Here is a 72,089-nt window from a genome sequence, read left to right as displayed (position 1 = left end):
GTAGCACTCCACTTTCTCCCTTGAACCAAGAGATAGAAATCAAATAAGAGCATTTTAAGCCCACAATTACAGTAAGTTATTGCTTGATTATGTCTTAAAGTGTTTCTGTTTTCTGAGGAAAACCGAAGAGATATGATACAAAACAGATAAAACACTGTTAGTAATAAAGCTACAAACATTTTACCAGGAAAAGGATAGCACATGTTGGGCAAAACAGTAGTAGCCAATCGTCATCTCCACACCGTGCCAGATTAGAAGCCATTCATGAAAATTATGAAAATACTCCATATTAATGTATGTACCCTTAGATATAAGGTTAATAAAACAGAGAGGTCTACATTCTTGGGGACCAGAATATTGACTGGTTTTCATCAAGCTGTCCGCTCAAGAGGAAGTTTCTCACTGTAACCAGTTCCTGTAATCTGGTTCAGAGTATTAATCAACCTTCCAGGGTGTTTACATACACTACAGGAAGAAGATCATCCACATGTACCGATCACATTTTTACTAATACTTCAGAACTTTGTTACAAAACTGTATTCGTACCCATTGGATGCAGTGATCACAATATAGTGGCTATATCCAGGAAAGCTAAAGTTCCAAAAACTGGGCCTAAAATAGTGTGTTAGAGATCATACAAAAGATTTAGCTGTGACTTTTATGTGGATGATGTTAAACATATTTGTTGGTCTGAGTGCATCCAGACGCTGCACTTGATGAATTTATGAAATTGCTTCCTCCAATTATTGATAAACATGCACCTGTTAAGAAACTGACTGTTCGAACTGTTAAGGCTCTATGAATTGATGAGGATTTTAAAAACGGTATGGTTGAAAGAGATGGGGCAAAAGGAGTGTAATAATCCTGGCTGTACATCTGACTGGCTGTCTTACTGCAAATTGAGAAATTATGTGACAAAACTCAACAAAAAGAAGAAGAAACGGTATTATGAAGCCAAGATCAATGATATAAAGAATGACGGAAAATGAAAATTATGGGCAGAAAGACAAATTCAACTCAATCTTTCATCGAATCAGATGGCTTATTCATTACAAAACCATTTGATGCCAATTATTTTATTTATTAATTCATTGACAAAGTGGGCCTATCAGCTTGCTGCCAGCTCTTAGCAAACTGTTGGAGAAAAATGTGTTTCACCAAATATCTCTGTAAACAAATTAAAGACAGACTTTAAGCATGCTTTTAAAGAAGGGCACTCAACATGTACTGCATTGACACAAATGACTCATGATTAATGAAAGAAATTGATAATAAGAAGTTTGTGGGAGCATACTGTTAAATTTCAGTGCAGCTTTTGATATTATTGACCATAACCTGTTGTTGAAAAAAACCTACAGTTGAAGTTGGAAGTTTACATACACTTAGATTGGAATCATTAAAACTTCATCATTAAAAATGTCTTGTTAACAACTATAGTTTTGACAAGTCTGTTAAAACATCTACTTCGTGCATGACACAAGTAATTTCTCCAACAATTGTTTACAGACAGATTATTTCACTTATAATTCACTGTAATTCCAGTGGGTCAGAAGTTTACATACACTAAATTGACTGTGCCTTTAAACAGCTTGGAAAATTCCAGAAAACATGTCATGGCCTTAGAAGCTTCTGATGGGCTAATTGACATCATTTGAGTCAATTGGAGGTGTTCCTGTGGATGTATTTCAAGGCCTACCTGCAAACTCAGTTCCTCATTGCTTGACATCATGGGCAAATAAAAAGAAATCAGCCAAGACCTCAGCAAAAAAACATTGTAGACCTCCACAACTCTGGTTCATTCCTGGGAGCAATTTCCAAACACCTGAAGGTACCAGGTTCATCTGTACAAACAATAGTACCCAAGTATAAACACCATGGGACCACACAGCCGTCATACCGCTTAGGAAGGAGACGCGTTCTGTCGCCTACAGATGAACGTACATTGGTGCGAAAAGTGCAAATCAATCCCAGAACAACATCAAAGGATCTTGTGACGATGCTGGAAGAAACAGGTACAAAAGTATCTATATCCACAGTAAAACATGTCCTAATATCGTCATAACCTTAAAGGCCGCTCAGCAAGGAAGAAGCCACTGCTCCAAAACCGCCATAAAAAAGAAGCCAGACTAAGGTTTGCAACTGCACATGGGGACAAAGATTGTACTCTTTGGAGAAACGTCCTCTGGTCTGATGAAACAAAAATAGAACTGTTTGGCCATAATGACCATCATTATGTTATGGGGTGCTTTGCCGCAGGATGGACTGGTGCACTTCACCACTTCACAATAGATGGCATCATGAGGATGGAATATTATGTGGATATATTGAAGCAACATCTCAAGATATCAGTCAGGAAGTTAAAGCTTGGTCACAAATGGGTTTTCCAAATGGACAATAACCCCAAGCATACTTCCAAAGTTGTGGCAAAATGGCTTAAGGACAACAAAGTCAAGATATTGGAGTGGCCATCACAAAGCCCTGACCTCAATCATATAGAAAATTTGTGGGCAGAACTGAAAAAGAATGTGCGACCATGGAGGGCGACAAACCTGATTCAGTTGCACCAGCTCTGTCAGGAGGAATGGGCCAGATTTTACCCAACTTATTGTGGGAAGCTTGTGGAAGGCTACCTGAAATGTATGACCCAAGCTAAAAGAAATTAAGGCAATGCTACCAAATACTAATTGTAAGTATGTAAACTTCTGAGTATGTAAATCATTCTCTCTACTATTATTCTGACATTTGACATTCTTAAAATAAAGTGGCGATCCTAACTGATCTAAAACAGGGAATTTTTACTGGGATTAAATGTCAGGAATTGTTAAAAACTGAGTTTAACTTCAACTGTATGTGTTATGGCTTTTCAACCTCTGCCATATCGTGGATTCAGAGCTATTTATCTAATAGAACTGATATGTTTTTCTTTAATGGAAGCTTCTCTAATGTCAAATATGTACAGTGTGGTGTACTGCAGGGCAGCTCTCTAGGCCCTCTACGCTTTTCTATTTTTACCAGTGACCTGCCACTGGCATTAAACAAACCATGTGTGTCCATTTATGCTGATGATTCAACCATATACGCATCAGCAAGCACAGCCATTCAAGTCACTGAACCTCTTAACATGGAGTTGCAGTCTGTTTTGGAATGGGTGGCCAGTAATAAACTGGTCCTGAACATCTCCAAAACTAAGATTATTGTATTTGGTACAGATCATTCCCTAAGTTCTAGACCTCAGCTGAATCTGGTAATGAATGGTGTGGCTGTTGAACAAGTTGTCGAGACTAAATTGCTTGGTGTTACCTTTGATTCTAAACTATCATGGTCAAAAACATATAGATCCAATGGTTGTAAAGATGGGGAGATGTCATGCCTACTCTCACTCTCCCTCTCTGGTGGTCGAGGGTGCAAGGTTGCCCTTCATTATGCACACCTGTCACCGTCATTACGAGCAGCAGCACTCATTGGACTCATCTGGACTCCTTCCCTTTGTTGATTGCCCCATCTGTAAGTGTCTGCTCCATCGTTTGTTCTCTGTGTCTGCATTCATGTCGTTATGTGTTCATGTCCAGACGTTGTTCTGTCCTGTTCCATGTTCGTTGCCATTAAATGTTCACTCCCTGTACCTGCTTCTCGTCTCTACCAACCATCGATCCTTACAGGGAGAGGTCTGTCTGTACTAAAGAGATGCTCAGAGTTTTTGACACCACACTCCAAAAAGCAAATCCTGCAAGCTCTTGTTTTTTCTTATCTTGATTATTGTCCAGTTGTGTGGTCAAGTGCTGCAAGAAAATGACCTAGTTAAGCTGCAGCTGGCCCAGAACAGAGTGGAACGTCTTGCTCTTCATTGTAATCAGAGGGCTGATATAAATACTATGCATGCCAGTGTCTCTTGGCTAAGAGTTGAGAGAAGAGACTGACTGCATCACTTCTTCTTTTTATAAGAAACATTAATGCGTTAAAAATCCCAAATAGCTTGCATTGTCAACTTACACACAGCTCTGACACACTTACCCCACCAGACATGCCACCAGGGGTCTTTCACATTCCCCAAATCCAGAACAAATTCAAGAAAGCACACAGTATTATATAGAGCCATTATTGCATGGAACTCAATTCCATCTCATATTGCTCAAAGTAACAGCAAACCTGCTTAAAAAAGCAGATAAATCAATACCTCACAGCACAATGCCTCTCCCCTAATTAACCTCGATAGTTTGTGTGGATATATTGATATGGGATCCCGAGTGGTGCAGCAGTCTAAGGCACTGCATCTCAGTGCTAGAGGTCACTACAGACCCTAGTTTGATTCCAGGCTGTATCACAACCGGCCATGATTGGGATTCCCATAGGGCGGTGCACAATTGGCCCAGCGTCGTCCATGTTAGGGTTTGGCTGGGGTAGGCCGTCATTGTAAATAGGAATTTGTTCTTAACTGACTTGCCTAATTAAATAAAAATATGTAGGTTGCATGTACCTTTTTTAAAATAGATGTAGTTCTGTCCTGGAACTTTTCTTGCCTATTAATATTCTGTATGATTTCATGTTTTGTGTGGATCCCAGGAAGAATAGCTGATGCTTTTGAAGTAGCTAATAGGGATCCTAATAAAATACCAAACACCAAACCCTTTACCTGGCCATGACCAGATTCTCTGAATACCACGCGTTGTCTGGATCTCTGGGAACCAATCCCTTGGGGTACTAATATCCGTCTTTAAGTTTAACCCGCACAAACCTACAGAGAACGGATGCCCTCTGTACCCTCTTAGGATCTCTGACACCAATGAATTATTATGGGACTTTATCCCATCGCGCTCCGTTGACTGGAGTATCATCGGGAGTCATGAATAAATCACACTTTTCCCTCTGTGAAGCGAATTCCAACTCCTCGCCAGCTTAATGAACACATACTCCACTCACTGTACTGGCCCTCACTAGCTCCCAATTAGGCCAAGAGTTGGCATGTCGAGAATGAAGAACCCTGTCCCTCCTAATTCTCAGGGAACACTCCAACCTCATCCCCTTCATTAATTCAAAAGCGCTCAGGTCAGTTCCTCTCCTTTTGTCTCCGCACTCCAAGTGCACACGTCTTCCAGTGTCGTCATGAAGACAAACTTTTAGAAAAAAGGTGCTATCTAAAACCTAAAAGGAGAACCCTTTGAAGAACCCTTTTTGGTTCCAGTTAGAACCCTTTCTGTTCCAGGTAGGAAGGTTCTACATGCAAGGTTCTACCTGGAACCAAAAACAGATCTCCTAAGGGGACAGCCAAATAACTATTTGAGAGTGTACAGCATGAAGTCTTCTGCCCACTTGAGAGAGGAAAAAAAGACATGATAGAAACGTTGTTGAGGAGATTCAAAGGTAATGAAATATTTTCAAAGAGACCGATTCATCTTTTTGGGTCAGAACAGTGCCAGTTAAATCAGCAACTTGCACATGCGCAGGCTAGCGAATCACCACCGCTGTCTGAGACTGTCCAAGTACCAAGACAGGGTAGTCACGATTTTCAATCACAGCACCAGTTCTTTCATCATAGAAAAAAACAATCACCTCTCAGTCACTGCTGTGACTGCTTTATTAGAGTTGTTTGTTTAATGGGGACCTCTGCTGTTTGTTTTATGGGGGACCTCAACCCTGATACGAAGCAATTATATTTTTTAGTTAGAATTCTGGCACCAGAACTGTCAGTAAAACTGTAAATACTGCTTTTTGATAGAAATGCCATCTCTTACTGTGTACAATTAAGTATTTTGAGAAACAGTGGGGAGTTGATTACTGTAGCGTGGGCTTACAAAGTGGATTGAAACCGTGAAATGGGAGCTTATGTGTGGCTTTGGGCTTTTTGGCCCACACATACAAGGCTGAAACACAACTCAATAGCCATAAATGCCTCGGCTGTGGGAAGAGACCGTAACCCATAAGAGTTTAAGCCAGGTGGAGGGTTTAATGTGGATTTTTTCATTATGCTAATTAGATTTCCGCTGGGGCGCCGACATCGACCTTAGGGGGATAAAGGCCAAGTCCTGCAAAGAAAGCGCTGGGCTAAGAAGGTGATCCTAATCTATAACAACGGTGTACATTTTCCAATGGTGTTAGACTTCATTTTTTAAAGAGTTAGTTGAAATGGTGAGACCAGTCATAACCCCAGGAAAATGAAAACAATGATGAGATAATGGTGGGAAAATGCTGAGCTCACATAGAGTTCTATACCCCAGGTCCTTCTTGTTCTGAGCAGCATATCAAATCAAATCAAATGTTACCTGTCATATGCACCGAATACAACAGTGAAATGCTTACTTTACAAGCTCTTAACCAACAATGCAGTTCTAAGGAAATACCTAAAAAAAAGTAAGAGATAAGAATAACAAATAATTAAAGAGCAGCAGTAGATAGCAATAGCTGGGCTATAAACAAGGGGTACCGGTGTCAAGGTAATTGAGGTAATATGTACATGTAGGTAGAATTATTAAAGTGACTATGCATATATAATAACAGAGAGTAGCAGCAACGTAGAAGGGGCGGGAGGGGGGTGGGGTGGCAAAGCAAATAGTCTGGGTATCCATTTGATTAGATGTTCAAGAGTCTTATGGCTTGGGGGTAGAAGCTGTTTAGAAGCCTCTTGGACCTAGACTTGGCGCTCCGGTACCGCTTGACGTGTGGTAGCAGAAAGAACAGTCTATGACTTGGGTGGCTGAAGTCTTTGACAGTATAAGTAGATGCTGAAGACACATGGAACATTTTATTTGCCAAAGAGAATATGAGAGGAAAAATGTGTAGATCTGCCCAATGACTCCAGCTTTGACGTTAGCATGGAAATGGTGTGTCACTTTGGTCCAGAGGGCCTGTTCAAATTGCTACCCTGTTAGGATTAAGTCGTTATTTTGAGAAAAAATGTCAATACCGTGTGGTTCTGTTGGTGGACCATGGGCACTTTCAACACCAGGTTTGTGTCTTCAATTCCTATGGGGAACCAGTATAAATAAGAATGTAATCACTACTGTAGTTTACCCTGGATAAGGGTGTCTACTAACATATTAAAGATAAATAGCTTTTAGATAAGCACAATTCGTGCATTCACATACTCATTAAAACCGAAAAGTAGTTGAGTGATGATGTTACGCAAGCCGCAATTTACATTAACACTAATTTTGAAACTTTGTTGTCATGAGTGAGATGCCCTTGTGAGTTACAGAGGCCTAGTTGGAACAGGCACATTAAAGCTTTACAAAATGATGTGTTGCAGCCTTTGTATGTCTCTCTGGAATACTAAACTAGCCTTCACTTGACATTTTTAGCTGAGTGCAGTTGCCATACTCTGGAACACAGTGCAATGGTGTTGAACAAAGAAAAGCTTGAACGTTGTGAGCTTTCTAGGTCAAAGAGCAGTGCGTGTCTGCATGACACCCAGGACCTGGGGAAACTAGTGCTGGCAGATGTACACATGAAGAATAGCAAAAGCTAGTCCTAGACATTCCATCCTGTTGATGTGTTTCATGTGAATGGAGCAGGTAAAGGATTTTCAAGGATTTCGTAAAGGGCTTGTGAGAAAATGGTAAGCCAGAACAGAAAACAGGAGACCTTTCACTATGATTTAATAAAATCTGCGCTTAGGATTCATGTAATTCTCCCAGACGCAGGGACTCAACTAAGAATGGCAGAATCAAAGGAGGCATAACGGAAGCCTTTTCTGAGATAACATGACCTGTGTCTCCCCAAAAAGTCTTCAACTCAAATGAAGCTGTTACACTTGTGCATCCCACAGTTGAACAAAAATGGCTCCAACATCCATTTCAGGCTCCACCTCTATTGCAGAACAACCGTTTGACAGACGAGGATTATGGCTTAATTTCATAACACAACCTCCGAAAGGAAATAATGTGTATTCAAAAAGACATTGTCTTCGTAAACTGTCACAAACGTCACAAACTAGTCAAACGTATGACTTATAGGACCTCGAAGGGTTAACCTGCTGTTCACATTTAGCCAATTCAATAGCAAAGGACCTTGTCTATTATGATTAGTAACTGTTAGTTTCCTGTGTGTTTACATCCATATATCGCAACGCCTTTCCAACCAATTGACTGTCTTTCTGCGTTCCTCTACCGCACATTGAGAGATATAGCTGAAAAACGTATGATTTTGAGATATTTACTACATTTCCCCTCCTTCTACAGTTTGCTGCATTATGTTTCATATTTCAAAACCACCCACAGTTCCATATGACTTTTAACATGGACCAACGGTGCAGAAAATGGTGTCATAAACCAAATCTGCAGAGGTGACAGACGGACTAAATAGAACAACCGGCGTTACTTAAAACATCCCCCAAAAATGAGAAACGTGTCTGTATGCCGGTATTCAACTCCGTGTTTAACAAATGAGGTTGAAAATCAATGACAACGTTTGACGTTTGACATACTTGTTTCTCTTTTGATATAGTACATGGCCGACAAATAATTGTTGTGTCTGAGTGAGGAAGTACTTTGAAATTGTGAAGGGCTCACAGGCTAACATGCTTGTAGTACGCCTCTTTCCTTTACTTGTTTCATTTCCCCTCTAACTGATTGGAGTATTTTTCTAATCTGAACTCCCTTAGCCACCACCAGTTTTAATGCCTTCCTTTGCCTTATTAAGACAGTCCTTATCTCTGCCTCTTTATTAATGTGGGCTAAAATTCACTATATGAAGACAGATAGAGGCAGTGTATCAGCCTGCAAGATACGCATCTAATGACTATGCAGAAGGGGACTTCATATGGCTGCAAGCCCTAGTGGTTTGTTGCACCACATTTACATAGTAGCTTGTGTTATTATTGATAATGCTCTAGTCCCAATAGGAAGCAGCCACTCAAATATTTCCATTGAAGTCTCCGGGGCCCAGATCTCTCTCTCTCTCTCTTCTCTCTCTCTCTCTCTCTCTCTCTCTCTCTCTCTCTCTCTCTCTCTCTCTCTCTTTCTCTCTTTCTGTGTAGTCTGTTTCTCTCTCTCTCTCTTTATCTCTCTCTTTCTGTATATTTCTATATTTCTCCCTCTCTCTCTCTTCCTCTACCTCATTCTCTCTCTCTCTCTCTCTCTCTCTCTCTCTCTCTCGTTCTCTACCGCTCTCTCTCTCTCTCTCTCTCTCTACTGCTCTCTACTGCTCTCTACCTCATTCTCTCTCTACCTCTCTACCTCATGCTCTCGCTCTACCTCTCTCTACCTCATTCTCTCTCTCTCCCTCTCTCTCTCTCTCGTGCAGCTTTTTATGGGTAGCACAACACAAATGGCTGCTTGCAAACTACACATGACCAAAAAATACATAAAACGTCATTATTGTGGTATCGAGCAGTTGTGACATTTTATTTAAAGCTGTTAAATATATTCTAAATGCGTTATGAGAGAGTTCATGCAAAGTGTGCGTCCATGAAATATGGGCAGGCCAATAACATTTCCTGACAGTGCAGCAGAAAGACAGATGGACTGCTGGACTGAAGATGTAGAAATGAGTCTCTTCGGAGGACTGCATTATTATATGTCACACCGTAGCAACTGCCTATATAAGACACACTACAGACCCTACAGTCCCTTGCGATGAGACAGGCAGGCTTTGAGCCAAACGATATGGCGAGTATCAGTGCATCAAAACTGCCTGGAGAGACTTTGCAGCTGTGTCCGTTATTAAATAAGGAGTTGAATGTCCGTCGGGCAGGCAGAATGAACTGTTCAATAGTAATATAGTGAGAAATAATGACGATCCTTACATTCAATTCCAGGCATGATTTTGCTGGTTTGTACAAAAGAAGAAATCAATTTTAATATGCAAAAGTAGAGGCTTGGGGAGGTCTAATGGTCTAAGCAGCTGCCTCTGGAGCACATGTACAAAGTACAGCTGCCAGCATGGCTTCAAATCCAACCCACTGCTCTTTCAGCAGTCTTTCACCTCCGTCTCTCTCTATCCAATAAACATACTAAATCCTTAAATATACAATACCGTTCAAAAGTTTGGGGTCACTTAAAAATGTCCTTGTTTTTGAAAGAAAAGCGATTTTTTTTGGTCCAAAAGTTGAGGACTTGTGAGGCATCAGTTTCTCAAAATCAGACACTCTAATGTACTTGTCCTCTTGCTCAGTTGTGCACCGGGACCTCCCACTCCTCTTTCTATTCTGGTTAGAGCCAATTTGCGCTGTTCTGTGAAGGGAGTAGTACACAGCGTTGAAAGAGATCTTCAGTTTCTTGGCAATTTCTCGTATGGAATAGCCTTCATTTCTCAGAACAAGCAGAGACTGGCGAGATTCAGAAGAAAGTTATTTGTTTCTAGACATTTTGAGCCTGTAATCGAACCCACAAATGCTGATGCTCCAGATACTCAACTAGTCTAAAGAAGGACAGTTTTATTGCTTCTTTAATCAGAACAAACGTTTTCAGCTGTGCTAACAAAAAGAGTTTTCTAATGATCGTTTAGCCTTTTAAAATGATTAACTTGGATTAGCTAACACAACGTGCCATTGGAACACAGGAGTGATGGTTGCTGATAATAGGCCTCTGTACGCCTATGTAGATATTCCATTACAAATCTGCAGTTTCCAGCTATAATAGTCATTTACAACATTAGCCATGTCTACACTGTTTTTCTGATCAATTTGATGTTATTTTAATGGACAGAAAATGTGTTTGTTTTTTAGTGTACAGTGGGGCAAAAAAGTATTTAGTCAGCCACCAATTGTGCAAGTTCTTCCACTTAAAAAGATGAGAGAGGCCTGTAATTTTCATCATAGGTACACTTCAACTATGACAGACAAAATGAGAAAAAAATCCAGAAAATCACATTGTAGGATTTTTAATGAATTTATTTGCAAATTATGGTGGAAAATAAGTATTTGGTCACTTACAAACAAGCAAGATTTCTGGCTCTCACAGACCTGTAACTACTTATTTAAGAGGCTCCCCTGTCCTCCACTTGTTACCTGTATTAATGGCACCTGTTTGAACTTGTTATCAGTATAAAAGACACCTGTCCACAACCTCAAACAGTCACACTGCAAACTTCACTATGGCCAAGACCAAAGAGCTGTCAAAGGACACCAGAAACAAAATTGTAGACCTGCACCAGGCTGGGAAGACTGAATCTGCAATAGGTAAGGAGCTTGGTTTGAAGAAATCAACTGTGGGAGCAATTATTAGGAAATGGAAGACATACAAGACCACTGATCATCTCCCTTGATCTGGGGCTCCACACAAGATCTCACCCCGTGGGGTCAAAATGATACCAAGAACGGTGAGCAAAAATCCCAGAACCACACGGAGGGACCTAGTGAATGACCTGCAGAGAGCTGGGACCAAAGTAACAAAGCCTACCATCAGTAACACACTACAGCACCAGAGACTCAAATCTTGCAGTGCCAGACGTGTCCCCCTGCTTAAGCCAGTACATGTCCAGGCCCGTCTGAAGTTTGCTAGAGAGCATTTGGAGGATCCAGAAGAAGATTGGGAGAATGTCATATGGTCAGATGAAACCAAAATATAACTTTTTGGTAAAAACTCAACTCGTCGTGTTTGGAGGACAAAGAATGCTGAGTTGCATCCAAAGAACACCATACCTACTGTGAAGCATGGGGGTGGAAACATCATGCTTTGGGCCTGTTTTTCTGCAAAGGGACCAGGACAACTGAGTTAAAGGTTGTTGAAGGTAGTGCCTAGCTTTAATGGCAGCCCTATGGCACTATGGCCGGATGCTGCCTGTGCCCATGGCCAGGGATGTAACTGGAAGACAGGCGGATTGATAGGAACACCGTTCTTCTCATGACAAGGACATTAAAAGCCATGAGGTGTTTCTGACCATGGTTGCGTCCCAAATGGCACCCTATTCCCTACATAGGGCATTACATAAGGAACATGGTGCCATTAGCGGTGCAACCCGTCGCTGTCCTCTCTGTCCTTTGCACCCCCTGGGAGATGGATGAATGTCATATATAAGAAATGGTTTCTTTCTCTCTTTTTTTCTTTATTTTCTATTGGCCGATTGTGATTGATTTGACAATCTGTTGGATCATGTGCTTGTTCTGACGTGAACATTTTAACATGTGATTGCTCTATAGTGCGCCTGCAGTGCTGCATACATAACAGTCCTGACAGCATTATGTCACCTATATAAAGAATGGCACGTATTATCTAAACTACCTCCTTGTTAATATGGCTGTAAGTATTTGGGCTTCTTGATGTACTGTCATCTGTATAGTATTTGATGTCATGACTGCCAAGCACAGTTACTGCAACTGTGGAGGAGCACATTTCTGTCACTGGAAGAAAAACATTGCATACGCATCATACTTACCAGTGGTGTATAGTGCTTAAGTAAAAACTCTACTTTTTACTCCGTACATTTTACCTGACACACAAAAGTACTTGTTACATTTTGAATGTTTAGCAGGACAGGAAAATGGTCCAATTCACGCACTTGTCAAGACAACACACGGTCATCCCTTCTGCCTCAGATCTGGCGGACTCACTAAACACAAATGCATCTTTTGTAAATAATGTCTTAGTGTTGGAGTGTGCTGCTTGGTTATCCATAACTTCTAAAAACAAGAAAATAGTGCTGTCTGGTACGCTTAATATAAGGAATTTTAAATGATTTATACTTTTACTTTACTTTTGATACTTAACTATACTTATAACCAAATACATTTAGACTTTTACTCAAGTAGAATTTTACTGCGTGACTTTTACTTTTACTTGAGTAACTTTCTATTAAGGCATCTATACTTTTACTCAAGTATGACAATTGGGTACTTTTCCACCACTGATACTTACTATACTATTTAAAGACTCCATTCTACATGTTCGAATATTATATGCCAGTCATTGTATTTGTAGGCAAATGCAGCACTCCAGAAAGTTTATTTTAAAAAAGGACTTAAAGACGTCTCCTCATTTCACCTATTTATTTTCCTCCGGAAATGCGTTTCGTCTGTTACTGTATGCCTTCATCAGAGCATTAAAAAAGTGCCAAAGCCATTGTTTTTTATATTCAGGTGCCTAGGTGATAATTACAATTGCCCACACCTGTGGGAGGGCGGTACATAATGGTCATTAAAAAAAAAACATTTCCATGTTTTTTACGTTACAGACTTATTCTAAAATTGATTAAATACAACATTTTCCTCTTCAATCTTCAATCTTCACACAATACCTCATAACGAAGAAGTGAAAACAGGTTTTAGAAATGTTTTGAAATGTATAAAAAAAATAAAACAGAAATACCTTACTTACATATTGATCATCCTTGAGACGTTTCTACAATTTGTTTGGAGTCGACCTGTGGTAAATTCAGTTTATTGGACATGTCAATATGCAATCCCACAGTTGACAGTGCATGTCAGAGCAAAAACTAAGCCATGAGGTCGAAGGAATTGTCTGTATAGCTCCGAGACAGGATTGTGTCGAGGAACGAATCTGGGGAAGGGTACCAAAACATTTCTGGAGAATTGAAGGTCCCCAAGAACACAGTGGCCTCCAATCATTCTAAAATGGAAGAAGTTTGGAAGCACCAAAACTCTTCCGAGAGCTGGCCGCCCGGCAAAACTGAGCAATCGTGGGAGAAGGGCCTTGGTCAGAGAGGTGACCAAGAACCCGATGGTCACTCTAATCAGAGCTCCAGAGTTCCTTTGTGGAGATGGGTGAACCTTCCGGAAGGACAACCATCTCTGCAGCACTCCATCAATCAGGCCTTTATGGTAGAGTGGCCAGACGGAAGTCACTCCTCAGTAAAAGGCACATGATAGCCTGCTTTTAAGGAGGCACCTAAATGCACCTAAATGACTCTCAGACGATGAGAAACAAGATTCTCTGGTCTGATGAAACCCAGATTGAACTCTTTGGCCTGAATGCCAAGCGTTACGTCTGGAAGAAACCAGGCACCGTCTGGAAGAAACCTGGCACCGTCTTGAAGAAACCTGGCAACATCCCTTTTGTGAAGCATGGTGGTAAAGGTATCATGCTGTGGGAACGTTTTTCAGTGGCAGGGACTGGGAGACTAGTCAGGATTAAGGGAAAGATGAGCGGAGCAAAGTACAGAGAGATCCTTGACAAAAACCTCCTCCAGAGTGCTCAGGACCTCAGACTGGGGCAAAGGTTCAACTACCAACAGGACAACGACCCTAAGCACACAGCCAAGACAATGCAGGAGTGGCTTCGGAACAAGTCTCTGAATGTCCTTGAGTGGCACAGCCAGAGCCCAGAATTGAACCCAATCGAACTTCTCTGGAGAGACCTGAAAATAGCTATGCAGCGGCGCACTCCATCTAACCTGGCAGACCTTGAGGTGCTTCAACAAAGTACTGAATAAAAAGTCTGAATAGTTATGTAAATGTGATATATAAATATTTTTTTTATAAATTTGCTAAAGTTTCCTGTTATTGCTTTGTCATTATGGGGTATTGTGTGTAGATTAATGAGGGGGGGAAAAACGTTTTAATCCATTTGAGATCTTTGGTGCATTTAGTTACTTCCTATTGCAAAGTAAAGCCTGCAAAAATAGATGCTTGGGGGAATAAAAAATAGACATCTGGATAGAAAGATTGTAATTGAATTTAGGAATATATATATATATATATATATGCATTCAAAATACAGCACAGCAATATAATCTACATGTAGGAACCTCTGTAATCCTATGGGACGGTAAAAAGCCTTTTACAGTAGGAGTGGCATATTAGAAAGAAATTGAAATCTTTAGAAAAAGGCTTTACTCAGTTCTTTAGAGAATACTTCCAGTTGCCTTACGTGTGTGTGTGTGTGTGTGTGTGTGTGTGTGTGTGTGTGTGTGTGTGTGTGTGTGTGTGTGTGTGTGTGTGTGTGTGTGTGTGTGTGTGTGTGTGTGTGTGTGTGTACATGTGTTTGTTAACATGCATAAGTATGTGTTTTTTTGTTTTAGACGTGTGGAAAAAGTACAGCCGACTGGAGCATGGTTCTCTAAAGGGGTTTTAGTCTACACTTTTCAACTTTGTTGAAACACTCATCTGGTCCCTTTTAATCATATACTTTGGTAATACCTGGCATCGTTTGGTAAATATGCACTCTTATTTTCACATTAAATATGAAAGCTGACCTTGTGATCCAAGACACCCATGACCTGTAATTGTTGGCATTGTCTCTCAATTGAGGTGTGAATAGATCATTGGTCATGTTAAACTTGTTTCACACCTTTACTTGACAACTTAACGAGCTGAGTGTTGATAAACAACTTGCAGGCATCTTTATCATTGTCTGACTTAATACTATTTGGGACTCCTTAATTAACATATATTTAAAGATGCAATAGGTCCGTTTTTTTCAAAATATTTGAATGTGTGTGATATCCATAGTTGGATAAATGAAAGGTCATGATTTATTTGCTTCATTTTGGATAGCCTATACATCTCCATTAAAAAATACATATAGATTTTTACCCACCAATAAGTCAGATTTGTCCAGCAGACTACATAAACTAAAGATAACAGTGTCATTTTAGGAGAAAAAGGCAGTTATGCTTTTTTTCAAAGGTTTAAGAACTAGCCCCGCCTTAATGATACACAGTCTGAATTTCTGCTCCCAATAGTTGGAGCGACTGTTCCACTGTCAGTCTTGAAGGTTACCTCGTGCGTAGTGGGTAAACGGTGCGGAGAGGAGACGGATATTTCGCTGCTCTCACACATAGGCTACACGCCATCAAAGAGGCTGAATTAAGATAGCCTGAATCTTAAGTAAAATATTTAAGTAAAAAAAAAAATCTTGAGTAGGATATGATAAAACCCATGTTTTTGTGATGAGCGTTCATCAGACCATATGGTAGTGCCTTTGGTGGCACAACTTCTCCTTTGCTTCTGAACAGCCAGAGTCGGTGAACAATTTGAGAACAGTGAGCAAAATGTTCAAGCCAAACAGAAGACATCAAAAGCGGTGAATTTGGATATCGTTGGATTTAAAAGACGGATCCCTATAAGAGCAGTGATTCAATCAAACGTATGGCGTGAAGGTAAGAGCATATCTTGCTCTGACACCTAAACACAGGTATAATTCTCATTAAATTGACACGGTGTCCACATTGAAGAGTAGACATAGGCTACCCGATGCCTGCACTATGAAGGAAAGTGTAGACTGGATCCAGTTGCTTAAAGTGATATTTCAAGATCATAATATAGTTATTCGTTTTTTTGCATGTAGTGAATGATTCTCCCACTTAAGTTTTCAATTAGTAACAATTTGCGCACGCCTGAATTTTATAAATTGATGAGGTATGGAGTCATTATGTTAGACCATATGCTGTATGGCAGTGATCATTTCATGATCAATTAAATTATGTGCTCCAGGCTATAACATTTCACGCGTGTGTTTGCATGCGTGCCTGCGTGCGTTATTATGTGTGTGCTTTTGCGAGTGTGCCGGCGTGCATAAATATGTATGAGTCTGCTTACTTAAGTTTGTGGCGTGTGTATGCATACGTGCGCGCGTGCGTGCCTGCGAGCGAGCGCGAGCGCGCGTGTGTGTTTGTTTGTTTGAATGCTCTCTGCATCAATTTTCTGTAGATTTAGGGATCATTTCTGTGTAGTATCAGTCACAGGTATAATACAACATGACAAGGTTGCCTGTTGGTCTTCTTCAAAGGCCTCGACGAAAGGGCAAAGCAAACAGATGATTGTACACGCACTCACCACTAGTAAGCCATTTAAAGACTTATCGAATGTTTATGGTCTGCCATGCTCCATATATGGTGTGTGTGTTTGTGATCCTATGAAGGAACTGCCTGTGCTTCTCATGCAGCTTCTTGTTCCTATCAACAGCCTCTGAGAATAGCAGCACCATCTTTAGTGTTTCTTAAATGTGTTGCCTTAGCATATAATCTATTAGTATATACATTATACAGTAGGATATATCTAAACCAATGAGAGTTATACATGTATGGTGTTGTGTTTTGACTATACTCTATACTATACCACTTTTGTATTTGTATTTATTATCTACTAGCCAAGGCAGCAGCTACTCTTTCTGGGGTCCATATAATGTACAATACATTTCACAACAGATTTCACAACACCGTATGTGTGTGCCCTCAGACCGCTACTCTACTACCACATATCTACAACACAAAATCCATGGGTACATGCGTGTAAGTGCGTATGTTATCGTGTGTGTATGTATGTGGCTGTGGCTGTGTGTATGTCTCTTCACTGTCCCCACTGTTCCATAAGGTGTGTTTTGTATCTGTTTAAAAAAAATTGGATTTAGCTAAAACAGTGTTTTGTCCCTCACAAGTAAATGATTAGATGAGCAATGAAAAATAAGGTCTGATCCACGGCCGGCAGTCATACCCATGACCAAAGATGACAATGATAATGATGATAATAATTGTTATTTTCATGGTTGCTCATTTAATAATCAACTTTTTTTTTTTGCACAAAATGCCAACAGGCTTTTGATACATATTTAAAACAATTACACAATTACTGAGAAATACCAATTAGCCTGAATGGTGCCAAAGATTAAAATGACTCAATACTCTCCAACTGCAGAGGAACATCCTTAGATGCAAAATGCGGAGAGACGGGGAATAAATGTACACACGGTGTGCTCTAATTACTTAAGCCACAGAAAATAACAACCGTTAATGCTACTGGATTGCAGTGATTTTTGGTCTTAACAAGCTACGTTATGGTTCTTTTATGATTATTTCTGTCTGTGCTGTCCATTGCCTCGCTTACTGGCAGGTCGGAAGCTTATAGCTCCATACCATCTCAATACGATCCTCTCAGCTCTCTGGTTACTCTGTACTGTATCTCACTCTTGTGCTGCTGATGGCAATCCAAGCTGCTGAAATTACCCGGGGGGGGCTGAGTTTGGGACACCCTGCGTATAGATGGCCTACCCTAGCTGTTTCTGAACGAGAATGATTCTAAGAAGTAGAACAATCTGGCTTTGTTTACATGTTTGAGTCATGGTTGGTTTGTTTGGAGGTAGACTGTAGGCTTCAGCAGATGTCCCCCTGACAGATAGCTAGCTGTCTCCCATTATTTATGAAGAGCTCCATTGAATAGTTGAGACATCAAAACACTTGTACTGTAGTCTGCCAATACACCATGGCTTATGTTATGCATACCTTCAGTTTCGATAACAACAACCTTAAAATAATAGTACATTAAAGGCATAGTTTTCTGGTGTGGTAGTCATTATGTGACATTTACATTTACATTTACATTTAAGTCATTTAGCAGACGCTCTTATCCAGAGCGACTTACAAATTGGTGAATTCACCTTCTGACATCCAGTGGAACAGCCACTTTACAATAGTGCATCTAAGTCATTAAGGGGGGGGGTGAGAAGGATTACTTATCCTATCCTAGGTATTCCTTGAAGAGGTGGGGTTTCAGGTGTCTCCGGAAGGTGGTGATTGACTCCGCTGTCCTGGCGTCGTGAGGGAGTTTGTTCCACCATTGGGGGGCCAGAGCAGCGAACAGTTTTGACTGGGCTGAGCGGGAACTGTACTTCCTCAATGGCAGGGAGGCGAGCAGGCCAGAGGAGGATGAACGCAGTGCCCTTGCTTGGGTGTAGGGCCTGATCAGAGCCTGGAGGTACTGCGGTGCCGTTCCCCTCACAGCTCCGTAGGCAAGCACCATGGTCTTGTAGCGGATGCGAGCTTCAACTGGAAGCCAGTGGAGAGAGCGGAGGAGCGGGGTGACGTGAGAGAACTTGGGAAGGTTGAACACCAGACGGGCTGCGGCGTTCTGGATGAGTTGTAGGGGTTTAATGGCACAGGCAGGGAGCCCAGCCAACAGCGAGTTGCAGTAATCCAGACGGGAGATGACAAGTGCCTGGATTAGGACCTGCGCCGCTTCCTGGGTGAGGCAGGGTCGTACTCTGCGGATGTTGTAGAGCATGAACCTACAGGAACGGGCCACCGCCATGATGTTGGTTGAGAACGACAGGGTGTTGTCCAGGATCACGCCAAGGTTCTTAGCGCTCTGGGAGGAGGACACAATGGAGTTGTCAACCGTGATGGCGAGATCATGGAACGGGCAGTCCTTCCCCGGGAGGAAGAGCAGCTCCGTCTTGCCGAGGTTCAGCTTGAGGTGGTGATCCGTCATCCACACTGATATGTCTGCCAGACATGCAGAGATGCGATTCGCCACCTGGTCATCAGAAGGGGGAAAGGAGAAGATTAATTGTGTGTCGTCTGCATAGCAATGATAGGAGAGACCATGTGAGGTTATGACAGAGCCAAGTGACTTGGTGTATAGCGAGAATAGGAGAGGGCCTAGAACAGAGCCCTGGGGGACACCAGTGGTGAGAGCGCGTGGCGAGGAGACAGATTCTCGCCACGCCACCTGGTAGGAGCGACCTGTCAGGTAGGACGCAATCCAAGCGTGGGCCGCGCCGGAGATGCCCAACTCGGAGAGGGTGGAGAGGAGGATCTGATGGTTCACAGTGTCGAAGGCAGCCGATAGGTCTAGAAGGATGAGAGCAGAGGAGAGAGAGTTAGCTTTAGCAGTGCGGAGCGCCTCCGTGATGCAGAGAAGAGCAGTCTCAGTTGAATGACTAGTCTTGAAACCTGACTGATTTGGATCAAGAAGGTCATTCTGAGAGAGATAGAGGAGAGCTGGCCAAGGACGGCACGTTCAAGAGTTTTGGAGAGAAAAGAAAGAAGGGATACTGGTCTGTAGTTGTTGACATCGGAGGGATCGAGTGTAGGTTTCTTCAGAAGGGGTGCAACTCTCGCTCTCTTGAAGACGGAAGGGACGTAGCCAGCGGTCAGGGATGAGTTGATGAGCGAGGTGAGGTAAGGGAGAAGGTCCCCGGAAATGGTCTGGAGGAGAGAGGAGGGGATAGGGTCGAGCGGGCAGGTTGTTGGGCGGCCGGCCGTCACAAGAAGCGAGATTTCATCTGGAGAGAGAGGGGAGAAAGAGGTCAGAGCACAGGGTAGGGCAGTGTGAGCAGAACCAGCGGTGTCGTTTGACTTAGCAAACGAGGATCGGATGTCGTCGACCTTCTTTTCAAAATGGTTGACGAAGTCATTGAAAGCTCATTTACATTGGGGTTTTCACATGTCAATCATTTAATTGTTTTGGAATTGGAATTTGTAACCAACAACTAGAATGATATTCCCACTTCGAGTCCCTTTTTCTGAGTGTGTCAACTGCCAGACTTTTCTTGTGAGCAATAATCACTGAAAGGAAAGGAGATGGAGGAGGCAATTAAGTCCAAAAACCTATAAAAGGTATGGCCCACTTATGATGGTGCAGATTACAGTCTTCTGGTGTATCTGGCCATTAAGGGGCTGTCGATGTCAACATAACGGAGGGGTGTAAAGTGTCCGGCCAGGAATGAGCATGTTATGTATTTCACGGCATGTGTGATATGTTCAGGCAAAGGAGACAAGGGGAGAAGAGGGAGGATGCGAGGAGTATGCAATTGAGATCTTCCCACGATAACCTTCCCTACTGTGCAAATGCCCTTAGTCCCTTTGAACTCTTATCCTAAGCTGATCATAAACGTCATACATCTTGCGTCACACTTGATTGAAATGTATCCTGACAAACCTTATTTAAACAAATGGTCCACGGTGAAATCCTCTCCTTATCGTAAGCAAGCAGTCTTGGTTATTTTGGGTGCTTAGAAGCAGAGATCCTTTCTCCCCCTCTATCTCTCTCTCATCCACTGCAGGATTATAAAGAGACAATGCTCCCCTGGGAGACGTTTAACTCCTTTAGTCAGAGTCAGGCTAAATTGTCAAAGCTCTCTCCACACACATATGCACACGCGTGTGCACAACCATGCTCACAGGCATGCACACACATTCATGTGGATGTCCTCTATGGTTACTTCTGCATGACAAGATGAAGTATCACAGGTACAGTAGTGGTATGTGGGTAAAATCACCAGGGAAGCCAAGCCAGGAAAAAAAATCCATATTTAATTCCATTGCTGTTTGCTCTATAACCTGTTAGTTCATATGCCGTGACACCATTATATACACAGTTGAAGTCGGGAAGTTTACATACACTTAGGTTGGAGTCATTAAAACTCGTTTTTCAGCCACTCCACACATTTCTTGTTAACGAACTATATGGGAAGTCGGTTAGGACATCTACTTTGTGCATGACACAAGTATTTTTTCCAACAATTGTTTACAGACAGATTATGTCACTTATAATTCAGTGTATCACAATTCCAGTGGGTCAGAAGTTTACATACACTGAGTTGACTGTGCCTTTCAGCAGCTTGGAAAATTACAGAAAATAATGTCATGGCTTCTGATAGGCTAATTGACATAATTTGAGTCAATTGGAGGTGTACCTGTGGATGTATTTCAAGGCCTACCTTCAAACTCAGTGCCTCTTTGCTTGACATCCTAGGAAAGTAAAAATAGCCAAGACCTCAGAAAATAATTGTAGACCTCCACAGGTCTGGTTCATCATTGGGAGCAATTTCCAAACACCTGGAGGTACCAGGTTCATCTGTAAAAACAATAGTACGTGAGTATAAACATCATACCGCTCAGAAAGGAGACGCGTTCTGTCTCCTAGAGATGAACGTATTGGTGCGAAAAAAGTGCAAATCAATCCCAGAACAACATCAAAGAACCTTGTGAAGATGCTGGAGGAAACAGGTACAAAAGTATCTATATCCACAGTAAAACGAGTCCTATATCGACATAACCTGAAAGGCCTCTCAGCAAGGAAGAATCCACTGCTCCAAAACCGCCATAAAAAAGCCAGACTACGGTTTGCAACTGCACATAGGGAAGATCTTTCACGCCCTGGCCATAGAGGTTTTTATTCTCTATTTTGGTTAGGCCAGGGTGTGACTAGGATGGGCATTCTTGTTTCTTTATTTCTATGTTTTCTATTTCTTTGTTTTTTTGCCGAGTGTGTTTCCCAATCAGAGGCAGCTGTTTATCTTTGTCTCTGATTGGGGATCACATATAAGTTGTCATTCTCCTTTTGGTGTTTGTGGGATCTTGTTTTTTGTTAGCTCTGTGAAGCCTGCAGAACAGGGCGTTCGTTATTCTTTTGTTGTTTTGTTTGGTGTTCTGAGTAAATAAATAATTATGAACACTTACCACGCTGCACCTTGGTCTCTTTCTGACGACAAACGTTACAAGATCGTACTTTTTGAAGAAATGTCCTCTGGTCTGATGAAACAAAAATAGAACTGTTTAGTCATAATGACCATCATTATGTTCGGAGGAAAAAGGGGGAGGCTTGCAAGCTGAAGACCACCATCCCAACCGGGAAGCACCTGGGGTGGCAGCATCATGTTGTGGGGGTGCTTTGCTACAGGAGGGACTGGTGCACTTCACAAAATCGATGGCATCATGAGGGTGGAAAATGATGTGGATGTATTGAAGCAACATCTCATGACATCAGTCAGGAAGTTAAAGCTTGTTTGCAAATGGGTCTTCCAAATGGACAATGACCCCAAGCATACTTCCAAAGTTGTGGCAAAATGGCTTAACGACAAAAAAGTAAAGGTATTAGAGTGGCCATCACAGAACCCTGACCTCAATCCTGTAGACAATGTGTGGGTAGAACTGAAAAAGTGTGTGCGAGCAAGGAGGCCGACAACCCTGACTACATCAGCTCTGTCAGGAAGAATGGGCCAAAATTCACCCAACTTATTGTGGGAAGCTTGTGGAAGGCTACCCAAAACATTTGACCCAAGTTAACCTGTTGATGCTCTGGGGGCGCTATTTCATATTTGGATGAAAAACGTTCCCGTTTTAAACAAGATATTTTGTCACAAAAAGATGCTCGACTATGCATATAATTGATAGCTTTCGAAAGAAAACACTCTGACGTGTCCAGAACTACCAAGATATTTTCTGTGCGTGCCCTAGAACGTGAGCTTCAGGCAAAACCAAGATGAGACGGTATCCAGGAAAAGAGTAGGATTTTTGAGGCTCTGTTTTCCATTGTCTCCTTATATGGCTGTGAATGCGAGAGGAGTGAGTCAACCCTTTCTGTCGTTTCCCCAAGGTGTCTGCAGCATTGTGACGTATTTGTAGGCAGATCATTGGAAGATTGACCATAAGAGACCACATTTACCAGGTGTCCGCCCGGTGTCCTGCGCCGAAATTGGTGCGCAAAAGTCAGCTGCCAGTATTTTTCCATGGGATTCAGAGAGGAAAGCAAGCTTCCACGAACGATATATCAATGAAGAGATATGTGAAAAAACACCTTGAGGATTGATTCCAAACAACGTTTGCCATGTTTCGGTCGATATTATGTAGTTAATTCGGAAAAGGTTTTACGTTGTAGGTGACTGAATTTTCAGTTCGTTTCGGTAGCCAGATGCAATGTAGAAAACGGAACGACTTCTCCTACACACAGACGCTTTCAGGAAAAACTGCGCATTTGGTATGTAACTGAGAGTCTCCTCATTGAAAACATCAGAAGCTCTTCAAAGGTAAATGATTTTATTTATTTGGTTATCTGGTTGTGCTAAATGCTACTCAAAATGCTATGCTAGCTTTGCATACTCTTACACAAATTAGTCAATTTCTATGGTTCAAAAGCATATTTTGAAAATCTGAGATGACAGTGTTGTTAAGAAAAGGCTAAGCTTGAGAGCAGACGCATTATTTTCATTTTATTTGCGATTTTCAGAAATCGTTAACGTTGCGTTATGCTAATGAGCCTGAGGCTTTAGTCACGATCCCGGATCCGGGATGGGGAGTTCCAAGAGGTAAACAATTTAAAGGCAATCTTACCAAATACTAATTGAGTGTATGTAAACTTCTGACCCACTGAGAATGTGATGAAAGAAATAAAAGCTGAAAGAAATAATTCTCTCTGCTATTATTCTGACATTTGACATTCTTAAAATAAAGTGGCGATCCTAACTGACCTAAGACAGGGAATTCTTACTCGGATGAAATGTCAGGAATTGTGGAAAAACTGAGTTTAAATGTATTTGGTTAAGGTGTATGTAAACGTCTGACTTCAACTGTATATGCCAGTATATGCCAGTTCACAGGTAAAAGATGTACAAAAAGATACATGTTCGGCTCCACAAGTAACTACCTACAGGTTCCAGACAACGATTGTCCAAATGACTGACTATTGTGCACAGATTGACAACGAGAGGGGGAAGAAAGGAAGAGAGAAGAAAGAAAGAAGAAAAGTGCTTGAGAGACATGAAATCTCTCAACAATTATCTCAGTGTGCGACATGTTCAGTCAAAGGACCATTAACTGTGAATGTGGTACTAGATTTGGGCGGGTCCCCTTAGACATTTAGTCAGAAATACTAGCTTTAGTTTAAGCCTTGGTGCAAACAGATGTTTGGGGACAATGACAGACATGCAGTGTGTAGGGAACAACATTTTTCCAGCGTTGAAGTGCAGAACCTCTCTTTTTGTGATTGTAGTCGAGAAACGTTTCAAGAAGATCTAAATGTTAGACTACACAGTATGGCTTAGAGTGTGTATAGTTTAAATAGCTTTTGAATTGCAGTTTGGAATTTTTCCCCAAACTGGTACCAAACCTTACTGTATAACCTTTACTGTGGGCTTTGATACAGTAATGGTCCAATCAAATATGTTCTTACTAAAGGTTTACATCTGGAAATAGCATGTAATCAATTTTTAACATAACGGGCTTTCATTCATTAAAAGGTTTAGTGTTGTTAAATCAATAATACCTCTGTAATTACTTCTGTGTGTGATTCATAGTCTCTATAGGCTCTCCTTTCATCATTTTGTCCTTGTTCTCTCTCAGATTGAACCGTCCTACACACAGTTTGAGTTTCACGTTTCAAGCTTTAATGTCACATGGACAGGTACGGTGAAATGCCTTTCTTGCAAACTCAAAACCCAACAATGCAATAATAAATAACAATGTAATACTAGAAAAAAACACACAAGAAATAAGAAGAAACATAAAGAACACAATAAGTAAGTAAGTAAGCATACTATATACAGGGTAGGGCTGACCCCATTTCGGCGACTGGTCGACACATGATTTGCACCTGTCTCAGTGGTCTAATCCATTGCGGAGGCCATTGGGATGGCACAGTCCATCACTCTAAGACATGATACTGAATTGCACTAATGGTGCAACACTAATAAATCGAATGTTATTTTAGAACAAATGCGCTTTCTCCCACGTTGGAGACATTCGCTGTCCGCGCTTCTGCAACAGTCTTCAGTGCGCCGTAGAATTGGCACCTATGTTGCTATGTGCATGATATCAAAGTTAACCAGCATATTGGGATTGAGAACAATGTGGTAGAGGCAGCAGCAACAGAGATGAGGAAACAGCCCTTGCCTTAGCCTAATTGTCTAAGACAATTGAGTAGAGAGGAAACCCCAAATTAATTAGATCTATAATCAATAGCCTCACTGTTAAATGTGCCTGGCTTTATAAATCATCCATATACAGTGCCTTGCGAAAGTATTCGGCTCCCTTGAACTTTGCGACCTTTTGCCACATTTCAGGCTTCAAACATAAAGATATAAAACTGTATTTTTTTGTGAAGAATCAACAACAAGTGGGACACAATCATGAAGTGGAACGACATTTATTGGATATTTCAAACATTTTTAACAAATCAAAAACTGAAAAATTGGGCGTGCAAAATTATTCAGCCCTCTTAAGTTAATACTTTGTAGCGCCACCTTTTTCTGCGATTACAGCTGTAAGTCACTTGGGGTATGTCTCTCTCAGTTTTGCACATCGAGAGACTGACATTTTTTCCCATTCCTCCTTGCAAAACAGCTCAAGCTCAGTGAGGTTGGATGGAGAGCATTTGTGAACAGCAGTTTTCAGTTCTTTCCACAGATTCTCGATTGGATTCAGGTCTGGACTTTGACTTGGCCATTCTAACACCTGGATATGTTTATTTTTGAACCATTCCATTGTAGAATTTGCTTTATGTTTTGGATCATTGTCTTGTTGGAAGATAAATCTCCGTCCCAGTCTCAGGTCTTTTGCAGACTCCATCAGGTTTTCTTCCAGAATGGTCCTGTATTTGGCTCCATCCATCTTCCCATCAATTTTAACCATCTTCCCTGTCCCTGCTGAAGAAAAGCAGGCTCAAACCATGATGCTGCCACCACCATGTTTGACAGTGGGGATGGTGTGTTCAGGGTGATGAGCTGTGTTGCTTTTACGCCAAACATAACGTTTTGCATTGTTGCCAAAAAGTTCAATTTTGGTTTCATCTGACCAGAGCACCTTCTTCCACAGGTCTCCCAGGTGGCTTGTGGCAAACTTTAAACGACACTTTTTATGGATATCTATAATTAAGAAATGCCTTTCTTCTTGCCACTCTTCCATAAAGGCCAGATTTGTGCAATATACGACTGATTGTTGTCCTATGGACAGAGTCTCCCACCTCAGCTGTAGATCTCGGCAGTTCATCCAGAGTGATCATGGGCCTCTTGGCTGCATCTCTGATCAGTCTTCTCCTTGTATGAGCTGAAAGTTTAGAGGGACGGCCAGGTCTTGGTAGATTTGCAGTGGTCTGATACTCCTTCCATTTCAATATTATCGCTTGCACAGTGCTCCTTGGGATGTTTAAAGCTTGGGAAATCTTTTTGTATCCAAATCTGGCTTTAAACTTCTTCACAACAGTATCTCGGACCTGCCTGGTGTGTTCCTTGTTCTTCATGATGCTCTCTGCGCTTTTAATGGACCTCTGAGACTATCACAGTGCAGGTGCATTTATACGGAGACTTGATTACACACAGGTGGATTGTATTTATCATCATTAGTCATTTAGGTCAACATTGGATAATTCAGAGATCCTCACTGAACTTCTGGAGAGAGTTTGCTGCACTGAAAGTAAAGCGGATGAATAATTTTGCACGCCCAATTTTTCAGTTTTTGATTTGTTAAAAAAGTTTGAAATATCCAATAAATGTCGTTCCACTTCATGATTGTGTCCCACTTGTTGATTCTTCACAAAAAATACAGTTTTATATCTTTATGTTTGAAGCCTGAAATGTGGCAAAAGGTCGCAAAGTTCAAGGGGGCCGAATACTTTCGCAAGGCACTGTATATCAACAGAAATAAGACAGATCTCGCTTCTGTTGCCTGTTTGAGTGTTTGTTTAATAGCCTACTGATTCCGTGAGCACCAAGCCTTGCATATCGGAAGAATGTCGAATAAAGCAGTTTCACAGATTTGGTTGTTTTTAAATCTTTGCTACGCTGTAATAAAGGCTTTCCAATTTTTTTTCTGTTAGAACAGACTGGTATTACTTACAATTGATTTAGTGTTGTTTACACTGTTCCAAACAGTCAAAAAGAAATTGTCACACATACTATGCATCCTCCTTTTTCTTGATCTCCTTCTTATTGTTATTATTCCAATTATTATTATGATCATCATTGTAATAATAAGTAATATCGTTATCATTATTAGGTTTTTCATAGCAGCCTTGTATAACCACTATCGACCTTTTGGCCTAAGAGCGCGTCCTGTTTAGTCTTAATAGCGTAACTTCCTTTGGCCTATTTCAAAATATAGGCTACTGTGTCTATCAATCAATCAACCAATCATTAATTAGTTCATGCAATCACACAGCATATGAGACATTCATGTTTTGAAATGCAAGGAAGCATTTTAGTTTTAAAATTATATAACAAAGGGAGCTTTGAATAATTTGCCTGAACAAGAAATAAACCGCAGTTCGCGAATGCATGCAACTGTTTTTAGTCTGGTGTAATAAAGGCTTTATATATTTAGATATTTTTCATTAAAACAGACTCTCTGGTATTTATTTATTTAGTGTTGTTTACACTGTTCCAAATGGTCAGAAAAATAATCATATTGTATTCTAACAGGAACTGTTTGGCAGACATAATGCTCACAGAGTGCTTGCTCCTATACCCTTCTTTATCTGGATCTCCAGTAGTTTTCATGACTAAGTCCAATGTCTTCCACAGATCTGACTTCCCCTTTCCCTTCTGAGCAACCAGAAAACATTCGCCCCTTTTCGAGTTTCTTTGTCACGTCGTCCGCATCCATTTTGCTGTCACGTGTTACTGTGTTCGGAGTTTGTTATAACCAATTTATTGATGTGATTGTGATAGGCTGTAGGTCTGGCCCTATTGGTCACATGCATGCGGTGCTTACATGTCTCACGTAAAGAGAGCATGGGGAAATAGGGAATTTCATTCCTAAACAAATTAGGGATTTGTAGGCATACTGTGTAAGAAACTAAATTGCTGAATGTACGTTGCAGCGTCAGCACAGACAGTGCAATAAACACTTGCTGTGCCGTGGTGCCTTTTCACAACAGTAGGGAAGAGAGCGAGACATCGTGCACCAGTCACACAGGCACTCAATGTCATTTTTTTAACACTGTGTGACCATCGGGCTCTTTCTTGAGTTATTTGTGTGTCTTAATTATTTAATCAAACAGTGTGCTTAAAGCATCAGACAAGATCAGTGCATATGTAGTTGATTTTAGTCAAACACATAGGGTGTGTCTGTATATATACATATGGAAAAAAATAAGTTTAAACATTTAAACCAATCGATTGGTTGAAAGAAAAGGTTGACTCTTGGCCAACCAAGTTTTTTTGGTCGGGGACAGCCCTAATACAGGGTCAGTTCCAATACCATATTTGCTATGTGCAGGGATACTGGAGTGATGTAAGTAAATATGTATAGGGGTAAGTAAATATGTATAGGGGTAAGATGACTAGGCAACAGGATATGAGATAAAGAGAGTAGCAACAGCTTGTATGTGAGTTGGTGTGTGTGTGTGTGGAGTCAGTATAAATGTAAGTGCATATTATGTGTGAGTGAGAAGAGTGTGTGTGTGTGTGTGTGTGTGTGTGTGTGTGTGTGTGTGTGTGTGTGTGAGTATGTAGGGCCCTGTGAGTGTGCAATAGAGACAGTGCAAAATACTGAAATAAAAGGTCAATGAAAACACAAGGTTAACTCAGATAGTCAGTGTAGCTGTTGTTTAGATCTGAAAGACTACTAATGACCTTTTAGATATGAGGGACTACACTGTTCAGTTTTTAAAAATCTTTGGTGTGGAGAGCACCGTGGCATCAAGTATCAAGATTTTTTTTGGTATCAAGATTTTCTTCCAACATTGCAAGACAATTGAGTGAGTTTTGATGTACAAGTTGCACGATGCAATGAATTTACCATAGAATGCTGGGTATTTATTGAATTTGCATTGGGGAAAGTAGAAAAACATGGCAAAGGGAAACTTTAGAAGTTAACAAAGGGAAAACCGTCTTAGAAAAGCTAACCTTTTAAAGGGAGATGTATTGTGGCAGCATGACTAAATACACAAGTTAAACTCTTTAGTTAAAAAAAATTATAATAATATTCACAAACCCATGGCAAACATCTCAAACAGGTTGAAGGCAAATTTTTAAATAAATGTATGTCATTCTCTGTTTGCAAGCTGCTTCAGCTAGGGCTTTACCTACAAGCATGAGCTTCACCTGGGTCTCCTATGCAGACAGCTGAGTAGGAAAGTAGGCAAAGGACCTCACCAGAGACATGGCTTGTTGTTAGGAAAGAGCATCCCCACAACCTAATGAGGCAATTGGAGGCTTGTTAACGTCCCCCTTCTCTGCTTCCTCCAACAGACAGATGCTCCACAGCTTCCCACATTACTTTATTTGAGTAGCTAGTTGCTAACATCAGTAGAACAACTACCTGGTTTCTAGAACATTCTGATAGCATGTCTGGGCATGCCTAAAGATAGGATTGTTATTGGTTCCCAATGCTTACATCGCAGTTTATGGATGGACATATAATCTGAGTCAGTTCAACTGGTGTGAACTTTGTATGTTGTCTTCTTGAACCCAGCTGGAGGTTCGTAAATATTTCATTCGTAGGATTCTATCAAAAGTGCAGGCCTTTTATTCCTATATTGTCTTCTCACAAATATGGTCAAAATAAAAATGTTGCTGTCAGTGTATAGGAATGTTTACTGGCTTTTACTGGGGCACACGTTGTATCAATCGTGAGTAATGTAAAGCATTCATATGAGCATTTTTCTTCCTCAATGTTTGCAGCATTCACCAGTGTTAGCAACTCGAACAGGTAAACAAACAATTGCTCCAGCTGTAAAATATGTGACCTGCGAATCTCTTCCATAAACATTTTATAGGGTGATGAAGTGATACTTCATGCTCAACATATCAAAGGGAGGTTTGTTGATGTTGTGAAATGGTCATTTGAATCACTCCCTCAAAACATCCCCTTAAACAGTTTGCTCACCCATATCACGACCACCTGTACACAGGAATACCTCTTGGATCCGAATCGATTCGTGAGCCATACGCTTTTGGACCTTGGAAGAGCGTCATTGAAATCACAGGTCGTACTTTAGTTGGAGCCTGAGAAATGCTGAATTATTATCCCCGTCCTTGTGGATATCAGGGCCCTACTGTTTTAGAAAACGTTACAGTGAATTAATTTTGTATCTGGAACAGCTTCTATTATTTTATTAACTCGATCAATTCTCTATTTTTCAACATTTTTCATTTAACATTTTATCTGGGAAAAGTTCCAAACAGAAATAGATTCACATTTAGAGGGCAAGGATGGTAATTATTCTTAGGGGTGTAACTATTGAAGGAAATAATTGCAGTAAGGAGATAAAGAAGAAGATAAAGGGAAGAGACGCTGTAAGTGCTACTGTATGCAGGCCAGGGAGGGCTTCCTCTTCTCTGCACAGTGGAGGTACAATAACCCTGCTTAGAAAATGGCTAAATGATGACTACCTACCCAAAGCATGTCAGTAGGTAGTCAGACCGAGGCAAAATGGGTACATAATGACTATATAGGACAAGGGCGGACTGGAACCAGAAATCAACCCGGTCATTTCTAACACCCATTTTATTACTTGAGGCCCCCACACACACACAGAAGAAGAAAAAAAGATCAGCCCATATGGCATTTGCCCTAACTGCCCTGCAGCCAATCCGTTTCTGTGAAAAAGACTGCGTTCTGTGTTTGTTTATGCTGTACTGTGAAATTCAAATGTGCATGGGTCAAAGTGTACGGAGGCTTCCCTCTCCACATTACCTACAATACTTATGTGTCAGTAGGTACTTGGACCGTGACAACAGATGCCAATCAAGGATTCACAGCCTGTAATTGGCTAGTTGCCATCAATGATTTCGACCAAGCATCAAAGAGGCCTATGGCAGATAGAAAACAACTTAAAAAATAGCTGCTATCACCGAATAAGATCAAACACTTTTACTCCAGATTGACAGAGGTGGTATCTACTGGAGGTTTCTCCCAGTCTCAGACACTTGTATTCCATACACACACACACAGACACACAGACACACAGACAGACAGACACACAGACAGACACACAGACAGACACACAGACACACAGACAGACAGACAGATATTCCAATCATCATCTTCCATCTAACCTTCAGTCAGCTGTGCTGCTATGGGAGTATGACGTAGGCTATGCAGGGCGTATTGATGCTTGTGGCTAGATGGGGGTTGTTGAGTGTTCATCCAGGTCTGCACTTCAGGACAGGTCACCTGCTCATGGATGATGGAAGTGAGGGTTATAAGGTCAGCTCATGATTGGATATGGAGTAATGTGACGTCATACAATGCCAGAGAGAAGACACTAATAACCTCTCAGTGAGCTGGCAGACATGGAGATAATAGGCTATTGTGTAATGTGTGTTTCTTATGAAGGTTTTCAGCAATACAGTTCAATAGGATGTATGATATTGTATCTCTGTGGTTTCCAGCCTGTGTTTTTTAATCATTCTGTAAATCCATGGATTGTCAATCGTCATATCTGACTTGGCTTATTCATAAGGCCTCAATATCTGGTTATACCTTGACACAATACAAACTCCACTAGTTTCCCCTGTATGACCTGCAGGAGTATCCCTCCGCCTTCAACTTCTTAGCACACCCCGAGCTCGATATGTCTCCGAAACCTTGTATACGATTGGGCGATAGCTAGCCGTTGCTCCTATCTCGGATCTTGGGATAAAGCGTACGTGACGCACAGCGGGTATAAGGATAAGGCTTGTACAGCCCCAGTGAGCACTGCGAGGACAACCAGTTCCAACACAAGCTTTCAGGACAGCAGTGAGAACAATCTCACATAAATAAAGAATGGGAGCGGGCAAATAAATGAGCTCAGACAGCACAGGGCATCTGCGGGGTAAAGGCACAGGCCTGAGTCCCCGGGGCAATGCTTTCAGATAGGCAGGAGGCTGGAGCACGTGACGAAGGGAGCGAGAGTGGGGAGATAGGAACCCCATAAAGAAATTTCCTCATGTACAGTGCACACCGTCTTAGAAACAGACGGGATTCGCGCACAAACGAATGCACGCACATGCACACACACTCGCCCCCCCCCCCAAAAAAAACGCAGACGAGCATAGAGAGATAAAGACAATCATGTAAATGCGCAATCATCAATAATGTATTTTAGCTGACACACATACATACACGCACGCACACACACAAACACATAGCTCTTGTAATTAAAGCTGAATATGTAAATTCTCTCCCTTTTTCTTTGTCTCCATTTCAGGGCCCGTTCTCGGCCTTCGTCACTCACAGCTAATGGATGTCCTCACACAGTATGCCTACAATGAGAGTTTCTGGGACAATGGGAATGGGAGCTTCAATGACACGGAGAGCGGGCAGAAGCACCCGTACAATTACTATGCCATGCTCCTGACGCTGCTCATCCTCGTTATTGTCTTTGGCAATGTGTTGGTGTGCATGGCCGTGTCCAGGGAGAAGGCCCTCCAGTCCACCACCAATTACCTGATCGTCAGCCTGGCCGTGGCTGACCTGCTGGTGGCCACCTTGGTTATGCCCTGGGTGGTCTATCTAGAGGTAGGTTACCTACACACCCACCCATGCTCTTTCATTGGCAGAAAGGCTTAAAGCTAAAGATACAGTGTAGTTGTTGTTTTTTTACCCTACCTGGAGGTAGGCTACCTGTACAGCCAGACACCTTAATCATTTCCTGAAAGGCTTAAAGGTGCGGTGTAGTTGACTTTTCCCATGAAGTTGCACAGCAAATTGTGTACATAATCATAGCTGAAGAAAAACAGTTTTTTTTGATTACACTTGTGCCAATCAGGGTTCCTTTTACCCTTCCTCTTTGATTTGCCCTTGCATTGACCCTCCCACTCAGTCCTCCAAAATGAAAACAAACTGTTAGGGCCACATTGTTGATCTGAAAAAGAGTAGATTCAAAGTTCTTCTTTATTAATGGTCTGGTTTTGGAACGACTTTCCCAAGGTGTCTGTCATTAAAGCATTTAGCATTATGCAAATAGAAGCTTAATTGTTTTGACAAGAAATTGTAAATGAAAGGAAAAAGGCAACAGCTATAAGTGCTGGAACAATGTGAATGCAATGTGTGTCTGTTATGTGCAGCCACATAACTGTGTGCAGCCACATAACTGGTTAAAGATATTATTTTTGAACTAAATTAATTCTAAATACATTTAAATATATATTTTAAAAATGTACGACGTGGCTTTAAAGTGCACAAAAAATAATACCTCTGGCGTAAAAAAAATATATACGTCATCACGTTTTATGGTGCCAATTTACCACGCGACAAAATATTCAAGTTTAAATCCATCAAACAGTTTTTCCCTGTCAACAAGGACATATCTTGTAAGTAATTATGGTTCCATGCAATGTAACTGTGGAATTTAATAGATACAATGGCATCAGCATTAAATTGTGGGAAATAGCATTGCATATTATAACTGACAGTTTAACGAGTCACTCAATAAAAAAAGTAATCGCTCTAGCAAATAGGCCGTAACGTTGATACTGTAGACAGGAGGTCAGACAATTAAGTTTGAGCAAAGTGAGGAAATTAATAAATTCACACCATGAAAATAAATGGCGCTGTACCTACGAAGCTATCTAGCGTAGTATCTGGAGCAGCAGTACTGGCAATGTCAATGTAAAACGTATGTACTCATTCCCCAGCTATACTGTAGCTAGGCTAGACAAGATCGGTGAATTATTATGTATTATCTTGTGATGTGACTTTTAAAACTGTCTTGTGTGATCTAGGTGTGTGCTGTGAAGAACCACGTAAGGTTGAATCAATGGCCAGTGACATTTGCGATGTAAAGCAGCAGAACGGTAGCCTTGGGCAGCAACACAATCAACCTCAGTCAAGCAAATCAATTGAGAGCAGGACTTAGAACAGGTTTAGGATGTTATATTTGACCATGGTCTTTGGCCAGAGAAATGAGAGGCCATCCAAGACTGCAGTGAAATAATCATCCTGTGTGTGTATCAATGAGCCTGCCTCCTGATTACAAGGGCTATCAAATGACACTAAAATCTATAAAGTCTGTCATGTGCTTTGGAGAAAAACTGTGACTTGATCTCTTCGTCTAGCATCGAAGAAAACCAGAAAGATTCTCCTGCGTTTTATATGGTGTACTTTCATTTTACATTAAAACATTTTTTTTTTGTCATTTAGCAGATGCTCTTATCCAGAGCAACTTACAGAAGCAATTAGGATTAATTGCCTTGCTCAAAGGCACATAGGCAGATTTTTCACCTAGTCGGCTCAGGGATTCAAACCTTCGGGTAGTGGCCCAAAGCTCTAAACTGCTAGGCTCCTTCTGACAAAAGGTTGAGAAATGTCACATACAGTAGGCTAACTCGTTACACAACCTTTCCACAGTGACCCTCAGCTCTCTTCAAACAGGCCTCTCAATTGTATTACAAAGGATACCAAGTTTAAGGTCATGTGTCAATTAGTACACTCTTAACAAGAAGTTAAGGATATAACGAATGAGCTTTGAATGGTTTGTTGTGCACGAATCCCATTCATTTTGTCTTACAGACTAATAGTAGCATAACCAGACTTTGGAAATGGCACAAATTAAAATATGTGCCTCTTACACAGTAGGCTGCAGCTTGGCAACATTATAAGGGCTTATTGTTAACATGAGAATAAGCACTGCCTTCAAGTGAAATGGGTGGATTTGCGTTTGTTTGGATGATTCACACTCTTGAAACATTTCTAGCGGAGAAAATAGATGTTATGTAGGATTATGCTTTGACACAACAAAAATAAGCACATTGATCTTTTGCTATTACAACGTCATGTTCGGATTATCGTCCCTCTCCCAGGAAACCATTGCAATTTGCTGCGAGACCATTGTTTTTTTTTTCTTCTCATTTTGGTGAGATCTTGTTCAGGTAGTCCAATAACAAGCCGTGGTAATGTGCTGGTCACAGTCTGCTGCAGGAGCACTGTTGCCCTTTCTTGCTAAATGCTAAATTTGCATTAATTATGAATACGTTTTGCCTTCATGCGACCATGCCAAATGTGGTATATTGAGAGCCTCTTCTTGGCATATGCTAGATGACCTTAGGTCTTGAGATGTTTATTGGCTTTGATGAGCAGCTGGGAAAGATGCTTAGCCTCTCTCCTCCCAGCCAGCCTCACAGTATGTTAAACAAAGTGCCTGTGCAGATAGCAAATGAAATGTTGGCATTTCTGAGAAAGTGTGATATCTAATGTACAATCTCAATGCAAAATGAGAAAAACAAAACACCAGGACCAAATGAGAAAATATGTATCGGGCCATTAACATAGCAATTGAGTTTCTTGCCGTGTTGCATTTACGATGTCACCAATGTCAGGGCAGTCCTCCACTAACATCATGGTGGAGGTAGATATATGTTTCCAATAAGCCCTTATTATGATCCATGATGTCTATGGGTGTTAGCCATGAGCTCCATTCCCACGAGTTAGGGAGGAGTGTTAATAGGCCGATGTGTGGAGCCTGGTATAGAGGAGCCTTCATTAGGCTTGTCAGATCATTATTTAATCACGGGCAGGGCTGCAGACAGACAACCAGGAGCAAAGACACAACCCTCTTCAAGTCTGAGCTTGGCATAATTGATAACACACTGCCTCAGAACAGAGATTAATCAGACAGGTCTCTATGAGCCCAGCTTCGCAGCTCTGGCTGTTTTAAAAAAAAAAGAAAAAGAAGAAAAAGGTGAGATGCGGATAACTCTGTGCTTGACGACTCCAATAAAATTCAGTGAGAAACTGAGTGAGAAGCAAAGCACCACTCTCAGTAGTGGTGTAAGGGGAAACGAGGATCTGCCACGATAGGCGGGCTTTGAAGCGCACTGTCAGTCATGCAGGGATGTTATCTCGTAGCTACACCACGGGGAGCCCTGTTCTTGTGGAGAGTGGAGGTGGTTTGTTAATAAGAACGGGTTCCTCAGGCTCTTGAGAACGAAGAAGAAGCATATGCTACTCGTTATACGTAAAAAAAAACATCTTTCTCTCTCTGTTGTGAGTGGAAGGGTGAGGGCTTGCGTTTCTATGGGCTTATTGTGGACCTAAGCTTGTCGCCTCTCTTCCCTCTGGGACAACAACTCCCATGGTTCGGGCGGAGACATGTGCATCTCGTCCTTATATGCAGCTCTCTGGTGTAAATGGGAAAGTGCACACAGCACAGAAGGAGCGAAGGAGACAAGGCTAAAAAGACAACATGAGAACAAGTGGACATAAAAGCTCATTAAAAAATTTTCAAAAAGAGGTTCTTGCGATACAGGTATTTGGAATATTGCGCAAAAACATAAATTAGAATTAATCAAATGAATTTGATATTTTGCCCAGCCCTAAGCCATGGTTGACACAATAATGGGCAACTGGGCATTTTTATGACCCTAAGCATTATGGGATATTAATTGCTTAACTCACTCTTTCTTTATTTCGGCAGTTCTCTCTCAACATTTTCTTACATTACAGCCTTATTCTGAAATGGATTAAATTGTCAGTTTTTGTCCTCATCAATGGGAGTTTCTCCCATTCCAACCTCTGTCAGGTTGGATGGGGAGCATCGCTGACCAGCTATTTTCAGGTCACTCCAGAGATGTTAGATTGGTTTCAAGTCTGGGCTCTGGCTGGGCCACTAAAGGACATTCAGAGACTTGTCCCGAACCCACTCCTGCATTGTCTTGGCTGTGTGCTTAGGGTCATTGTCCTGTTGGAAGGTGAACCTTGGCTCCAGTCTGAGGTCCTTATATAGACAGGTATGTGATTTTCCAAATCATGTCCAGTCACTGGGATTTACCACAGGTTAAGGTCCAATTAAGTTGTAGAAACAAGGATGGTCCATTAAAACAGGATACACCTGAGCTCAGTTTTGAGTCTCATAGCAAAGAGTCTGAATACATTTCCCAGAATTAATATTAACCTGTTTTCAAAGTCTCATTATGGGGTATTGTGTGTGAGAAAAAATGAGGCTGTACATGTTTTTATTTTATACATTTTAGAATAAGGCTGTAACATAACAAAATGTGGAAAAAGGGAAGGTGTCTCATTCCAATATCGCCCAACATCCACTAGATGTTGGAACATTGCTGCAAGGACTTGCTTTTATTCAGCTACAAGACTATTAGTGAGGTCGTGCACTGATGTTGGGCGATTAGGCCTGGCTCGCAGTCGGCGTTTCAATTCATCGCAAAGGTGTTCGATGGGGTTGAGGTCAGAGCTCTGTGTAGACCAGTCAAGTTCTTCCACACCGATCTCGAAAAACATTTTCTGTATGGACCTCGCTTTGTTCACAGGGACATTGTCATGCTGAAACAGGAAAGGGCCCTCCCCAAATTATTGCCACACAGTTGGAAACACAGAATTGTCTAGAATGTCATTGTATGCTGTAGCATTAAGATTTACCTTCACTGCCGAGCCCAAACCATGAAAAATAGCCCCAGACCATTGTTCCTCCTCCACCAAACTTTACAATTGGCACCATGTTCCCTCTCGCGCAGTAGCCAGAGACTGTCGCGCAGCTCCCTCCGGGATTGCTGTGCAGAAATATCAGCCCACAGAGACAAGCACGAGATTGAACTTCACTCTAGTTTCTAGAGCAGTGGTCACCAACCGGTTGATCTCCAAGGCATTCCTGGTCGATCGTCAAACATTTCTGTAGAAAACCCAATGATAATAAAGCCTTGTGTTCCTATTTTTTGTTGTTGTCTCAGGTGGTAGGTGCACCCGATTCAGCTGCCCTGCATCCCGGGTAGGCAAACTGTTGCCATTTCTAACCATTTCATGTGTCTGAAAGTACAAACTCTGCCTAGAGAGCAAATCAAGCGCACTATAGACCTATAGCTTGCCTATCAGATGGCTGAGATGACCGTGTCTGTAGTAATGTAGCAGGCATGACAGAAAGCTACAGCGAAGTTGATACTGTGATATTTCTCAACTTTAAAACCATGATTAGAGAGAGACTGTCAATGAATACAACAAAGAGTGGCAGTTTTTACAAGTGAGTTCATGTTTAACTTCTTACTCAGCATTGTCAATACTTCGTATTCATAAACCATAAAATGTGTGTTCTTCCCTTTTCCATGAGTAGGAACGTAGGCTTGCGGAATATTTCACTTTCTCTGTTCACAGGAGTAACAAAATGAATTTGTGCATGAGGCAGAAATAATGAGGTGCGACTCGAGTTTTGCCATAAGCTGGAAGACGGTGACACTGTTTTGGCCAGTGTCAGTGGAGGAAAGGGAGAGCAGAGGGATGTTGAGAGGCAAACCCTCAGTCAGCTGCTCTCTCCCTCCACTGAGACTGACTGTCAGATGCAGGCACCATCAGCCCAATAAAATAAAAATACACTGAACAAAAATATAAACGCAACATGTAAAGTGTTTTTCCCAAATTTCAAGAACAAATAAAAAATCCCAGAAATGTTCCATAAGCACAAAAAGAGTTTCTCTCAGATTTTGTGCACTTATTTGTTTACATTCCTGTTAGTGAGCATATATCTAACACATATCCAGGTGTTAGAATGGCCAAGTCAAAGTCCAGACCTGAATCCAATCGAGAATCTGTGGAAAGAACTGAAAACTGCTGTTCACAAATGCTCTCCATCCATCCAACCTCACTGAGCTGGAGCTGTTTTGCAAGGAGGAATGGGAAAAAAATTCAGTCTCTCGATGTGCAAAACTGATAGAGACATACCCCAAGCGACTTACAGCTGTAATCGCAGCAAAAGGTGGCGCTACAAAGTATTAACTTAAGGGGGCTGAATAATTATGCACGCCCAATTTTTCATTTTTTGATTTGTTAAAAAAGTTTGAAATATCTAATAAATGTCGTTCCACTTCATGATTGTGTCCCACTTGTTGTTGATTCTTCACAAAAAAATACAGTTTTATATCTTTATGTTTGAAGCCTGAAATGTGGCAAAAGGTCGCAAAGTTCAAGGGGGCCGGATACTTTCGCAAGGCACTGTATGAATGAGTGATGGTACAAAGCGGCATAGGCAAGATGCAGTAGATGGTATCGAGTACAGTATATACATATGAGATGAGTATGTAAACACAGTGGCATAGTTCAAAGTGGCTAGTGATACCTGTATTACATAACGATGCAGTAGATGATATAGAGTACAGTATATACGTATACATATGAGATAAATAATGTAGGGTATGTAAACATTATATTAAGTAGCATTGTTTAAAGTGGCTAGTGATATATTATACATCAATTCCCATCAATTCCCATTATTAAAGTGGCAGGAGTTGAGTCAGTGTGTTGGCAGCAGTCACTCAATATTAGTGGTGGCTGTTTAATCGTCTGATGGCCTTGAGATAGAAGCTGTTTTTCAGTCTCTCGGTCCCAGCTTTGATGCACCTGTACTGACCTCGCCTTCTGGATGATAGCGGGGTGAACAGGCAGTGGCTCGGGTGGTTGTTGTCCTTAATGATCTTTATGGCCTTCCTGTGACATCGGGTGGTGTAGGTGTCCTGGAGGGCAGGTAGTTTGCCCCCGGTGATGCGTTGTGCAGACCTCACTACCCTATGGAGAGCCTTACGGTTGTGTGCGGAGCAGTTGCCGTACCAGGCGGTGATACAGCCCGACAGGATGCTCTCGATCGAGAGAGCATCCGAAACAATGCAATATTAGCCACTGTTAATGCAACATACCAAAACAAAATGAACTACGCAAGAGATTTTGTTGTAGGCAGAGCGCATCAGAGTAGGATTCTATTGCATTGACATGTACTACTCATCCCGTACTCTTCACAGACCCATGCGGCATAAACAATCAGAGCTGCATTATGCAAATAGACCATTGCCATATATGGATCTGTGACATTTACTCTGAACTGGACTGTGTTTACAGCATGAGTGGTGTGAGTGGATGCGCTTGTTTTTAGATCAAAGCGAGAGCTGCATGAAGCCACGTGTTTACATTTTGTTCATATCCTTTGCAAGTTAGTGAGTTATTATCCCAGTTATACAGTTTCACAAAGTTTAAAAAAATAACCTTCACATGACCCTACAAAGGGCCTTGGTACCGGTCGTAGAAAAAATAACTTCACTCCATTTTGAAATACTAAAATTGATTCTAGAACACATTTGTAGTCAGCAATAGGGGTGTGATTGCTTCCTACAAGAGCACAAAACATATACATTTCTAGACATCTTTTGAAAAGGGAGACTGGTAAAGAGCTTTTTATTGTCTTAAAGCGGCAGTGTATTTTGAGACAGTGTTGAATAAGATAAGTAGCCAATAGGCAGAGGATAGCATAATTTGTCTGATTCTCTGTAATAATGGTATTGGGAATAATGATGCATTTTATTTTGCAAAGTGGTTTCTTGCATCAAACAACACAACAACATTTTCAGTCACCTCCTTGTCAGAAGGACAAGTGGTTAAAGAGGTTAATGTCAAGCCCTGCATGTTTTTCAAAAGTCTCATGGAATATTTGTATTTATTTGTATTTTTATTTCACCTTTATTTAACCAGGTAGGCAAGTTGAGAACAAGTTCTCATTTACAATTGAGAAATTAGTTGAGATAAGGGAGGTAAAGGCAAAAAAAGGCCATGGTGGCGAGGTAAATACAATATAGCAAGTAAAACACTGGAATGGTTGATTTGCAGTGGAAGAATGTGCAAAGTAGAAATAGAAATGATGGGGTGCAAAGGAGCTAAATAAATAAATACAGTAGGGGAAGAGATAGTTGTTTGGGCTAAATTATAGATGGGCTATATACAGGTGCAGTAATCTGTGAGCTGCTCTGACAGCTGGTGCTTAAAGCTAGTGAGGGAGATAAGTGTTTCCAGTTTCAGAGATTTTTGTAGTTCGTTCCAGTCATTGGCAGCAGAGAACTGGAAGGAGAGGCGGCCAAATGAAGAATTGGCTTTGGGGGTGACCAGAGAGATATACCTGCTGGAGCGCGTGCTACAGGTGGGTGATGCTATGGTGACGAGCGAGCTGAGATAAGGGGGGACTTTACCTAGCAGGGTCTTGTTGATGACCTGGAGCCAGTGGGTTTGGTGACAAGTATAAAGCGAGGGCCAGCCAACGAGAGCTTACAGGTTGCAGTGATAGGTAGTATATGGGGCTACATTGAACATCACACATTGGCTACTACTGTAGGCTAAATGATAGAACAGCTATTTGCATGTTAAAATGCTATGCAATGCATTTTCTCCATTGTATTTGATGGACGTCCACTCGGGTAGGTCTACATCATGATCAAATAGCCACAGTAACCTATATGGCCACTATTAAAACTGTAACTTAAAGCGGGTTGCAGCCTCAGTGTTCACAGTAAACGCACGCTGAAAGTTTCACAGAATTTTCACAAGTTCAAGTTCGTGCTCAGCGGACCTGAAATTTGCTCAGTGACGAAAAAAATGAAAGGGATTATTGTTTGGCACATTGCATTGGTGCAGGTTGCATTCTCTTGTCATCCACCAAACCCAGATTCGTCCGTCAGACTGCCAGATGGTGAAGCGTGATTCATCACTCCAGAGAGCGTGTTTCCACTGCTCCAGCCAACACTTGCGCATGGTGCTCTTAGGCGGTCCTGTTCTGTGGGCTTGTGTGGCCTTCCACTTCGCAGCTGAGCCGTTGTTGCTCCTAGAAGTTTCCACTTAACAATAACAGCATTTACAGTTGACCGGAGCAGATCTAGTACAGCAGAAATTTGACAAACTGACTTGTCGGAAAGGTGGCATCCTATGACGGTACCACGTTGAAAGTCACTGAGCTCTTCATTAAGGCCATTCTACTATCTACTATCTTTGTCTATGGAGATGTTATACACCTGTTGCTGAATTAGTCACATCCACTAATTTGACAGGGTGTCCACATACTTTTGTAGTGTATATACACTCCGTGGCCAGTTTATTAGGTATATCCGCCGTTCATGAAAATGGTTTGCTCTTACAGAGAGTGAGTCATGTGGCTTGCTATACAAAGCAGGCAGCCACACGTCTAGGCATTCAGTTACTGTTCAAATGAACGTTAGAATCGAGGGAACTAAGCTACTTTGGGCCTGGCATGATCGTCGTTGCCAGCTGCACCGGTTCCATTATTTCAGCCAGCATCCTCTGCTTTTCACACATGACAATGTCAAGGGGTTTACCGAGAATCATGCAACAAACAAAATAACAGAGTCAGCGCCAGTCCTGTGGGCCGAAAGTAGAATGACAAGAATCGTACAGGTGGCAGGTAGCTTAGTGGTTAGAGTGTTGGACTAGTAACCGAAAGGTTGCAAGCTTGAATCCCCAAGCTGACAAGGTAAAAAATAAAATGTAGTTTTGCCCCTGAACAAGGCAGTTAACCCACTGTTCCTAGGCTGTCATTGAAAATAAAAATATGTTCTTAACTGACTTGCCGAGTTAAATAAAAGTTTAAAAAACACACAAAAAACAGGTGGGCCACAGACAGGCAAATAACGGCACAGTAGTGTGCAGAACGGCATCTCGGGACGCAAAACTCATCGGTCCTTGTCACGGGTGGGCTATTGCCGCAGACAACCACACCGGCTTTTACTCTTATCATCTAAAAACAAGAAGAAGCATCTCCAGTGGGCACAAGATCACCAACACTGGACAATTGAGGAGTGGAAAAACATTGCCTGGTCTGACGAATCCCGGTTTCTGTGCGTCATGTTGATTGCAGAGTCAGGATTTGGAGTACATAACCCCATCCTGCCTGGTGGCAACAATAGAGGCTGGTGGCAGTGGTGTGGGGAATGTTTTCCTGGCACACGCTAGGTCCCTTGATAGCAATTGAGCAACGTTTAAATGCCACAGTGTACCTGAAAATAGCATCCATTCCAGAAGAATTCAGGCTGTTCAAATCTAATTTTATTTGTCACATGCTTTCGTTAATAACAACAGATGTAGACTAACTGTGAAATGCTTACTTACGAGCCCTTCCCAACAATGCAGAAAAAAAATAGTAGAGAAAATTGCGTTTTCAGATGTATCAAGGGTTTTTCAGATGCCATAAAGGGATGCACGTGATTGGCAATGATGTTCAGATATCCTGTGGCATTCAAATGTTGCTCCACTTTAATCGAGGGGTCCAATGTGTGTGCCATGAAAACACACCTCACACCATCATACCACCACCACCAGCCTGCAATGTTGACTCACAGCATGATGGATGCATGTACTCATGTGGTTTTCTCTATACCCTTGTCCTCCCATCAGCGTGAAACAGCAGGAACCAGGATTCATCAGACCAGGCAATGTTTTTCCAATTCTCCAGTGTCCAGTGTTTTTGTTCCTGAGCCCACTGCAACCACAGTTTCTTGTTTTCTGCTGAAAGAAGAGGAACTCTGTAAGGTTATCGGCTGCCATTCATATCAAGGTACGACAAGTTGTGCGTTTTTTTATGGGTCATTAGGCACCAATGTTTTACTGGACTGTCAGTTGACTAACTGCTCTGCCCAATTCGTGTCAGCCTCCTTGGTCCTTTTTCATCAATGACCCATTTTCAACTACTAGCCTGCCTCTGGCTGGATTACCTTTGGGTGGTGAACCATTCTTGATACACACAGGAAACTGTTGAGCATGAAAAACCCAGCAGCGTTGCAGTTCTTGACACACTCAAACCGGTGCGCCAGGCACCTACTACCATACCTCGTTCAAAGGCACTTTAATATTGAATATTTTGTGTTAACCATTCACCCTCAATGGCACACCTATACACCTGGTTAATCTATGCTGTTGAAAGAACAGTGTACACTCAGTGTATACAGTATTTACTGTATACACCGTTTTTTTGATTGATTCCGATATAAGTGACAGGGAAATTGTGGTTAATGGAGCAGGCATTGGAAGATTCATGAGAACAGATGAAAATATAAGAACATCTATTGAGGAACATGTAGGGCAGGATTTTTAATGTCTGACTGAACTGCAACTGAAAAATAGTCAGTGCTTGAGTCAGTGCTTGAGGGAAATAAAACTGTTGTCTCTACATTTTGAAACATCTTTCTTTCAGGTGGTGGGAGAGTGGAGGTTTAGTAAAATCCACTGTGACATCTTTGTCACCCTAGATGTCATGATGTGCACTGCAAGCATCCTCAATCTCTGTGCCATCAGCATTGATCGGTAAGTGCTCATGAAATTGTTGAATCTTGGCCGAAGGCAGGTGCCATTGTGGATTTGCAGTGAAAATCTTTAAGAAAATTCAGTGCCGTCTGGTCCTAAAAGGCCTTCTTGCAAACCCATCTGATACTTTCTATTGAATACCAATTCCATTATTTATGGACTATGCTGTATGCCACTTTCATTTTGCATGATTTTCCACATCACTGATTTTTGTGTCACTCAAATGCCTGAACAAGAACAAATATTCACCTTGGTTATGTGAATACTTAGCTCAGAGGTAATTTAAATAGTTACTGAAGTGATTTGTGTTTAAATACAAAATGTCTGTACGTTTAGTATGTATGGAGAATATCTGTGAGTTGTTTATACTGCAGATGCTTATTTTAGGTTATTAAGATAAGACACATGCACATTTCATAATTAAATCTGTACTATTGAATAAAGAGTACCCTTAAATCTAGAGTCCTTCATTGAATCAATAACAGTGGCCAACTGCATCTGTTTTGGTCAACAGCTGATGGATGGGCCTGGAAATGTAACCACTGTCAAATGCATAGACAGAGCTATGGATGCAAGGACTGTCCATCCAAAATTATAGGGTTTTGAGGCCACATAGTGTTTGTTTACAAACGTTGGAGTTATTAAACAAGCTTATAGTTTGGGTTCTGTTTCCTGAATAGTGTTTATGCACCTGTTACGCTAAATTATGATTTTTCTTTGCGTTTACTGCGCGTTAGTCGTCTCCCGTCATCTCAAGAGTTTACCCACCTTTTTTTTCTACCCCAGCATCCCTGGTGTCCCTACTACGAGAATACAGAGAAAGGTGTTTGCTGTCACTCCACGTCTAGTCTGCACAGTTGTAAAACCATAGTCAAATGTGGCAAAGTGTGTGTGTGTGTGTACTTGTGCAGTCTGGCATTTTGTCTAACTCTACAGTATTTGTCCCTTGTCTTTCCTCACCCTCTGCTTCCTTCCACGACAGATACACAGCAGTCGCTATGCCCATGCTGTACAACACGCGCTACAGCTCCAGAAGACGAGTCACTGTTATGATCTCGGTGGTGTGGGTTCTGTCCTTTGCGATATCATGCCCCCTGTTGTTCGGCCTAAATAACACAGGTAATAGCAGGAACTGTGGGCTCCCTTGCATTGTGATCTTTGCTATTGCTCAGTGCTTCCACAGTATTTAGGCTTTTATGGGACTAAGGAGTAGACTCCGTATGACAGTGGTAGGTGATACTAAATTGTATGACTGCTGTGAATGGGGTAAACAGTGTGGTGGTGAGTTTGAATGCTCCTTTTTCATACACATTGTATATTCATCCAAAACGGGCCTTTTAGGCGTTATGCCCTGTATCGACCAACTCAGTGGCCTTGCGGTTCGTGTCCACGTTGAGGTCGAAAGGTTGAGTGATTGATCCTCGGCCTTAGTCACACTAAAGCCTGTATGAATGGGACCCGATGCGTCTCAGCTTGGCACTCAGAATTAACGAGGTACAATTGGGGATAAGACTCTGCAATATACTAGCGTCCTGTCCAGGGGTTGTACGTCAAGCTGAGTGTCATGCTACAGAGAATGGCTCCTGCTCCAATGAGCTGTTCCTGCTCACTCGTGCAACTGGGCTACTGGTTTGGCGGGTATTGTTGTTTTCTGTATTGACCGGAGCGCAATTTTGTTTTCCTCCCTAGCGACTCGCGACGAGTCCCTGTGCATCATCGCCAACCCGGCCTTTGTGGTGTACTCCTCCATTGTGTCCTTCTACATTCCCTTCATCATCACTCTGCTGGTCTACGTGCAGATTTATGTGGTGCTTCGCAAGCGTCGGAAACGGGTGAACACAAAGCGCCCGTGTCAAGGGACAGGTGACCACGACGCAGGCGCCACGTTAAAGGTGACTAGGCTGCAAGTCGTGTTTTTCAAAAATGAAGTGCTTGACACACTTAGGGAGAGACAATTCAATTAAATCCATTGTCAACAACATGTCATGTGTTTTTGGAGAATGGAATCAAACATGAGGAAGCTAAATATTGTCCATAAAGTGCTTGCTATTGCCAGAAATGAGATGCCGAACACACAGATAATGATTTTGTGTAAGGGGCAAGAAAAACACAGTAGATAGAATTCTAGCCAGGATTGAAAAGGGCACACGCAATTATCCTAAAGCATTTTATGAGGGTTCTCTTCGCGTATTGAGATTATTAGCAACATATTCTGCTGTAATTGGTCATTGTTGGCCATTGTTCATTGGCCTACTAGATTGGCAGGAGAGCTGAAATGCAACAGTAATTATGATGTACCTTTTCGTGACCTTTTCATTTTCTGGATATTGATTTTAGTGACATTAATGCGGATCAATACAGGAAAAGAAGCCGTGTATCTCTACATTGCTCATGTACATGCATACCTTTTGTCTTGGTGTGGGGAAGGGAGAGAGCAGATGAAATACATTCAGAACGTACTATGCAATTGCAGGGCAAATAGTCCTCATCACTTTTATACTGCGAGTCAATAAACTATTTCTGAAACAATACTGTCAGTTTAAGTGACTTTTTATTTCTGCACTATTGAGTGTTATGGAGGTATTGATTCGAATGGGAATCAAATAACGGCGTACACTCAATAGAATTACAATTTGTTTAGTTTATTGTTAATTGTTCTTTACAATTGTGCCCTCTCAAAGAGCGACTCGGAGACCTTTTGGTGCCTGTGCAGTGACTGTGTGCTAGCTTCTCTCCCCTGTTGTTGTTTCAGGAGAAGTGCAGTCACCCAGGAGATGTGAGGCTGTGCACTGTGATTGTGAAACCTAATGGGAGCTTTCCTGTCAACAAGAAAAAAGTGGTGTGTCAAGTATTTGTTGTGCTATTTTTACAGAGTAACTCTCAGAAGGGAATGTCTTCACTTTCAAAGGCAGTTAACAAGGTGTCACCTCTATTGTTCCCATTTCTCCCTGTAAGCAAGCTATTGAAGTTACTGCTACATTACTACTACTACTACTGCTGCTACTGCTACTACTACTACTACTACTACTACTTTAACATTGTTGTTGATTTCTGTCAGCAGATCTTCATCAAAGAGGTGGCCCATGAAGGGGACGACATAGAGCTGGATGAAATGACCAACTGCAACCCTCAGAAACAGAAGAATGTGGACAATGCCACCGCCACGCCTGCCAGCCACCAGCTCCTGCCGCCAACCAAGGCCAACGCCAGCCCCACCTCCGTGCCCCTCTCCCCGCCTGGGAGCTCCGTCAAAGTGGAGAAGAACGGCGACTCGAAGGACATACTGGTGGAAGTGCCCAAAGTGACTAAAGCGTTTCAGACCGAGGCCTTACCCAACGGAAAAACACAGACGTCTATCAAGCAGCAACCCACTCTCATGAGTAAGAGGAAGATCTCCCAACAGAAGGAAAAGAAAGCCACTCAAATGTTAGCCATAGTCCTGGGTAAGTTGTTAGCATGAATACCACTTTGAATGTTTGAGAGTACTGTTGAACTTTTCAGGAGAGAGGAGGGATACAGAGACATTGGGGGTAAAGTCTATTTTACTTTCACACATCATAAGCAATAAGACGACTCAATAGAATGTAGCTGATATCTTTATTTTACTAGCTGTAGTTTTCTGATGGCCTGTATAGGTATATTGTAATCTTTAACTTGAAAATAGCTTACAGGCAGAAAGTCAGACGAGGAAACATTTTTTATTTTCATTGGGGAGAAATTAAGATGTATCAAGTTTATCTTCAGGACATGATTCAATGTTCACATCAATCCAGTAACATGGTACTAGCTGGTTTCTCTGATCTTTTCACATTTTGTCTTCTCTCTCTCTCTCTCTCTCTCTTCAGGTGTATTTATCATATGCTGGCTACCTTTTTTCATCACTCATATATTGAACACCCACTGCACCACATGCAAGGTTCCTGCGGAGATGTATAATGCTTTCACGTGGCTGGGGTATGTGAACAGTGCCGTGAACCCCATCATATACACCACTTTCAATATAGAGTTCAGAAAAGCTTTCATCAAGATCCTGCATTGCTAAGGTTGGCATTTGAGAAGGGAGCTGGAATGAAGAAAAAGCGTGACTTATAGCCTACTAAAATATACCTCATCCACGTGAGGACAGTGCACATGACCATTAGTCTCAGTGATGATCAATGACAATTGGAGAGACTGAGTAAATGCCACACATGAAGTCTTGGGGACTTTTGTGGATTATTTGGTGGACTCGTGTTCTCTCACCATGAATGTATATCGAGGAGTAACATCTTTATCAATGAACTGTTTCTTGGAAACGTCATATTGGTCTTAACCATCTTGCTTGTCACTTAAGAGCCACATCCATGTAAAGAAATGTAAAGAAAACATAAGAAGATGTTTTTTTTTAAATACTAAAGCAATCCACCTATTTAATCTGTGTATAGGATGTATTTTGATACTGGCTGAATCCCGCAAAGAACAACTAGATATCAGCAAATCAGTGTTCATCTCAGTATTAAACCTAATAATATTAAACTGGTCATCCATGAGCTCTGCATCTTTAAACCACCCACAGAATGGAATGTTGTGTCACATAGAGATAAAACATTTTGACTCGTAGTTTTCTCACTGGTCCGCTTGGCAAGAGAGGCAGCCACAGGTTTGTGATAAATTGAATTATTATTAATAATAGTATGATGATTATTATTATTGTTATTATTATACAAAACAACTCTACAGCCACCACTGGTCAATGGTTCCTATCTGGCTCGGAAGGACCATGAATAAGGTTTTTGTACAATTATCATTTCAATTTCCTGTAGATGCTTTTTATAAACACATTATATGTGATTATATGCCTGCAATGAAAATGTGATGCATGTTACATTGCTCCTTTACATGGATTCTCATGAAATGTAAGTCCAAAAAAAAAACAAATGAAGTAATATGTCCAATAAATTGAGTTATGAGACATGTGCTGTGCCATGTAAATGTCTTATTCTTTGATGCTCTATACATACTGTTTATATACTGTAATACTGTGTAAATCACTAATACAATAGTACAATACAAAACGTTGTACCACTACTAGGCCGAATACTCTAATATAATTGGTCGAGAGGGTGTTGATTATTTTCCTGGTAATACACTGCAAAAAAATGATATGGCAATGAAGTAGTTTCGACAAAGAGGTCTAATGGGTTCGCACTCCAAAATATGTTGTATAAACCTTATTTTTTAAATTTTTTAAAACTGCATCAGGGATAGTTTACACATGTGTTTGGCTTTACAGCCTTCAGTGTGTAGGTACAATTATCTTCAATTCAAAACAGCATTTGTAAAAAAAAATATATATATATATATATAAAGGGCCTCACGCCATTCCATATTGATGTTTTCTGTAAACGATTGGATTGTTCTCTGTGCAGGAAACCACACTAAACATGTTTGACTATTTCTTGATTTCTGTTATAATGGAACATTGCGTACGATATATCCAGTTCAAAAAAGACAAATCAACAACAAGTCTTTAGTTTTAATGCCCTTTAGGCCCTGTCTATGGTTTATGTGGTATGACACACAGCTTGATAAACAGGCACCATCTCCTAGGATATAATGTCATGAGCCCCATGGTAACCATTATCAGAGAATGTGGTTCGAGTCTCTTCACAGAAAGTCAAAGCCATAGGTTCTGATGACAGAGGAAAAATATTTGTCTTCAGTGTAAAAGGGATGCCACTATTCCCCTAATCATATGTCATCTTAAAACACTCTGCCCCGTAGTTACCTGTTTTGACATATCTAGTACCTCATCACTATCCCATGAGATGTCTCATGAGAAGTATACCCTGATGCCTGATACCACCAACAATGGCAAAGAATAGAGCTATAGTAGCTTTCACATACAGAACCCCATTATTGTACAGGTAGGATAGTATGCCAATTACCAGATCCAAATGTACTTACAGTACAATGAGTGCATTCACTTTTAGAATGTCTTTGTCATCCCTGTGGGACTTAAACCCATGACCTTGGTGCTGATGGGTTTTTTTTCTGACCAAGTGATGTGCTTTTGTATACCTTGGCTGAATTTGTTTGGCATTCGGACATATCCTGACGTCACAGGCTGTTGTGCAATAACGGGAACTTTGATTTACACTTTAGCCATGGTTCCTCTGTGCCTGAGCCATTTGACAATCTACCTCTCTCTTTCCTCCTCCTTGCTCTGTAGCAGGGTTCCTTTAGAAACGATTTTAAACACTAGACGTTTGCTACAACCAACCTCCTGGCACCATGTCACATTCCCCAGAGCCCCAATTCAAACAGCACCCTAAGTCTTCAAAATCCTGTTCTTCAGATGCTATGTCACCTTCAATGACCCCAATACCAACCATACATGTACTATCCCCGGTCACTGTCAGTCTGAATGTCCTCCCCTCCATCCGTGATGACACAGTCAGGCCCCCACAGTGTTGTCTACAGTGTTGTCTGTGACATTGATTCTCCTCAAGTTTCCTTCATATCAACTGTAACTTTTGACAAGCACTTACCTCGAGGGACAACTGGAAACACTGAATAATCTCTGCACCGCTCTAATGCAAACCATCAGTGGAGGACAGGGATTGGCCTCCTTCCAGTGTATATCCCTCTTCCTCTGATCTCTGAAGCGACTTTTCTCTTTTTCCTCGCCTGCTATCACCCTAAGGCTTGCCTGAGCCCCGGTGATTGGCATGTTCAAATAAAGTAGTAGTGGTGGTGTGTGTTCCAACACTGAGGCCCTTTAATGAACTGAGTCAAGATGGCTTGCCAGGCATTGCATTATTGAAAAGCTTCCACACCCGAGCTGTGATCAGGCGGCCTGAAAGCCTCTTAATGGACTTGGTGTCAGAGCTTCCAATGTGATTGTTAGATCATCAGCCATTGCCATTTACCTCCAGCGTGAGCTGTGAAGTCGTGCCACTCGGACGAGTGATTTCTGTGCTGCAGGGAGCATGGTGGATGGATGATTGCCTGTCAGAGACGGAGCATCCTGGTTACTGCGTTGTGGAAGTCAAACCTAACAGGATGTTTTGAACTGCAACTGACTTCACCTCTCTGTCTCGTCTCTCCTCATTAACTGAAGAGCACATATCTACATCTATGGAGTTACATCCAGTTCATCAGTAATGGTGGCCTAGACATGACTTTGCAACGACAGGGTTAGCTGAAATATTACAGTAGATATAGAGATATAATGGAGGTACAGGCCCAGCTCGCTCTTCATAAAAACACTAAAGATTACTTAAGGCTACTGTGCATTGCGAGTGACAAAAATTGAGTGGATACATTTCTCATCACACTGTACGTATCAATCTTAGTCGGCCAGGATCCCAGGACATAATCTTGGGAATGTTTGTATCACTGTTTTCTATCAGTAATGATAAATGTTGTTTACTACCTGGACTTTTAGGGTTGTTATTGTACTGTCTTCCTGACAGAGATGGCACAGATTAAAACGTAATAAAAAGAACAGAGATATTAAATACAGAAAACACTGAAATATGCAAATACAGAATTTCAGAGACTTTTTTTTTTCTCTCCCAAAAACCCATTCTTTCTACTGCTGTATGCAATCACATTGTATTGAGTCACGGCATACGCCGCATTTAACATTTATTTTGAAAGACTTTCCTCAGTATTTCACCCCAAATTGTGTGGTGGAGACAAAAAGTCAACGAGAGGTGATATAGAAAGCAACAGAACTGTAATGGTATAGCGCTGCACATTTGGGCCATTTGAGAGTTTATTTGAGAGTCTGAAATGGTTGGCCCAAGGTGGTCAAATCCATTAGGAGGAATACTGTAGCAGTTCATCCAGAAATCAATTTACTGGATACAGATATCCTGAGAGAGATGTAACTTTCGTCATTAGAATTGCGCTCTATTCTGGATTACCGATGTGAAGTCTAATTGGTTTCAAGAGAGGCCCACTAGCAAATGGGTCGACAGTGCCTCCGGAAAGGGTTCAGACCCCTTGACGTTTTTCACATGCTGTATTACATTTCACAAATGTATTACATCGTTTTTCCCCCCTCATCAATCTACACACAATACCCCATAATGACAAAGCAAAAACGGGTTTGTTCAAATGTTTAGCTAATTTATAAATAATTACAAATCTGAAATGTCACATTTACATAAGTATTCAGACCCTTTACAGCCTCGGGTCTTCTTGGGTATGACGCTACAAGCTTGGCACAACAGCGTTTGGGGGAGTTTCTCGCATTCTTCTCTGCAGATCCTCTCAAGCTCTGTCAGGTTGGATGGGGAGCGTTACTGCACAGCTATATTCAGGTCTCTCCAAGTCTCTCCAGCTCTGGCTGGGCCACTCAAGTACATTCAGAGACTTGTCCTGAAGCCACTCCTGCATTGTCTTATCTGTGTGCTTAGGGTGGTTGTCCTGTTGGAAGGTGAACCTTTGTCCCAGTCTGAGGTCCTGAGAGTTCTGGAGCAGGTTTTCATCAATGATCCCTCTGTACTTTGCTCCGTTCATCTTTCCCTCGATCCTGACTAGTCTCCCAGTCCCTGACGCTGAAAAGCATCCCAACAGCATGATGCTGCCACCACCATGCTTCACCGTAGGGATGGTGCCAGGTTTCTTCCAGATGTGACGAGTTCAATCTTGGTTTCATCAGGCCAGAGAATTTTGTTTCTCATTGTTTGAGAGCTTTTAGTAAACTCCAAGTGGGCTGTCATGTGCTTTGCTGAGGAGTGGCTTCTGTCTGGTCACTCTACCACAAAGGCCTGATTGGCTGAGTGCTGCAGAGATGGTTGTCCTTCTGGAAGGTTCTCCCATCTCAATAGAGGAACTCTGGAGCTCTATCTGTGTGACCATCAGGTTCTTGGTCACCTCCCTGACAAAGACCCTTCTCTCCCGATTGTTCAGTTTGGCCGGCTGGCCAGCTCTAGGTCGAGTCTTGGTGCTTCCAAACTTTTTCCATTTTAGAGGAACTGGTCCAGATTTGAATTTGAGAGGCCCGAGTGGCGCAGCGGTCCAAGGCACTGCATCTCAATGCAAGAAGGATCACTGCAGCTCCTGGTTCAAATCCAGGTTACATCACATCTGGCTGTGATTGGGAGTCCCATAAGGTGGTGCACAATTGGCCCAGCATTGTCCTGGGTAGGCCGTCATTTTACGCACTTAAATAAATCAAAAATGTATTAAAAAAATGATGGAGGCCACTGTGTTCTTGGGGACCTTCAATGCTGCATAAATGTTTTGGTACCCTTCCCAAGATCTGTGCCGAGACACAATCTTGTCTCGGAGTTCTACGGACAATTCCTTCATCCTCATGGCTTGGTTTCTGCTCTGACATGCACTGTCAACTGTGGGACCTTACATAGACAGGAGTGTGCCTTTGAATTTACCACAGGTGGACTCCAATCAAGTTGTAGAAACATCTCAAGGATGATAAATGGAAACTCAATTTCGAGTCTCATAGCAAAGGATTTGAATACTTATTAAATAATTAAAATATCATTAAATACTTTGTCATTATGGGGTATTGTGTGTAGATTGCTGAGTATTTTTTTTAAATTGAATCCATTTTAGAATAAGGCTGTAACGTAATAAAATGTGGAAAAAGTCAAGGGGTCTGAATACTTCCCGAAGGCATTGTTTACCCCTCAAATTCAAATCTGGACCAGTTCCTCTGCATTTGTTTCATGATTTCCCTCTAGTCAGGGACTGATTTAGACCTGGGACACCAGGTGGGTGTACTTCATTTTCAGGTAGAACAGAAAAGCAACAGTATTTCAGACATCGTAGTGTAAGAGATTTGAATACCCCTTTCAAATCAAATCAAATTGGTCACATACACATGGTTAGCAGATGTTATTGCGAGTGCTTGTGCATTTCGCTACAGCAATATCTGACAAGTTATCTAACAATTCCACAACAACTAGGCTCTGAGGGGAGGAGGAACCAGGTTCTGAGGGGTGGCCAAGATGTGCCAGGTAGTCCCGAGGCATGGTCCTAGGGCTGAGAGGAGAGAGAGAGCGGGTACAACATCTCCTATGCACTTCCTTATAAACCCACACATTCCTTGAGGGACGTCGTGGTATCGGCTTGAGGGGGATATACACAGCTGTGACAATAACCGACGAGAATTCTCTTGGGAGATAATACGGTCGGCATTTGATTGTGAGGAATTCTAGGTCAGGTGAACAAAAGGACTTGAGTTCCTGTATGTTGTTACAATTACACCATGAGTCGTTAATCATGAAACATACACCCCCACCCTTCTTTTTTCCGGAGAGATTTTTTTCTGTCGGCGCGACGCACAAAGAATCCCAGTGGCTGTACCGACTCTGACAACATATCCCGAGAGAGCCATGTTTTCTGTGAAACACAGTATGTTGAAATCCCTGTTGTCTCTCTGGAAAGCAACCCTTGCCCTATTTCATCTACCTTGTTATCTAGAGACTGGACATTAGCAAGTAATATACTCTTAGGCGGTGGGTGGTGTGTGCGCCTCCGAAGTCTAACCAGAAGGCCGCTCTGTTGACCTCTTCTGTTCAGATTCCCTGGGTAGTTCAGACAAAGGATCCACTTCGGGGAAGTCGTATTCCTGGTCGTAGTGCTCGTAAGTTGACGTTGCTCTGATATCCAATCGTTCTTCCCGGCTGTATGTAGTAACACTTAAGATTTTCCAGGCTAACAAAGCAAGAAATAACACATTAAAAACAAAATACTGCAAAGTTTCCTAAGGACTGGAAGCGAAGTGGCCCTCTCTGTCTGCGCCATCTTTAGCTGGCCGAGACAATCCCAAAGAGCAAATTCCGTGACAGATCCTTCTGACAGGTCCCTCCAGTTTATGAGAAAAACTCCAGTCCACCCACACTTGTCGGTGCTCAGCTGAGTTGATTTAAGTTTTGTCGGCTTTTACCCCATGTGGGTGGTTGGGCTAAGCTGCTGACATATGGAATTGTTTTAAGATGGTCATGCTATGGATCATTTAGCTATTTGATTCAGAATTTTAGGACCCCTTTAGGTATCAGAAAATGTTGAACCCCAGCCTCCCGGATGGCGCAGTGGTTAAGGGCGCTGTACTGCAGCGCCAGCTGTGCCACCAGAGACTCTGGGTTTGCGCCCAGGCTCTGTCGTAACCGGCCTTGATCGGGAGGTCCATGGGGCGATGCACAATTGGCCTAGCGTTGTCCGGGTTAGGGAGGGGTTGGCCAGTAGGGATATTCTTGTCTCATTGCGCACCAGCGACTCCTGTGGCGGGCTGGGTGCAATGCATGCTAACCAAGGTTGTCAGGTGCACGGTGTTTCCTCCGACACATTGGTGCGGCTGGCTTCCGGGTTGGATGTGCGCTGTGTTAAGAAGCAGTGCGGCTTGGTTGGGTTGTGTATTGGAGGACGCATGACTTTCAACCTTCGTCTCTCGCGAGCCCGTACAGGAGTTGTAGCAATGAGACAAGATAGTAACTACTAAACAATTGGATACCATGAAAACGGGGGGGGGAATTGTTGAACCCCTTTTGTGGGTAGGCTCAAAACTACATTCATACTTCCATTCATTGTTTTTAACCAGTACTGGTTACATTTAGATTAGTTATGTGACAATTGTTGTAGAGCAATGTGACAATTGGGGTTGTAGAGCAAAACAGAGAACACCATTGTCTTTGTGAGAATCTCCTGTTTCCACAGTGGGGTCACATTAGTTTGTAGCCCAAAGAGTTTTAACGCTACAAACAGAAGTTGGCACATCGACGGTATCGACTTCAGACGAGTCCCCTGACACTAGTGAGGGTTGTAAAGCAAACCGCCACAGTTGTTTTCGTGAGAAGACTGATTTTCGGGATGTCTCATGGTTTGACAAGCACCACTGAGCACCGCAGATTAGGAAGTGTGACACTGCCAGATGATATCTCTATCTTAAACAGACAGATTGTGATGGTTAAGTTTTTTGTTACATAACTTAGAGTGATGCACCCAACTCTAGAGGGTTATTAGATAAGCATACTATTGTCCTTAATGTCTGCAATATGTAAGGTCTTGGTAGATAAGCATGGAGGACAGATTTTGTGGCTGATAGACAATATTGGCACTTGTCCCTAAGCTTTAGAAGCTCGACCCTTACTTAAAAGGGAACATTTTCTTCAATTCACGCAATTAGTCAGGACGGAGTCGTTTGTAATAATTTATCCCTCCCAGGCACAGTATCAATCTAAATCTTGGTTCAATCTATCTCATTTGAGGCTGGGGATTGCAAGAGGAGTTGTGGAGCCTGTTGTTAATTGTGTTGGGAGTGTGGTGGAAGATTGGAGAGCTCTGAGAGCTCCCAAGGCGTCCCGGCCATAATCACATGCTTGGTGAGACAAGCTGAAAGCCGCCTCCTCCCTCCTCCCTCCTCCAGAGTCAGGGTGATGGGGAGAATAAGGCTGCCACAGCTGAGCCACTGGCAGATGTTGTGTTTGTTTTTCTAATGTGTTAATAAGACTGTTCTAGCTGGGCCCCAACCGGACACTAAGCCCTCTGCCTATTCACTAGAGCTGGCTGGTTGATTACCTTCATGCATTCATTTTTCACATGTATAAATCAATATTGTCAAGTACCTGGGCTGGGCTGTGTACGAGGTGCAGCCTCTGTTGTTTACTGAGGCTGGGGATAAAAGCTCTGCCACAGTCTGCCATCCTCTGGAAATAGCTATATTTAAGTGGCACCAGCTGCGACAAGTGTGTCATTTCCATCCTAAATGTTCCCTCTTATTCCAATCATTTCCCCAGAGATTTGAGTATGTTTGAGGAATCTTAATACAATTCCACACAATCAGTGAGACTGTTAGTTAAATAACAAGGTGGATACTGTCCAAATATCTGATGAATAGTTGAAATTTTACTCCACTTCAGACATTGCATTTTTCACTGCAATGGTGGTTGTCTTTGATTACAACTGATGCATGTAGTTAATTCATTCACATGCAGTTCATTAACATGCTCCGTCACCATCACAAATGTGTTACTGAGACAGAATTTATGGTTTCACTTTCACAGAGGAACAACTTTTGAAGTCACTTTTCTGTTCCTCGAAAGGCCTCGAAACGCGATCTTCCACATCAATCAAAATGATATTGAGGACGATCAATGGTAGCCTATCTATTATTGAGGACGATCAATGCTATCTAAGGGGATGTCTGAGTATGTCTGAAGTTTTCAGGCTGCTCCAGCATCCAAAAGCCTTCCATAATCCATAATTTGCACTTATAGGCCTATAGCCAACTAGTTATCTATGTATTGATTCAGTTTAGGGCTACATTACACCATAGGCCTACAGTAAAATAGCTGGGAAAAGCAATCCGGCAAGTTCATCGGATCTTATCATAACTTTTTACCATTCCTCCTGCAAAATACTCTTTTGTAACTTGCTGAATGGCTTCTGGGAATTACATTACAATTTAAAAAAAAAACTATTGTTGGAGAAGTAGAATGGAAGGACTTTGGGGTTAGTACAATTATGTAGGTCTGTTTGTTGGGGGACTAAATGACAGCGGAAGTAAGATTAATGTTGTATTGTGTATGAAGTACAAATAGCCTTGGTGTGCTCTGTGGTTTTAGTGTTACCTTCATTCTTACTTTCCATTGTGCATCTTTAACCATCCGTTACAATATTACTGTATGGGGGTTTCATCCCATCATGTTTTGTAGCTATCTATTAACCAAGAAGTCAAGTCACTTACCCTTGCTATGTCAACAAATCACGTTTTTGACATGCCTAGTGAATGACTATTTTCTAATAGCATATTTGGTAACACTTTTTAAGGGGTCATTATTACAGTGTAATTATATATGTAATTACACTGTAACAAGTATTGTCCCAGTGGCAAAAACGGTTCACAAACGGTTCACATCAACAAAAAAATACTTTAACTTATTAAATCATTAAACGGTGTGTTTGACAATGGGTCAATGACTTTAACCATCAATCCCAAAATAATTGACACATTAATAAAAAAGGTTATGGTTAAGGTTGTGAGATAGTCATTTGTGCTTGTCAAATTGTAAGCCTATTAAGCTTGGTTGAATAATGGTTTATAAATGCACTTAAAATGGTGAATAGTCAAATTCATTTCCTATAATATGACCTTGCAAGGAATATTTCACTTTCTCTGGTGATAGGAGTAACAACATTAAGTTGTACACGAGGCAGAAATAATGCAGTGTGACTCGAGTTTCGTCATCAGCTGGAAGACAGTGTCTCGTTTTGGTCAGCGTCAGCAGAGGAAAGGGAGAGCGGATGGATATAAAAAAAATATTAGGGCTAGGCCCCTTTTTTCTCTATTTCCGCCTGAATGACGTGCCCAGGGTAAAACTGCCTGTTGCTCTGGCCCTGAAGCCAGGATATGCATATAATTGGTACCATTCAAAAGAAAACACTGAAGTTTGTAGAATTTGTTGTTCAAATGTAGGAGAATACAACACAATAGATATGGTAGGATCCAAATAAAAACTATCTGAGGAGTAAATAGAAACATATTTTGACTCGTTGAAATAAATTTTAAGGGTAGATTTTTGGATTCCTTTTTCTGCATGTTGAACGAGTGGATTGCTCTAATCGATGGCGCTAACTAAACAGACTTTTTGGTATTCAAAGAAGGATTTTATATAACAAAACAACACTACATGTTATAGCTGGATGACAAATCAGAGGAAGATTTTCAAAAAGTAAGTGAATATTTATTGCTATTTGTGAATTTATGAAACCTGTGCCGGTGGAAATATATTTTGCTGTGGGGCGCCGTCCTCAAACAATCGCATTGCATGTTTTCACCCTAATAGCTACTGTAATTAGATTAACACGAATTTAAGCTTTCAACCAATATAAGACACTTATATGGACCTAAATATTGATTTTTTTTTTTTTAAATGGTCTGAGAAGAAAAACACTGGGCAATTCAAGCAAAGCCAATATATGCAGTGATGATGTTGTGGGCCTATAGCCTACTGGACAAACCTCATTACCACAGTGCTGTTTTTAATAAGTTAATGTTGGATAGGCTTATGTTTTTTAAGGGATGTAAATAATAATAATAATTTTGACTTAGAAAGTGATCTCGACTCAAAAAAGGTTGTTGACCACTGATCTACAGAATAGACTTTTGCATGAAATCTGGTGAGTTTTTGGGGATTTGCTAGAACACTAGCTAGCAGCTAGTTTTGCAACCTTGACTAGCCAGGGTAGCAGGTAGCCTAGTGGTTAGTGCGTTGGGCCAGTAACTGAAAGGTTGCTGGATTGAATCCCTGAACTGACAAGGTAAAAATCTGTTGTTCTGCCCCTAAGCAAGGCAGTTAACCCACATGCTGAAGACACTGTGGCCCCATCCGATGAGACCCCCGGACAGGGCCAAACAGGAAGTATATAACATCACCCACTTTGCAAAAGCTCTAAAACAACATTGTGCTGCTGAGGTATAATAAACAGATATATATATATAGAGTACAGGGAACATAAGGTTGAATATATTATTATAGACCTGCTAGATCTACTGTCTCTTTTATATTACGACATTTCAGCTAGATCTACTGTCTCTATTATATTATGACAGACCAGCTAGATCTACTGTCTTTATTATATTACAACAGACCAGCTGTATCTACTGTCTCCATTTCACTTTGGCCAATATTGTGGGCCTACCCTCCCCTCAACAGCCTCAAATAGGTTATTTCATGTGGGTTGGGGTGGGGCGGCAGACACATTTAATCACTTTTCATTACATTTCATTACATCATTTCATCACATTTCATGACATTATATTTTTATATATTGCTTCTAAAATGAAAAGAAATCACAAATAATATTTTATATTATTAATTTCAAACAAGGGCATTAGCATGAGAAGAACTTAACAGTCGAAAACTGCGACATTGTTCCTCTTCTGCAGGCACTGTTACAGATTATACGCAGTGGCTACAACGGAGTCCTCTCTGTTCAAAAAATATTCCTCCACTTGGGAATCGCTAAATGAATCGTCCTACAACAACCTCTGTCTCACTTTTCCGATCAATTTCTTCTAAAATTGTGTGTACATCTGCATATCTAGACTTAGATTTAGCTTTCCCCGACTTAGTCGCCATACTGATTGATATATAAACAGCTGAATCTGCACATTTACCAAAACAACACTGCGCGTAAAATGCCTAGCTCCTTCCGGAATAAAACTTCAATAGCGAATGACTCTCTTTACGCCGGAGTTTACGACATGGGTTGGTCTTCCAACACACAACCATTGCATATTGCCGTTTACCTCAGCTCATTGGCTATCGACTCAGCTAGATTTCAAGACGATCAGTGGTCATTGGGTTAAAATACAGTCAAGACAGACATGTGGTCGCTTACGCAAGCAAAACCCTCAACCCTGCTGAACATAAATACTCAGACTGCGAAAAGTGCTGCCGTCGACAGTCTGGGCAGTCAAGCACTTCACCAGTTACGTTGGCAGACCAAAAGGGATCATAGGAGCATGTCACCAAAGGGGACTTTTCTGATGAGCCAACGACTCCGGGAGGGAGTGGTACACAACAGCAAGATAGCGGCTTGGCTGATGACACTGCAGAGCCATGATGTGGTAGTAAACTATGCATGATATGGTAGTAAACTACGAAAAACCTGCCTTTGTGAGGGGCTTGGCGGTGTGTCAAAGCTGGGGAGACGATGACACCGACTTCAAACCGCCCCAATTTGACGTAGCTCCGCTGTTGCCTTTGAACCATCACTACTTCGAAGAGCACGTATGTCTTGGCATGCCGATGGCATTAATTAATGGCTGTTCTTACTGTCATCTAAACCACTTGCAAGCTGGTGTGGAATTGGTATGGCACAACAACAATCAGTGCAAATCCCTTCAATTTCAACTGGGCAGCAAGAACAGCCAGTGTGCATAATTTGCTGGTGTACTTATCACCCTGCCGATAGAATGGCAAAATCTGGTGCACTTCATGGCCCTCCTTGGGTGTTCGATGCTGGGGACACACTGATCACCGGTAACCCCATGGTGTCTGCAGTCACATGGAACAAGATGTAGTACAATACGTGAGGGGGTGTCTAGTTTACTGCCAGTTTCAACCCTCCAAGACACTTCACAGAGCACCCTTGCAGCGTGTCTTATGCTTGGAGCTCGATACAGATCGACTCAGCTGCCAGGTCAGCAAGAAGAAACAAGTATCTCCTCACAGTGACTTACATATTCACAAAGTGGTTGGAGTGCCTGCCAGCAACCAATGACACAGCGGAAACCATGGGTGTTCTATTGCTGAACCACGTTTTCAGTCGTTGCGGCCTGCCAGTAGAAACTGTGGACAGCGACCGAGGAACCAATTTCTGGGCTGCTATAATGACTGAATTGTGGCGTCTTCTGGGAGTCAAAATCCACATCGCGTACCACCCTCCAGCAGAGTAGAAAGGAGCAATCAGACAATTGTCAAAATCCTGAGGAAATATGTGGCAGCCAACCACAAACATTGGGACCTCAAACTCCCACTGGTACTGATGGCAATCAGAGCCACACGCTATAGGTCTACGGGAATAACACCATTCGAGATGATGACCGGCAGGCAAATGACGCTTCCACTGCATATCCTGTTCCAACCGGGAGATGTTGCCTCAGACACCACATACACGGCTCATCGAGACGTGGCTGACTTGTGAACCCACCTCCAGACTACCTTTGTGTACTCTCAAGAAAAGCTGGGGAAAAGTGCAGAAGGTGACAAGACTCATTACGACAAAAAGGCCTCACACCTGGAGTTCGAGGTCGGGGATAAGGTCTGGTACGAAATATACACCAAACCCGTGGGAAAAGTTCTTGCCCCACTGGTCAGGACCATATGAGATTGTGTACATGCTGTCACCTGTGGCTTATCAAATCAGAATCAGCAAAGGTTGACAAAACACCATGTTCAAGTTGGTCCACAGGAACCAAATCAAGTTGTACACACCTCCCATGGGAATAGAAGGGGGACAGACAGTCCCAAATAGATAGAACCCTTGCAAATCAGAGGTACAAGAAATACATCTTCATGTACCCTCAGCTGATCCCTTCCAGGAGATCAGTATGTTGCACCTAACATATTTTCTACTCTGCCCAGCTACAAGTTATACGTTTCGTTGTCACTGTTGATATTGTCCTGCGTTGTGCTGTTCAGAATTGGAAAATCAGCTAACTTAGCTGTGTCAAAACTGAAATAAACAAACAATATCTCTAATTATGCGTTTTTGTAGGATGGTTCCTTTGGCTGATCCTGACACTCTGCACCCTGGTCAAAACCAACCCAGCAGATGTACTCATGAGCGGACCCCCTGCGAGAATCATTCTCCGCGTTGATCCAGGACTCCTTGTAACCAACTGCAGAGTACACATGCAGATGGTGTACGTCCGCCTAGATGCAGGGAACTTTACCGCCAACACATTCCACCTGCGGCACATTTGATTTGTCCAGGGCTGACTGGACCACACAGGCAGGTAAGCATGCCCAGTTGGACACTGCCCATATTTTGGCCCAACTCTAAAAGTTCACAGTAACCCAGTCAGACTAGCAGAGCCCAGGCTTGAAAAACAATTTGTTGGGGCGCTACTCTCAATAGGTGTCGCCATAGGGTCACTATTTGCTCTAGGTACTACTGCCGTCAGCGCAATCAGTCTAACCACGGCCAAAAGAAACATTAGGGAGATTACAGAAGAGATTACACTTATCCAGCAACAGATGAAATCACAGGCACTCAGGTTGCAGCATGTGGGAAGGTCTCTCCAGGACACTATTCTGGTGGTAAACACGCAAATACTCTCCTGAACAAAACCCTTTTGTCAGTAGGAAAGATATTAGAAAATTGGCAAAAGATTCTGAACCCCCTCACATGATCCATCCACGGCATCCCTAGCATCTTTCCCAGAGTTTGCTAGGTCAGCACTGTAGTGTCACCAATGTAAGCCTCGTCACTCAGGGTGCCATTTTAGAGACTGTCTTAAGCCACACACCGTCATGTTCAGGGCCGCCCTAGACGTCATGATGGAGTCATTTAACCACAAGCAGGGACGTATATAGAAAGTTCCAAGTAGATGATTAAGGTGTTGTAACTATATCATTTAGCTTTCTTTTTTATGTTTCTTTTCTTATAAATGTTTGGGGGACAATAATACGGCCTTAAAACCTCTTCAGGCTAGGGGTCAGTAATGTAATAGATTGACATGAGTGTTTTATGAATGTTTCATGAGTGCATTATTAACGTCTGCCTAGATCCACCAGCCCGGACAACCGGATGACGCATCCAGAAAGACAAACCACAACCAGGACATCCCATGGCCATACTTGTGGTGGTCTGCAGCTTGCAGAAATCCTACCAGGTTAAACCACCAGAGGGGGACTGTCACGACGATCCACAAACAGGACATTCCATAGTCATTCTTGTGGTGGGCTACAGCTTGCAGAATCCTTCCAAGATAAAACCCACCAGAGGGGGACTGTCATGAGTGACCACGAGAAGTAGGTCAGACCAGGTTTCCAATGTATAACTTAAAGCAGACCCCTCTCACCCTAGAGGTGGAAGGAAATCGAGGGAGAAGATTCAGGCCTGCGCTCTCAAGATTCACCAAAAATAATGTACTTTGTTTCAACAGACTTTTCCCGCTGAAACAAGTTCAAAAATGCTTATTTGGAACAATATTTCTAACATAGAACGTGGGGAAAGGTCAAAGACGGTCTACAGAACACAAATGTCATTTTGTTTGTTATTTTGTGATGTCATACATTTTTTTATAAAGGAAACACTGTAACTTAGAAAGTATACCCACTACATGTATGAAGTTTACATTCTCTGCATTGTGAATGTCATATTAAAACATGATGAAAGTTTTTTTTGTTAAGAAGAGAGGGATGTGATTTGAGAAGCTATAAGAGATCCTTGTTTTACCTAACTTTGCACAGTGAGTAGTTACCACGGGGAGTGAGATCAGGGAGTGTGCCAGCCTGCCGGGACTGCCCCTTTCGAACAAACTGCATAAGTGACGGGTTAAGAAATAACACATCAGACCAGAAAAACGTGAAACTGCAGCTGCACGTTTAAAGTGGTTTGAGTAGAGATGATGAACTCACCTTTCGGGACAATCATTGATAGGCTGATTAGCTGTCCTAAGTAAAGTATCTTCGAAAGCTAATTTAAGTAGGACCATCCTGTTACTCTGCTCAAACCATCGATACGGCTGGCTAGCCTATCTTCAAAGAAGCCTCTTCAAGAGTGAATGGAAGGAAAGTCAACTCTTAGTTCTGTACAGGACTACACGACAAATCACCGGATAGAGGACAACTACAAAAAAGGACAACAATAGAAGACTTGTTGGAACCAATCAGAGCCTTATAAACGTGCCGTGAAAAGGCCCAAACCTCTTTTCAAGACTGCCCGGTTCACCGAGAGACCCCTGGCGATCCCAGACATTTCACATAGGAACATTCATGATTTCTTACTCAAAGCATGGGGCAGTTCGTGTTTAAAGTATATGGTTACTGTAGGTGAGAGTAGTTTCTGAATGTACCAATGTTAAGTGTCTCTGTCCCTCTCTCTCCCTCTCCATCTCTTATTTAACAAGCATCAAGTATTTTTTAAATCATGATCTGGATGGAACCCGTATGGTAAACCCCATTCAGTGAAGTTGACCTACACTGAGTGTGCAAAACATTAGGAACACCTGATCTTTCCATGACATAGACTGAGCAGGTGTCAAACCCTGATCTATTTCACCTGTCTTTGTGCTTGTCTCCACCCCCCACCAGGTGTCTCCCATCTCCCCTCATTATCCCCTGTGTATTTATAGCTGTGTTATCTGTTTGTCAGTTGCCAGTTCATCTTGTCAGGTCTTACCAGCGTGTTTTTCAGTCTCCCTGCTTTCTCAAGTTCTGTTTCCTAGCTTCCCCAGCTCTGACCATTCTGCCTGCCCTGACTCCGAGCCTGCCTGCCGTTGTGAACCTGCCTGACTCTGACCCATTTTCGAACCTCTGCCTGTCCTGACCCCGAGCCTGTCTGCTGTTCTGTACCTTCGACTCTGCCCTGGATTACGGACCTCTGCCTTCCTTTGACCTGTATTTTTCCTGCCCCCTGTTTGGGTCAATTAACATCTGTGACTCTAGCTGTCTGCATCTGGGGCTTCCCTAAAACATGATACCAGGTGAATCCAGGTGAAAAGCTGTTAAACTGTTAAATCCACTTCAATCAGTTTAGATGAAGGGAAGGTTAAAGAAGGATTTTTAAGCCTTGAGACATGGATTTGGTATCAAATCAAATCAAATCGTATTTGTCACATACACATGGTTAGCAGATGTTAAATGCGAGTGTAGCGAAATGCTTGTGCTTCTAGTTCCGACCATGCAGTAATATCTAACAAGTAATCTGACCTAACAATTTCACAACAACTACATTATACACACAAGTGTAAAGGAATGAATAAGAATATGTACATACAAATATATGAATGAGTGATGGCCGAACGGCATAGGCAAGATGCAGTAGATGGTATAGAGTACAGTATACATATGAGATGAGTAATGTAGGGTAAAGTGGCATTGTTTAAAGTGGCATTGTTTAAAGTGGCTAGTGATACATTTATTACATCAATATTTCATTATTAAAGTGGCTAGAGATGAGTCAGTATGTTGGCGGCAGCCACTCAATGTTAGTGATGGCTGTTTAACAGTCTGATGGCCTTGAGATAGAAACTGTTTTTCAGTCTCTCTGTCCCCGCTTTGATGCACCTGTACTGACCTCGCCTTCTGGATGGTAACGGGGTGAACAGGCAGTGGCTTGGGTGGTTGTTGTCCTTGATGATCTTTGGCCTCCCTGTGACATTGAGTGGTGTAGGTGTCCTGAGGGCAGGTAGTGACCCCGGTGATGCGTTGTGCAGACCTCACTACCCGCTGGAGAGCCTTACGGTTGTGGGCGGAGCAGTTGCCGTACCAGGCGGTGATACAGCCAGACAGGATGCTCTCGATTGTGCATCTGTAAAAGAGTATTTTTGGTGACAAGCCAAATTTCTTCAGCCTCCTGAGGTTGGAAAGACAAAATATTTAAGTGCCTTTGAACCGGGTATGTCAGTAGGTGCCAGTCGCACCGGTTTGTGTCAAGAACTGCAATGCTGCTGGATTTTCCACACTCAACAGTTTCCCAAATCAAGAAAGGTCCACAACCCAAAGGACATCCAGCCAACTTGACACAACCGTGGGAAGCATTGGAGTCAACATGGGACAGCATCCCTTGTGGAATGCTTTCGACGCCTTTTAGTCCATGCCCCAACTAATTCTGGCTGTTCCGAGGGCAAAAGTGGGTGAAACTCAATATTAGGAAGGTTTTTCTAATGTTTTTTACTCTCATTGTATATCTGATCTGTTTTTTTAAACTCAACCAAGTTAACCCAGATGGTACGCTTTTTGGGGGGCAAGTGCTAGCAACAACACTGAGTGGGGATTTTGAAGAGTGAGCATTCACAGGTAAGCCTATTGAGCCGCCAACATCTGTAACCTCGGACACCCAGCGCATCTGTCCACAAGAGACTACACCCTTGTGACTGTTAGTACTGAATTGGATGCAGCTGAGAAGAAATGCAATTATTTGTAACACGCATTTATTGTTACACCTCTGTAATGACAGACTGCAATTCCTACCAGTTACACATGATTTTTTTTTACAGTGTCACTATGAGTTATTACAATGAAGTACAATACTAATTACATGTGTAATTACACTGTAATCAGGAGCCCTTAAAATAAAGCGTTACCAGATTTGTATATTCCTTTTAGGTTTTCTGGTTGAAATGCACTAGTCCAAACCTTTGCAGGTTGCAAACCTCACAACTGTAATGATATTACCTACTGCTGAAACTTAGGTTCATAGTTGACAACTGATTGTTAAAAGGAGCCCAGCAGCCCAGCCTAACTTTTTCACATCCTAATTGATTTGCTATTGATTTGTGGAGCCTCTAATCCTCAGCTTCCTATTCTCCCTTCCTAAAGCTTCTCCCATTTGCGAGTAAGAATGGAAACACATTCATATTTGAGTTGGTTACAGCCATTTCCATATGACAGTTAACAGAAGTCTAGGATGCATTGCCTCAACTGTAAACATGTCTTAAGTTGTCATGCCATCTTCCCATACAGTACTGTCGTGTGACATCAAAGAGCTCCCAGTCCTAGACAGTCCAGTGAAATCCACAAGCCTTCCAGATCCAGACTACAAGGCATGTCTGATTGCCATCGTGCAGGGGCCCACTCAATGTGTGTGAATTGTGACAGGACTGTGCGCGGAGGATTTGTAGAAAGGTTGTGGATGTGATATTTAAAGGGAATTGGCAGGCCGTGAGGAGAACAATCCCATTCGTCTGCCACCATGGTGCTATCTCCTCTGAAGCCTGAAGGACATAGAGGAGAGACAGAGGAAATGAAACAGATACATATCTATGTGTTGTTTGATTCAATCCTTCAGAAGAGACGACAGAGACAGAGAAAGGAGTTTCACTTCACTATCGCCTATGTACCTCACTGTGCAACTGTAGAAATACATTGTTGAAATGTACACAAAGGTTTGGGGGTAAATCACGAGGCATTCCTATTACAATAACAACAATTTGACGAAACACCTCCTTTATGCTCTAAACATGTCATTATAGACCATTGGCTGGATAAAATGTTGACCAATGTCAGTGGGAAAACAAAGAGTCACGTGTTGCCTTGACTTGCTTCCCTGTGTGCGCGTGTGCATGCGTTACGCCTGTGTGTGTGCACACGTGTGTGTACAGTATGTGCATGCACATTAAGCATGTGTTTATGTGTATGTGTATGCATGAGTGCATGTCTCACTTGTTCCGTTACCCAATAAGAGACCAAATGGTTTCTGAAAGGCATCCATGGGGGGGGGGGGGTCTACAGAGTGCTGGTCAAGCAGCTCCAGTTGAGTCTTAAAATATCTATTTTTCCAACTGAAGCACTGGGCCAGCAGTCCTTAAATATCAGTTGTGCTAGCACAGGTGAAGCACCTTCTGACTAAAGAGGACAACAGGTGCAACACATCCTGGTCAATGAGGATAACCCCAATCATCCACACACCAGAAAGGAAGAGGCGAAGTGAGAGGGCCAACTGGGCTCAAAATCTGTTTTCTCCAGCAGGTGCTGTTATTTCCGTTTTTTTTTTCCTGCTCACCAATCGAGGAGTTTTTGTATAGAGGTCAATTAGAGTGTCAAATTTGGTTAACAATACAATACATTTTGCTATGTGTGACTTATTTGATAGAAGTCTCATGATGATTAAGTTGTAAGAGTGTGCTGATTTCAGTAGGACACGTGACATCCCGGCAACTTTGAGAAAAACCACTAGTTAGCACACCCACAATGTTATAAAACCAGACTATTTCTAAAATGTATCTTCTGAAAATGTGATTTTAAACATAATCCTAACCATAACCACACTTCTAACCCCTGACCTTAAATTAAAACCATGAATTTTTATGATATAGACAACTTGGTAACTAGTGGAAACAGTTGTGACTGTTCACACACACATATCTGACCTCTCATTTGTTGGAATCGTCCCACCCGATCTTGCCTTCTGCCCGCCTTCTGCCTTCTGCCCGACTCCTGCCTACCATTTTTGAAGGCATTTATTTGTATTGGGCTGTAAAGCAATTTATGTGAGGTATAACAGTTTTTTTTAAAGAAGCTTAATATAGTATGAGAAAATAATGTTTGTTTCCCAGTGTTGAAAATTCAACAAGCATAGTTGCTCACTAAAATGCTATTTGATACCTTAAATTCTATGTGAATGTGTAACGGTTTTTATGCGGTGAAGTAGAGTCGGACCAAAATGCAGCGTGTAGATTGCGATCCATGTTTAATGAACAAAATGTAACACGAATCTAAATACAAACACTACAAAACAAAGAACGTAATGAAGACCGAAACAGCCTATACTAGTGTAAACTAACACAGATACAGGAACAAGGACACTAAGGACAATCACCCACGAAACAAACAAAGAATATGGCTGCCTAAATATGGTTCCCAATCAGAGACAATGATAAAACCATGCCTCTGATTGAGAACCACTTCAGACAGCCATAGACTGTGGTGCGGACTCCCGGACGTACCTCAAAACAATAGGGAGGGTCCGGGTGGGCGTCTGTCCATGGTGGCGGCTCCGGCGCGGGACGTGGACCCCACTCAATCACCGTCTTAGTCCCTCCTCCTCGCATCCTTGGATAGTCCACCCTCGCCGCCGACCATGGCCTAGTAGTCCTCACCCAGAACCCCACTGGACTGAGGAGCAGATCGGGACCGAGGCAGCTCGGGACTGAGGGGAAGCTCGGGACAGAGGGGAAGCTCGGGACTGAGACGAAGCTCAGCACTGAGACGAAGCTCAGCACTGAGAGGAAGCTCAGCACTGAGAGGAAGCTCAGCACTGAGAGGAAGCTCAGGCAGGTAGTTGGCTCCGGCAGATCCTGGCTGGCTGGCGGATCTGGAAGAGTCTGGCTGACTGGCGGATCTGGAAGAGTCTGGCTGACTGGCGGATCTGGAAGAGTCTGGCTGACTGGCGGATCTGGAAGAGTCTGGCTGACTGGCGGATCTGGAAGAGTCTGGCGGATCTGGAAGAGTCTGGCTGACTGGCGGATCTGGAAGAGTCTGGCTGACTGGCGGATCTGGAAGAGTCTGGCTGACTGGCGGATCTGGAAGAGTCTGGCTGACTGGCGGGTCTGGAAGAGTCTGACTGACTGGCGGATCCTGGCAGACTGACGGATCTGGCTGCTCCATGCAGACTGGCGGCTCTGGCTGCTCCACACTGACTGGAGGCTCTGGCTGCTCCATGTAGGCTGACAGCTCTGGCGACTTCTTACAAACTGGCAGCTTTGGCGGCTCCGTGCAGACTGGCAGATCCTTGCAGACTGGCAGCTCCTTGCAGACTGGCAGCTCTGGCTGCTCCATACAGACTGACAGCTATGGCTGCTCCATACAGACTGACAGCTCTGGCTGCTTCATGCAGGCTGGCAGCTCTGGCTGCTCCATGCAGGCTGGCAGCTCTGGCTGCTCCATGCAGGCTGGCAGCTCTGGCTGCGCTGAACAGGCAGGAGACTCCAGCAGCGCAGGAGAGGAGGAAGGCTCTAGCTGTGCTGAACAGGCGGGAGACTCCAGCAGCGCAGGAGAGGAGGAAGGCTCTGGCTGCGCTGAACAGGCGAGGCGCACAGTAGGTCTGATGCGTGGTGCTGGCACTGGTGGTACTGGGCCGAGGACACGCACAGGAAGCCTGGTGCGGGGAGCTGCCACCGGAGGGCTGGGGTGTGGAGGTGGTACTGGGTAGACCGGACCGTGCAGGCGCACTGGAGCTCTTGAGCACCGAGCCTGCCCAACCTTACCTGGTTGAATACTCCCGGTTGCTCTGCCAGTGCGGTAAGGTGGAATAGCCCGCACTGGGCTATGCAGGTGAACCGGGGACACCGAGCGTAAGGCTGGTGCCATGTAAGCCGGCCCAAGGAGACGCACTGGGGGCCAGATGCGTAGAGCCGGCTTCATGGCATTTGGCTCGACGCTCAATCTAGCCCGGCCAATACGCGGAGCTGGAATAGAATGCACCGGGCTATGCACCCGCACTGGAGACACCGTGCGCACCACAGCATAACACGGTGCCTGCCCGGTCTCTCTAGCCCCCCGGTAACCACAGGAAGTTGGCGCAGGTCTCCTACCTAGCGTCGCCATACTCCCTGTGAGCCTCCCCCCAAGACATTTTTGGGGCTGACTCCCGGGCTTCCAACCGTGTCGCCGCGCTGCCTCCTCATACCTGCGCCTCTCAGCTCTCGCCGCCTCTAGTTCTTCTTTGGGGCGGCGATATTCTCCAGGCTGATCCCAAGGTCCTTCTCCGAATAATTCCTCCTCCCATGTCGATACCTCCTTTTGTTGCTCCTTGGGGCGGCTACACTCCCCTGGTTTAGCCCAGGGTCCTCTCCCGTCGAGGATTTCCTCCCAAGTCCCAAAGTCCTTTTTACGCTGCTCCTGCTGCTGCCTTTGCTGTTTCTCCTGTGGCTCCTGCCTGTTGACACGCTGCTTGGTCCGTTTGTGGTGGGTGATTCTGTAACGGTTTTCATGCGGTGAAGGAGAGTCGGACCAAAATGCAGCGTGTAGATTGCGATCCATGTTTAATGAACAAAACGTAACACGAATCTAAATACATACACTACAAAACAAAGAACGTAATGAAAACCGAAACAGCCTATACTAGTGTAAACTGATACAGGAACAAGGACACTAAGGACAATCACCCACGAAACACACAAAGAATATGGCTGCCTAAATATGGTTCCCAATCAGAGACAACGATAAACACCTGCCTCTGATTGAGAACCACTTCAGACAGCCATAGACTTAACTAGAACACCCCACTAAGCTACAAACCCAATACCAACACACCACATACAAAAACCCCATGCCACACACCGGCCTGACCAAATAAATGAAGATAAACACAAAATACCTCAACCAGGGCGTGACAGAATGTTTGTGGTAATTGAGCCTATACTGAGAGAGTCAGTGAACCATCGTGCCCCCTCCATCCACCCTCAAGTGGAAAGCAAAATGAATTTTCACTTTTGCAGAAAGTTCAGGTAGGGATTCGTCAAAGGGTCCAATTCTGAGGAGCTCTCTCCGTTATCACCCATGAATCTGTCTGATTGTTGCTATTCC

At 42.5% G+C, this 72,089-nt stretch overlaps 1 protein-coding gene across 1 annotated transcript; it reads left to right on the top strand.

Moving 5' to 3' along the window:
• Positions 1 to 15,850: 15,850 nt before the first annotated feature.
• drd2a (dopamine receptor D2a) lies at positions 15,851 to 49,316 on the top strand. Its single transcript, XM_064984199.1, has 8 exons — positions 15,851 to 15,987; positions 32,513 to 32,823; positions 44,261 to 44,370; positions 45,353 to 45,489; positions 46,060 to 46,262; positions 47,123 to 47,209; positions 47,432 to 47,813; positions 48,216 to 49,316. Exons 2-8 carry the CDS (start codon positions 32,545 to 32,547, stop codon positions 48,410 to 48,412), a joined length of 1,395 nt encoding a protein of 464 aa, XP_064840271.1. The 5' UTR covers positions 15,851 to 15,987; positions 32,513 to 32,544; the 3' UTR covers positions 48,413 to 49,316.
• The last annotated feature ends 22,773 nt before the right edge of the window (positions 49,317 to 72,089 follow it).

The sequence above is a fragment of the Oncorhynchus masou genome, chromosome 13 (genome assembly GCF_036934945.1).
Source record: "Oncorhynchus masou masou isolate Uvic2021 chromosome 13, UVic_Omas_1.1, whole genome shotgun sequence".
Lineage (NCBI taxonomy): Eukaryota > Metazoa > Chordata > Actinopteri > Salmoniformes > Salmonidae > Oncorhynchus > Oncorhynchus masou.
Note: the sequence above shows the minus strand (reverse complement) of the source record. Positions and strands in the feature narration are given on the sequence as shown.

Bases quoted from the DNA above. Each gene is read 5' to 3' on its own strand.
- drd2a (XM_064984199.1), top strand. From the start codon at position 32,545: ATGGATGTCCTCACACAGTATGCCTACAATGAGAGTTTCTGGGACAAT. The intron at 46,263-47,122 runs GTGACTAGGCTG...TTGTTGTTTCAG, and splicing joins ACGCAGGCGCCACGTTAAAG to GAGAAGTGCAGTCACCCAGG. The intron at 47,814-48,215 runs GTAAGTTGTTAG...CTCTCTCTTCAG, and splicing joins AATGTTAGCCATAGTCCTGG to GTGTATTTATCATATGCTGG.